Genomic DNA, 72089 nt, shown 5'->3' on the forward strand with positions numbered 1-72089 from the left:
TTTGAATTATTTACTGGTAGATGACCAGAAATGGTGTATAGTAAGGGTAGGAGCTAATAGAAGGATATCCATTTTTAGAAACGGAAATGGTTGGCAGAAGACATCGTTTGAATATATCCTTAGAATTTTAATTGGACTCAGCTTCTTAATTGTAGTGAACATTTAAAAAATCCAGTAACTATTAGTATTTATACTATTCTGTAGTTCATTTCTTATGCAGGGTAGATCTGCCATCAGTCACAGAATGAGTGAAGAGAGATCTTGTTCAGTTGTAAAACTCCCAGTTAATTTCAGAGGATCTCAGCAATTTTGTGTGTGAAACCATATGTGCAAAAAGTTCTTAAAATGCCTAGTTTAGCTGATGTCTAGACTGGTCCTGGAGACATATATTGTTCTGTGGAAAAAGAAATCTGGCTGTAATATGGTATTTTTCACTTGTGTTTTTAGACGTAGTTCTGATTAATGTAGGAAAGGTAAAACCACTTCTTCTTCTGTATCGTTTTATTGTATACAATTACTTTTATCAGGCTTTTTTCCTGACCTAGCTAATTGGAATTGTTTGTTTGTTTTCAGACATTGTTACTAAGACAGATTGTTTTTTTGTCATCTATTCATTAGCCATATTTCAAACTATTAGTTTGGAATCCTTAGTCCTTTTCTCTTTTATCTTGAGGGTTGTTTTTCAAATCCGTTGAAGTTTACTCTTTTGCAGAAGATATTTCCTTATTCTTGCAGAGATCTGTCAAACTGTGAATTTCCGAGCTGAGTTAAAAGTGAAAATGGTTATTATCCTGAAAAGTTCCATGTAAAATTGAAATGATTTATTAGTTTGGTGTTGATCTAGAAGGAATCTGTCTTGTTCTGTTGTTTAGAGAATAGAGTATCCTCAATTTTGACAAGGTGAGAGTAGGTAGATTTGGATTCTACATCCATTGTGCAATGGCAGTTGACAATATCACTTTTAAACAAGATGATTAAAATAATATCGTTTCTGATTTTGAGTAGATGTTGTTTTCTGTCTTTTTTTTTTTTTTTCCTGGCATCAGAAAAACTTAAAATGCTGAATAATTGAATTTGTTCAATGGGAATTTTGTAATGTAATTTTTCTTCTAAAATTTTATTAGCTTATAAATACAGTAAAGGTAGAGGTATGTCATTTTTACATTATAATGCCTTCTTATAAAGCAACTGATAAAAGATGCCTCTAAAGATTGTGTTATTGAAATGTAGGAAAGAATACTATATCATCTTTACCATAGGCTATGTTTTAGCTTTACTCTTGCCCTGAGTCCATTAATTTGGATTTGCCTAAAGTGTGTTTTTCAAGAATAAATATACTCATATTTTAAAATCAAGATACACAGTGTGGGCTGTTGCAGATGTTTGATGCTTTTATTTCTGAAATAAATAAAAAAAAATTGTGTTTCTAATAGCTAATTATGTATCTTCAATCTTCAGCCCTGATGTACTATCCTGTCTGCAGTAGCCATGAATGATTATTTTCTTTTTCTTTTCTTGAATTCATATCAGGTGGTGTGAGGGATCTAGGGTTTTTTGTTTGTCTGTTTGTTTTTTTACTGCTGGTGAAGAATTGTTATGTTCTTAATCTCTAGAGCAGCCTTACTACCTTTTAGCATCTAATATCAGAAATGCTGAAGATGGTTTTGTGTCACTCTTATTTCAGAATTCAGGGACGTAAGCAAGATGAACATAGGGAGTTCTTCATAATGGTATTTCTATTTGGAAATACCTTCTTTTCCTTTAGAAGCAATGGATAAAATAGAAAAGATTAGTCTTGCAGTAAAAAAAAAAAGTTATGGATAAGTACTAGGTGCATATGATGAACATTTAACTCTTCTTCAGGGCAAAGAACAGGTGTGTGTTTGTTTGTTTTTTTCCCCTCTTATTATTCCTGCAGAAAAACACACAATATTTGAAATGTTACGTTGGGAAGATAGGGTTATCTTAAGTATACTTTTTTTTTCTTTATTTTAAATAAGTTACTAATTTTGATCAGAATTTTACATCATCTCCATGAACAGCATATTTTTATGACAAACTTTTGTTTACTTTCAGACTTTGGGTCTTTTTTTTTTTTTTTTTTTTTTTTTTTTTTTTTTTTGACAATCTGTGTTTATAGAGATAACATGATCTTGGCACAGCATGTCATGCTCTATCTTTGCGAAAGCTGGCTGCTATTTCAGATAGGGAATGAGTGGAGCCACTTAAGCCATTGATGAATAAGGAGGCATTAAGTAAACTATCAAGCAAGTGCATTTTCCTGAGTTATAAAGATAAAATGTCCACATTGCTATCTTAAATTATTCTACAATATAAAGCTTTAAAATAGTGTATTTTAAAAAATATATTCATTTTAGTATACTTCAACCAGTCTATCAAAAAGTAACAGAGGCTACAATACTTATATATTGCGTAATTGAGCTCTAAATTATTATTGATAGGATTTTGAACTCACTTTTATGGGTTGGATTTTAAAATAGTAGTAATCAGACTTTTCTTCACGGAAATAATTTGTTTTCAAATACTTCTATGGCACTGTCACATGAAGGTTGTAGCTTGAGTGTCACTTGTTTTTCATGGGGGGTGGGGAGGGAAAGTTAATTAATTTGTGTTCGCTTGTAACCAGCCCCTGATTCTGACAGGATTTATAAGTATAATGTAATTCATTCATAGTTTCATCCACTTTAGCACTATTGAATCTGTATAGGACCAAGTTGGGAGGGGATGTGTACTTATTGTTTGTTTATTTTAAATGACAGGCTTTTAGGCTTTTTGCTAAATAGATTGCTTAGTACAGTAAACTGTAGTCTTGACTAGGGTTTCAGCAACTATTGCAATACCAGAAGAAGCTAAATAAAATTGCAAAAATTTGTATGTATATTGTGTCATATGTAATCATCTTTTCTATAAACAGAATTTATTCACATTCCAATTTACTGTAACTGATATGTCATTGTAAAGAATTCACTTAATTTCCTTTATAAGACTTGAAACTTTAAGCACCTTTCCACAGTAATAAAAGCATTTTGAGGTGTGAATTCACACACAGAATTTTCATCAAGTCTGCCCTATTGATATGTAATTTCCAAACAGAAGCAATTAAAAGAAGTTCAAAAAGCACAGTAGACTGAGAATGTGGCACAAAGGAGACCCTGGAATCTTGCTACTGGCTGTTCTGTAGAGATTGCTGATTCACTCTGACTTATAGGTTATCTTGTTTATGTTCTGACAGCTGTTTTTTTTTTCTCCTTCCTGAAAAGGGCTAATTTGGTGCATCACATGCTTTCAGATTCTTTTCAGATATTGTGATAACTGGGATAGAAGAAATAAGGCAATAGCTTCTTTCGTCTAAAAGTTGTCACCTTTTTCATGACTTTGTCTCAGGATTCACTGTCAGGTGACAAAAATGGGAAAAGGAAAAACTTAAGAGAAGATACAATAGTGGGAACAACTGGAGTGAATTTATAATAAAGAAAACAGCTTTCCTTTCTTCTGTCTAAGCAGAAAAGACTATAGGCTTGATATTCTCCATGATACTTTTACCTGTGTTGCTGGTAAAGTGTACAGTCTGTAAAATAATACTTTTGGCCTCAAAAAAGATTTAGAAGTTTGATAGAGAATAGTAATCTCTGTCATATAGATGGCACTCCAGAGAAAGATGGAACTCCAAAGAGGTATGGCACAGTTTTCTGCAACTATTTTTCTCTATATGTAGGGTGACCCGTTTGGAGTCTGGCTGACTTTTTTTAAACTATGATATTTTTTAATGTAATTTCATTTTTGGAGCTCCTAGATTCTAAATGTGTTGGAAGTGAATAAACAACAAAAGAAAAATAGGTGACAACCCAAGGAGCAAGAAGAAAAAAAGCCCTTACACCATGTTTTAACGGTTTTCCATCTTTCCTCTTTTGTTTGTTTTCTTCCATTTACCTGCAGATAGGTATATCTGCAAGAGGATGGCAATATTATTACCCTTCTCATAATGCTCTGTTCCTAGTTCTCATGAAGAAATTTCTAGCCCTTAACCCATGTGAATTTCTGCATACTATGTAAACACATACAACAGTTACTTTAGAGGCAGTAGTTTCACTAACCTCTAAGGAGGGAAGTGGCCAGACTGGGGAAGTGAGATAAGAAGGCAAGAAAAAAAGAGATGATAAAACTCAGAACAAAAGTACACAGGGGTTTAACTTTTTAAAATCTAGGTTTGGGAGAGGCCTACTGAACACCTGCGTGGCTGTTTTCTTGAAGGAGGGGTTTGATGTGAGGAAATGCTGCATCTTCTGTGAAGGAAGAAAAAGGGCGGGTTTTTTTGTTGTTATTTTTTTCTGCCATGATGTAACTCTGCCTGATGTAACTGTTGTATTGTTGTTTGCACAGAAGATACTTTTTTGTAGATGTGGATCTCCAGAGCAATTCAGTAATTGGAGAGGGAAAAGAACATTGTTGAAAGTGTGACGCTGTTCAGAAGTGCCAAACTACTGCAAATGGTGGGTCTTGGCTGTTCTGTTTCTTCTTAAACTGGTAAGAGACAGACATTTAGCTGACAGCTGCCCGTCTGCCACAGAGCATTCACAGGTCCTCAGAGGTTGGGAGAGGAATAGCAATTTTGAAGTCTTCTCCACTGCGATACCTTGAGTGTCCTCTTGTCCCCACTGCTCGGGTTTTTCAAATCATGACATGAAACATATATGATTTCTGAGAACCTAGTAGAGACTTCTTGATAGCATTGGCTAAACTAGCATTTGCTTTTTAAATATTGATGCTATTCTTTGGCAACTCAGCACTGTAGTAACTACTCTTAGTTCATGTTTTGAAAATTTCTTCAGTTATGAGAGTGAGATTTGTGTTTTAGAAAAGGAAAGCTTACTTTCTTCAGAAATATATTTTAGTACCACCTTCCCCCTCTGTGGTGTGATTAGAAGCAGGAATCTTGCAGTGTGTAAAATACCCAAGCAACTTGAGAGTACTTGCTGCTGCCATTACTCCTTTTGCTTTACTTTGCGCTTTCGATATTGATTTTAACCTATGAATGTAGCTATAAGTGTCATGCGTATCCTTTAGAGAAGGTTGAAGGGTTTTTAACTAAAGCATGTTTCCAACAGAAATGACTTTTCATAGAAGACTTTTTTCTGTTCTAGAGATGAATCAGAATATTGTTTTCACTTCAAAATGTGATTTTTTTTTCTTTTTACTGTTTTTCATTGCTTCCTAATTTCTTGGTAACTCTTGGAAAGCTTTTATTACTACTTCGTTCAGTGCAGGACAGAAGTTCCTGCTGTTTTGTAATTAGCAGCTACTAGACAGAATGTGGTTAATAGGAAGCAAAGTATTTTAGCTTTGACTTGGATGGTTGGTTGGATTTAATCTTACAGATTACAGACTCAATGTACACAAAAGCATCAGCAATTTCTTTTTTTATGTATTTTTGAAAGAATCCAAAGAATCAAATTGAGACCCCGTGCTCTATTTAACCCTTATTTCATGATCAGAGCTCCTTAGCAGAATTTCACATTTGGTATAGTTCATGCAACAGGAGAGGTAGTATGATAAGCCTGTGAAAGTGTCACTTAGCTTTTTTGGCTGCTAGCTAAAAAATTTTTTTAAAAAGTTTTTTTGTTGTTTTCTGTTTGTTTGTTTACAATATTCTAGAGGTCTTTTTCCTCTACTTCAGTTGCAGCCAAGAATATGCAGAGTGGCTTGCTCACTTCTATCTTAAATTTGCTACTGTCATCTTTTATTGTGTTGTTTAAAAGGATATGAGAGATTTGTGTAAGAGAATCATGGGAAATTGAAGACATTTTTCACATACTTCCTGCAAAAGGTCTCTCTGACCTGTTGTAGCTACTGCTCCCATGTCCTCTGTCTACAGCTGTGTAACTAATGGGGGCCCTGTATGGACTCAGATCGTGCTGTCTGGGGAGACAAACTCAGCCAAAACAATTGGGAAATTGCTTGGAAATTTTCTGATGAAATCCTGTCTTGTTGAAACTTATCAGCATGGTGAAACTGAAATGTTTTGCAGATACAGACCAACATTTGGCAAAATTCTGATGGAACCTCGGCAGAGCTGTTCCTGTCGGCAGGTTTCTGATTTGATTGCTTTTCTGGCAATTCACCAACGCGGCAGCATTCTGTGACGACCAGGCTTTTAGGATCTGTCGTACATTCTGCTTTCAGACAGCCCCCGTAGGTTGCGTTCTTTCTGGGATAAGCTACAGTAAGGGCTTCATTCTCTTACGAAGAACCTGGAAATAAGAAGTACGGGATTTCTGATTGTAATAACTGCCTCTCTACTGTTATTCTGTTCATATAACTGGACCTGGCTGGAATCATGACTGTTTCCTTGTGTAAAAGTTCATGGACACTTGCTGAATTGCTGATATAGACACTGGTTTGCCAAGTAAAAACTGTAAGCAAATGTTATCCTCTCTTGTCCTATTTTTTTTTTTTTAGCACATGTTTTGTTACTGATATGTTTAGAGATTTATCATCTTTTTTTCTGTATCTGCAGAATACACCATGTGTGCATTCACATCTTGATATACTAAATATCCTTCTGTGGTATTAATGTACAGCTGACTAAACCGCTAAACTAAATGATTAAATTCATTTAGCCTCATATAAATTTCAGTATTTGTTTTTAATGTGAGTAGTCATTTCTTCTGTGTCCATTACTTGACTTTGAAGCAGGAAAAGTTAAGTTTTAACTCGCTCAAAAAGCAAAATGTATTGGAAAAGATTACCATAACTGAAGACATATCCTTTCTACATTTTATGAAAATGTCTTTAAATATGTTTTACGGCAGGACTTTATATTTCTGTTTTTAAAGGCAGAACAAATGTTGCCTAAGAAAGAAGAGACACATTTTCTTAGTGCAGAAGATAGAATTCAAGAATAGATTAACTGCATTTATAAATGTAACATTTGTTATCTAAGCAATGAAAATGGTTCTTAGGTTTTCCAGATTGCTTGAGTACTTTTAAAGGTATTGTAGTGCACTGTGAGTTTGATAGACTTACTAAAAGAAATGTTTTCTGGTAAATTTACGGTGTAAAGATATGTACCTTTTGCTGTGAATTTTTTGTGCACGTGAAATGTGAACTGATGATGAATAGTATGTTCAGATTGAGCAAATGTTTTTAAGAATACCTTTTTTTTTTCTTGAGAGAGCAGTTCACTTAACATGCTGTTACTTTAAAGATACTGCTTTTGTAAAGTAGTAAAGATATGCATTTGTCTCCTTGTATTTAAACCTTTGTGCCTAAGAAAAGAATCAAGCTACATACATAAAGCAAACATGTGAGGAATACTGCATATCGTATGTACAATAAGTTATAATGTTAAAAACAATAAATGTTTTTAAGTGTTTAAAGTTTTCATAGCATAATAGGACATGCTGGATGTGCATCATAACAAAGTTTAATTGTTCTTTTGTAGTCTGCATATTCAAAATTTACCCTGGAGATATTCTGAATATAAAGTATAAAAGAACAAACTAAACAATGCAATCAGAAGTGGGAAATTGACTGACTTATTCTAATCTTACTGAAGATTTTTTTTTAAAAAAAAGTTTTTGTGGTTTTGTGAGAAGACCCGTAACATTAGTAAGTGCTAATGGGAGAATATCAGTAGGTTCTAAATAATGTGAAATATGTTAAGAAGTTTTGTGAGACATTTCTAGCATCTTACTTATGTACTTACCTACATAAGGTGTGTGAAGGCTTTAATGTGAAAGTTCTTTTCCCCTTTTAAGGTAGGGTATGTGTATAAGCAGATGGAAATTGTATACATTTTTGTAATTTTCAGGTTTATACAAGGTAATAAATATTCAGGACCTGACAATGACAGGTAGATGGTCTATATATCCACTTCCTTGTGAATAGAAAGAGCTTACTTAATCTTACTCATCATTTACTTATAAATTGAAAATAAAAGATACTCAGTGACATAGAACTACTAGTTGTATTCATAGGAAATATAAAAGGCTACTGAGAAGAGACTGTGTTCAGGTTGTTTCAGGTTCAGTCTTTTGCTCAGCATAACAAATTTCATTTTGTGTTCTTCACAAATTATGGCAATTGGATAGATGATGTAGGAATTCATAACAACTGGGTTTAATTAGACTCTTAGGTTTGTTTCAGAATTGGGCATTTAAATCCTTGCATTTGCCAGAAATACCAGCTGACTTGATCTGAGCAAATAGAAGGAAAGTGTATGGAGAAACAAGATTGTTAACAAAGTGCTGCCCTGCCAGATTGCAATGAGCAGGAATATAGGTGGGAATCTGATGAATTCTGCTTCTAATAAAGCAAGTTGTGTCAGGTAAAATTAAGTTAGCCTGAATGTGTGCAGTCTGGGTATTTTTATAAGGTTTTGTTGCTAAGCCTATTTTTAATAAGAAGGTCTGTAGATTTATACAGAAAAGGTGCTTCAGTTTTCATTTTAAGATGTTATGATAGCCACAATAATTCAGTTTTTCCTTGTGGAATTTCTTTGCATTTTATCCCATCCTATGACCTGTTCTCCCATAAGCAAATGATCATTTTCCTATTTGGCATATGAAGTATGATAGGCAGAATATTAGGTTGCTTTATGCAACTGTTGCATTTGAAATGCAAGCTGCAATGCCAATGGGCTTATCATCATTCAGAGTGTTGCAACATTCAAAATGTTGCTTCATTCCGCTGGGCTTTGCTACCCAGAGAGTGGAAGGGAGTTATGTTCTTAGTTCAAATTGGTTTGTTCCTTCTGTTTATTGGCAGCTGTCTTGTATAGCTAATGATGGTCTTGTGCAATTGATGTGGTGTTTGTGGAAAAGGTACACAATTTGCTGCCACCGGGTGAATCTTCACATGCGTCTGCTCAAAGTCAAAATTCTCAGGGAGTTGTGAATGCAGGGCAACTGTGAATGAGATGAAGGAAAGGATTCAGTAGGGGATGGGTTGGCACATTTACCTAGAAATAATTTAGAATACCCAGCATTACCCTCATCCTGGAACCTGCAGGAATTGGCAATGGTTTTGTGCTTCCCTTGGAGCTGGTGCTGTCAAACCAGTGTGCTTGGGTTGGGCAGTGATGGACTGCTCTGCACCAAGCAGTTTTCCTTCAGATTTTAAGATCTCCAGGTCTGGAAAACTCACGTGGATTTTAGTGGACTTCGGATAAGATCTTTTTTGGCTGACTAAGTAGCAATCAAAGGGGTTTCCCTGGAGATGTGTACAAAATGCACAGCTATCCAAACCAGGCAAAACTGGTCATCACTAAAGCCAATATTGCAAAGAGAAAAACACTAATCATTTTTAAAACAGTTTGTTTTCCACAGAGAGAAGCTGAATTTACTGCTTATTGAAATGGATTCTTTTTTCTTGGGATATTGATGAAAGACTCAGTAGGCAGATTTTGTTGAAGAATAGTTGTATTGTTTTGTGTTCTCTCCTGTCCAGGAAAATTTCTGTCTGGGGAGTCATGAATTGAAAATTTGCATTGTATTCCCATTAAGAATTCTGCCCCTTTAGAACTTAAATACATTTTGTTTCCTCTAGTCAGTTTTAAAATTCACTTTTGCCTCTTATGAATCTCTTCTCTGTGTCTGGAGAGTCACAACATGGAACCATTTCCTGTTTTTACTGATTTATAAAGCTGTTACTCTGCTTAAACGCTTTCTTTCAAATGGTATTCCTTCCAACTGTAGACATGCAAAAAGGCAAGGGTAGATGTGTCTTTTGTGCTGCATAGTACTTCAGCTGCACTGGAAGGATTAACTGCTGTCAATTTTCAATTAGAATTTTCTTTGTCATTTCTGCGTCCTTCCTGTAATGCCAACAGTTTTCTTAAACTAATTCCATATTTACAGATCCAGGGTATCACACAGTTCATATGGTAAAAGATATTTATTACTTAAAAAAAAAAAAAAAAAGCAAACCATGGGAAGTGCAAGAGAATAGGGAATTAAACTTTAGATCAGGTGTCCATTTCATATACCAGAGCACTCTGAGGAGCACTCTTTTCTAGAACCAAAGAGAGGGGGTTTAAAAAACAGTAGAAGTTATTGGCAAAGAAGACACTAGAAGTTAGGCAAAGGGAATAGGCGGGGTTTGCATCATCTGCAGCTAAACATAGATTTTAATGAATATTCAATATAGTAGCACAGTATTAGATAATGGTCCAGTATGTATTGTTCACAGCCATGGGCTTTTTCTGTTTTTTAATGTTAGTGCATTTTTATTGCAGATACATTATGTTTCACCTGCATGCCTGTTTTGTGTGGCCTCTAGTGGATACCAGCAGCAAGTGGGTGACTTGTGATGTGCATGTTTAAAAGACTTCATCTCTTGGGCACCTCCTGTTTCATGCAGAATTTTCTCAGAAGATTAAAGGTAATCAGCAACCATGGAACATATTTGAAGTGAGAGAATGTTCTCGTTTTTGAACCTCCAAAGATATATTACTGAAGTGGTGTGGCTTATGATCTTAGCTTTGGAGCTTTTCCTACAACTGCCCAAATCAAAAGGCATAGACTGAATGGGAAAAAAAAAAAAAAAAAACTTGGGGGTGAATTTTTCAAGGGAAGAATTTAGGTTTAATGAGACTGGTGAAATCCTTTATCCAAATTGTCTATAAGGAGAAAAAAAATGCAATTCTAGATGAAGTTGTGAATACTGTATTTTACTAAATTATTGTGGGGGGGCAGTCATATCTCTTCTGGATGTTAATGGGATTTACTGCATCAATAGCCTGTGATTTTCAGGCTAGGTAACTAATTTCTTCCTGGCAGGAGTAAAAACAACTATATGAATCAATGCAATCCAGTATGGAAAACTAAACAGGCCCTCAGCTAGCTGTGTCTGAGTTACAGAAACAGGGAACTGCAGGTGAACATGTGAAATTGTGGATTCTGGTGACAGTTACAGTTAGAGCAATGTGAAGAATGATTAATCTGATGCTCTAATTTCTCAGGCTTGGAAATTATTTGAATTAGGAACATACAAATTATTCTGTTGGATCAGGTCACTATTTCTCTGTCCCAGAATCAGGCCTTGTATTTTAGCAATTTGAATCTCTAAATCATCAACACTTTATATATCTTCCAAAAATTACGTTATACATTCTTGTCGTGTGTAAGAATCCACAAGTCATTTTTATCTTTTACTAGATTTTGATTCTATTTCAGACATCCACTTGGGCTTGTGTGGGCTTGGTACATTGTTGCTGTTTGACAAAACACCTCTGTGGTCCTACCAAAAACTTACCTAGGAGAGTTCTATTCTAAGTATATTCAATCTATTATGCCAGCTATAGAAATACTTTATTAAAGGAATTCATATTTGTGTAAGAATCAGTCTGTTATGCATACTCTATAAGCTGATACTTAAATTATGTACTGTTAACAGTCTGGTTAGTGTCTCCAAGTTCAGAAATACTTAAATATAACTTAGGATTCTGACCATTGCAGGGAGAAAAAAGAAAAAAAAAAAAGAGCAAGTTGTTTCTTGACGTGCAAATTTCTGGGCTGAGGCAACACCTTCATGGAACAAAGAGGGGGGAAAAATAAGAGTGCCTTGCTGGTTCCCTGTCTCTTAAGAAACACAAGTGAAAGCAATTCAGTTCATATGAAAGTTCTTTCACACTGCTTTCCTGTGAATAGGACCAATGTATAGCACATTATTATGGCTCATGTATAGTTCTTTTGACTTTAGTAGCAGAGCTGGTTCATGTGTATGTATAAGATCATTGCCTATGAGGTGTTGTTTTCTTTTTCTCCATTTTGCCCCCCCCTTTCTCCATTTGCCCCCCCTTTCTCCATTTTCCTCCCCCCCTTTTCTCCCTCTTTTCCCCCCCCCCCCCCTTTTCTCCCTCTTTTTCCTCCCCCCCCTTTTCTCCCTCTTTTTCCTCCCCCCCTTTTCTCCCTCTTTTTCCTCCCCCCCCTTTTCTCCCTCTTTTTCCTCCCCCCCCTTTTCTCCCTCTTTTTCCTCCCCCCCCTTTTCTCCCTCTTTTTCCTCCCCCCCCTTTTCTCCCTCTTTTTCCTCCCCCCCTTTTCTCCCTCTTTTTCCTCCCCCCCTTTTCTCCCTCTTTTTCCTCCCCCCCTTTTCTCCCTCTTTTTTCTCTTTTGTTTTGTGAAGAGATTGATTCAGGGAGATTTTATTCCTTGCTTTCACCAGTCATTTTCATCTGCACTTTGGCATAAAAAAACAGTGTTGAAACTTTCCCTTGTTTTGTTTGTTCTCTATTCCCCTATTCACAAAGAAACAATGCTGCCTTTTTTTGAATTGACAAGTGTATTTGTAGAGATACCAAATCTGGGAAAGAGAGATAGAAACAAGCATATTGTTTTCAGGTCTGTTAAGTTCATTTGAAATTGGCCAAATTTCCAGGTCATTGTATAAAACTGGGAGCATGATAGTAGTATTTCCATTTTACATCTCATAAAAACATCATACCTCAAAAAATGATCAAAATGGAAGGATATGACAATTAAAAGTGGCAGAAGTAAAGATTTATTTTCAGTAGAGGATTATTATTGTAGTATTTTAGAAAGTTGCTGTGCTAATTAGTGGAAAAACAATGTGGAGATTAAAAGTATGATGTTTTGCACAAGCAAGTGGTCAAATATTACTGCCTTGTACCTTGTTGACAAGGAGGCAGTAAAATAACTTTTAAATGTGGTGATGTTTCCAGGGACATGATAATTATTTTCTTCTAAGAAAGATGGCTCAAAGAAGGTCTATTCTCCATACCACCTTTTTATTTATTTATTTATTTATTTTAACTGAACATTTACTTGCTACTAGTGGGCTGCCTTTGCAGTTAAAGCAAAACCTTTATGTTTTTTAACTTTATGTAAGCGATCTTTACGCTTTGAGGTATTTGGCTCCAGGACAGAGACACTAGGGACCCATATGCTTTGTGGATCAGGTAGAAGTAGGCTCTCATGCTGTGTCTTCTAGCACATTGAAATGCAGATTTAATTTTCTGTGATATAGAGGCTTTTGAGTTGCTTCAATTTAAGAATTAAAATTCTACTTTTCTTGTGATAATGGTGACTTTTTCATAATTACCATCAAAATATTGTAATTTTCTCCTCTCCTATGTGTAACTGAATACTTTTATCTATAGCATAGCTCATTAAACTAATGATTTCCTCCTTTAAGGTACTTAGTCATTTTTTGTTGACTTAACTGTTGTGATCTAATTCTGCAGTGCATTTTTAGCTCCCATGAATATGTAATCATACACTCATTTTGAACAGAAGATTAAAAAATCGTGCTCCGAACAGCTTTTATGATAAAACAATAGAATTCAATATCAACAAAATAAATTATAAATTGCACTTTAAGCATGTAGCACCCATCTACCGATTTGAAACAACAGGTTATTACATATACTTAAGGTAACATTTGTAAATCTAATCTTTGACTGTCAGCTTGTTTGTCACTCTTCAGACTATTATTGGCTATAGCTAATATGGAAATTTGAATTCCAGGTGGTATCTATTTAGTATATGAATTTAATGAAAGCAAGCCTTAGGTTGTGATCAAAGCTTTCACCATAACCATGGATTATACTGAAGTGGCGGAGTCCCCGTCCCTGGCGGTGTTCAGGAAACCTGTAGGTGAGGTGCTTAGGGACATGGTTTAGCAGGCTGCGTGGGCATGGGCTCACAGTTGGACTCGGTCTTGAAGATCTTTTCCAACCATCACGATTCTATGCTAGAGACATAGCAGAGCAAAAATTGGCCTTTGGAGTATGCTGTCAGTCTCATTTTCTTTTCTTTCTTTCTTTTCTTTCTTTCTTTTTTTTAAATTATAAAACATACTAATGCTTCCATATAAAGTTTTCATCTCCCTTTGATAGTGAGGTATAAGGATTTTTACATTGAGTTACTAGGAAATATATTTACGTGATTAAACTGAGAGGAAAGGGGGACTTTTTTTTTCAATCTGCCATAAACCGGAAGACTAGTCTGCTCTACTTACTCATTTTGAACCTTGCCTCAGTTTACATGTTTTATTTTAGCTAATGTTAGCTGCCTAACATTAAAACACGAGAGAAAGGTCCTGTTCCTACCTTTTTTTTCCCACTTTATCAGTGCCAGTTTGTGACACAGGTTTTTGTCTTGTGCATTCTCAGGACGATCTTTGTCTTAAACTAATATTATAATAAGTTGCACTGGTATTATTAAGAGAATATTTGGCCATCGGATTTAACTTGCATGGGTTTCAGCTAGTCAGGTGGGCCCACACTGCATACAGATCAGTGATAAATAAAAATAAATAATAAAAAGTAATAAACCTGCAGTTGAACTACTTTGATGTTTATGCTTTTTATACATTTCAGACAGGACTGTTTAGTAAGTCAAAATGAAACTCACTTTCATTAAACCTTGAGCTGTTCTCTAATCTAGTCAGTACGTGTTCATGTTTTTAATGCATCAGAACTGTACTTTTGTTAGATAAGAGTATTACAAGCAAAATCGAATACAGGTAGTCAAGGAGTACTCCTTATGTTTCTTTTAGGCAAATGCTCTGAACAGATCCTAAACCAACAATGGCCTGTCTTACAATGACCAACATGGAAGGCACGGCAACTTCTCCAGTCCACCAAAACGGTGACATCCTTGGGAATGCCGGTGCACCCAAGCAGACAGAACCATTGCTTCAAGTGCACCTTTATCATTCCCCTGGGAAGACAGGAGAAGATTATCTGCAATTTCCAGCTGGAGAATATGTTGCAGAAGAAATTTGTGCCATTGCTTGTAAAGCCTGTGGTAAGTGTATACATAGTTTGCTTAGTGAGTTTATTGCAACACACTTTATAATAACAGTAGCATTTTGATTGAAAATCTAGTTTCTCCAGTCTTCTTCTGTCAGAACTGGTCACAGAGCACTAGGCTACAAACCTCACAGAATACATCTCAAAGATTTTCTGAGACTGAGGTGTCTGCCCTATTTTTCAAGTAATTAAGGATATACAGTGCTTTATATGGAAGCTTTCTTTTTGCTCATTTGATGATTAAGTTACTGCTGGAGCTGGAAAATATTAAAATTTTACTATGCTGTAAGTCTGCAAAAACACTGGTCCTGTCAATTATGTATCATCTACTTGTATAATTTATTATTAGTGGTTGAATAACATTGTAGATGGAAACCATTCTGTTAAATTTAATAGGACTGATGGTGTGTGGGGTTGTTTCTTTTCCTAGTCACCCAGGAAATAAAGTGAGTAAATAGACGAGGGTAGGCAGTTAAAGAAAGGTTTCCTTTTTACATCTAAGAAAGCTTTTGAATTGTTACATTTGCCCAGGAACTGCAACCTATAGTTGCAGAAGAAAAGAAATCAGAAGTGCATTTTGTGCTCATGATTTTCTTGTATAGCAGACATATGTCGAATTCATCATTCAGGAATTTTGGAAGAAAAATAAATTAATCCTAGTACATTATGGGTATTAAAGTGACTGGGTCTCTTATTTTGGGGTGTCAGTGATGCTGTGTTAGACTTATTTTTCTGACTTCCCACATGCCTCTTTTCAGGTGCAAATGAAGTTAAAAGAAATGTTTATCATTCAAAATGCTGCTTTTCTAGTTAGTCACAAATGTAAAGCTGATGATTCTGATTGACATTAATATTTTGTTGCATTTAAGCATCTTGTCCTTTTGTGTTTGTTTGCTATTTCATTGTGATCAATTGTTTCAGTTGCATTTTCATGCCAGTAAATTTAATGCTAGTTTTAAGGCTTTAAAGATCTTTCAGGGGCTCTAGCAGTTTTTCTGTGCTGTGTATTGTGTATTAACCAAAGTTGTATACTCTGAGTTGGTATTTTGTATGAGTATGGGCTAGTTACACAAAATATCTTCTGGATTATGTCCTGTTGTCCTTGGAATTCTTTAAGAGTGGTAGAGTCTGACTAACACAAGTAACAAGACATCTGTTTTCTTTTTTTTTTTTTTTTCTCCCCCCCTGTAATGAAAGTACTTTTCAGTTAGTTAAAGCTCACCTTCCAGAGAAGCTTCTGATCTAGTTTCCATTCATTAGGAGTAATAAATTCCTTGAATGTTTAATTAGCCAGGATTTGTAAAATGTATCTGCAGTGATTTTGATCTTAATTCTGTATCTCCTATGAAAATATATTATTATATTAAGCCTTTATTAATATAGAACCAAAGCAGAGAAACACTTTTGAAGATGGTTTGTGTCTGGTAGCTACTATGGCAGCATTATACAACAACATATTCCCCAGAGGATTTGTAGCCTCGTTTCCTTCTGATTTGGTGGACAAAGCTGAGATGTCTGGAAGTCATTGTTTCCTTTCTTAAGACCTCTTAGTGCTGAAATCACAAGGTACTACATTTTTATGACTTTCTGTTTTCCTAGAAGATTTTGAACTTGTAAGGCAGAGCACGTAGCTCTACAAAGCCAACACTCAGACAATGTTTATGTTGGCAAAATTCTCCTTTTAGGAATTTGCTATGAATCAGAGTATCTCGTAAAGAGGAGAGTGATTTGGGTAGCAGGGATATCCAAAATCAGACGTACTTGGAAGCTTTCCATGAGCTTCCTCTGTTATTCAAGGAATTGTTCGTCCCTTGCTAAAAATATTATTTGTGTTGAGGTATGAGGTGTGTGCTATTTGTGGCAAGTAGTGTTGGATTTAAATATCGTTAGTCCTACAGACAACCTTGTTGCATACCTTTTACATGTTTCCAAAAACTGAAGTGTTTCCAGTCTGTGCTCTGTTGGCTTTAGAACTGTTGTATATGACATGTATTAGTTATATAAATATCAGCCTGTATAAATTCTGAACTACATGCCATTTTGAGGCTAAATTATTCCTCACTTTATGTAAAGCAACTTTCCATATTTGTGAAGGAGATAGAAAAATTGATATCCCATTTCATGTTCAGTTTCTTCATAAAAATCTGAACAACCTATGGGAAGTTCTGTATACATTGTAACTTGAAATACTATAATACTGTAATAAATGAAGTGTCTTGAAATTAAGTTTTATGTGAATATTCATTCTCAGGGACTTTGCTGGCAACAAATTGCAGTGCAATAATTTATAAAGAATAACACTAGGAACAAAAGAAGTTTTTGATCTCACCCTGAGAGAGAATTATATTGGAAGGTCTAACTGTGATAATATGACAGGTGATGAACTGTTTTAGAGGCTACAGAATCACTATAATAGGTTTTTGAAATTTAGTGTCTGATGTTTGTTTTCCAGACACAGATCATAATTTTAAACCTTCTTTTAAAAGATTTTACAACAGAAAATAATTCTCTTGTAACTTACAAGCTAACTACATATTAATTTATTCCTTTAGCTGAATTATATGAGTGAAAAAATAATGCATCACATGCATGTATGTGATCTAGACTAAGTGAATAATGAATTAAGGTCAACTAAATGAAGAGATATTACACTGGGCAAGTGGGTTTATAAATCCCAGCTACATACTTAAGTAGCTACAGTTTTAAGCAAAGCATTGTTTTCCTTTTAGCCAAATACATTTGTGTCATGTTTCTTAAAAATGTTAATAATAAATGAGTAGTGAAACATGCAGGGCTAGTGACTTTGGAAAAGAAATGATTCAATAGTGCCTGGAAAAAATGTTTTAGTAAAATTAGGCAAGCAACACAGTAGTCTTGGATTCTTGCCTGTCTTGTGGTTTTTCTTCCAGGGATGTGGACTATCAACTCCAGTGGGATAGATCTGTTTTTATTTGTTTATCTATTTTTTGAGTGTGCCATGTTCTAATTAGTTTTTCCCTTTTTTTATGATTGGATTGATGTCTTAACTTTTTAATGAAGCTATAAACCCAGGAGACAATTACTTTGATGGTCACAATTGCATTGCTGGATTCCTGATAATAAGCATTTACCAAAAGACCTAAGAGTTATTAGATTTGTGATTTTTATGTTGATATCTTCAAACTATACCAGGAACCTTCTAATTCTCACCTACCTGATCTTCAAGTAAATTGGAAGGTTCATAGTCCTTTCCATGGAATATTCCGTTGCCTCCTAAGAAGCCTAAAGATGGTAGGAAATTTTAATTGAATCAGAGTCAGTGCTTCCAAGCAATGTGACAAAATGCTCTTAGTCTCTACAGTCATTTAAAGATTTTCTAGCATGCTGCTGCTATGTAGTGTAATGTGATGCTTGTAATGTAATACAACCCTCATAGGGTAACAGCTTGCTTTTTTTTTAATGATTCAGAGGACATTATTTGTTAATAGCTGGAGAATTTTAACCAGGTTAAAACCATAACATTAAATTCCCTGCGTTGACATGACTGTAGAGGCAAAGAAGGAAGGCGAGAGCCTTATGCTTAAACCTAGGCCAGGGTTGTTACCGATGCTGTCTGCCTGTTGCAGAAAGGCTTCCTTGACTCATTCTTTTTCAAACATGGTGGGAAATAGATTAGTCAGAACCTCAGTGGGTGTTTGTCAATACCTACCTGGTGGGTGACTCCTGTTTTGTCAACAGAGGAGACGCTTTGATTAACTGCTTGGAAACATTTTGTTGACAGGGTGATGCTGAATGTGACAACAGTTTTGTAAGCTTTCAAATCTCATGAAAGATGAGGGTGAGATAGGATTTGAATGCAAGAAAAGCTGAACAGTTTCACATCTGGTATATGCAAGACTTGCAAAGCTTAAGGCAGTCTACCTGGCGGAAGTGTGAAAGAACAGATTAATGTTTCTATTCTATTTTGAAAATAATGATTAATCGCATGAAACTAATTGTTTCAATCTGTACAATCATACAGCAATCTGTACATCATGATTGCTGTATGATTATGTATAAAAATGCCTCAACTGACATCTTCGTAAGACAGTGTATTTGCACTGCTATCTGAGCATGACTTCCACATTTTTTGTAGTCTCTTTCTTTTCCATAACACATCATATGGATGAAAAGATGCTTTATTCCACCAAAGTTTGTATATTATTAAACTGTATTTCACTTCCTTTTTATCTGTCCTTGTTATAAATGAGTAAGCATGACTTGTGCATGTGTGTGGAGCTCTAAGGGACAATGAAGGAAGGAATGAATTACACTGCATTTCCTTCCTAGGCTTGAGATAGAAGTTTGTTGAATAAACTTCTGTGTTATTGCTTTTCATGATGTTAGTTGATGTTGTGGGAATAAATTGAGGCCCTTTTATCTGTCTAGACTTATCTGGTAAATAAAATACTTGCCAAGGGACAGTAATGTTTCCGCCTTTGCCACAGCCCAGAAAATCCTTCTAATACCCCCTGCTGCAGACACGAAGTGGAGAGAGAATAGTTCTCCTTTATGATGTCTTTCTAAGTCACTGTCTCCTCCCTCTACTATTTTTTCATTGTATGATTTTTATTGTTTGTTTTATGCTGTGTAGAAATCCTAAGGAGTTTTTTAATTCCTGTTGTGAAAATCATCTCTGACTTTTTTGCTTGCATTTAGATATATTTTTGCTGTTCGCACGTCTAGGTGGCCGTAAGGTTTTTTTTTTCTTTTTTTGTATTTTTAGTTCTCATCATTTTTTGGGGAAAGCACACACACCCTTCAGCTATCAGCCACATTAAATATTTTTCCAATTAGTAGTGGTGCTAAGAATTACATAAAAATAGAAACTTCTGACCTCTCTGTCGTCAGGATTTATGGGCAATTTTTGAATGTCTATAAAAGGATTTACTTTAATGGCTCCACTTCAAGTGGAGTTATATTCTGGGAAAGATGCACACTCTCACTTCTTGAGAGGGTACAGTGGAAACATTAAGTTTCCTTATTGCTCACCTTTATTTTTTAAAGAGGAAGAATGAGGTAAATTAAGAAGGAAGTTGGAATAGCATCATAGTGTGCCATATGCAGTGTAAAAGCTACTGCTTTGAACCCAAGTTGTTCTTTGGAAAGTCTGGTTGTAAACAAAAACGAAGGAAAAGGGAAAAAGCTTAACTTGATTAAGAAATTGAAGGTGAATATTAATTTTTTTATAGATATATGACAGCTATAGGCAATTTTAATAAAGAAGAGTCTATTGCTTTCTTAATATTCCTTATTCATCTTAACATTTCTGTTTTCTGCAAATTTTGAATTTGAGTGTAGCTTCCATATTGTTTTCATGACTCTAAGAGAACACTAGAAGAAAGTATTTTCCTTAGAACATATAATCTTCCTTTACTTAAATTTCACCACTATTGTAGCGTATGTTTTTCAAAGATAAATTCACTATATATTGCCTTTTCTGTCTGTTTATTTAGTTGTATCAAGTTGTTCTGGGAAATTCTGTAGTAGATGACATTTGAGGGGGTGTATCTGTAGTCCTGTGGTGTGCCTAAGGTTCATTTAATGATAGTTGAATTCAATTTAAAGTAACTTAACTGTTTTCAAGACAGCTTTTGCTGGTGTGGTCTTCAGCTTCTTGCAAAGTTCTGTGTATGCCTGAACTCATGTACTTTTAACTGCTGGGATTAAATTGCAGTTAAGTCTTGGTTTGTGGTGCAGACTTAGGCTGGACATTGCTTGGTATAGTGATAGTTGTCCTCTTGTATCTAAATCAGAAGTTTTTGTTCTAACTAAATATTTTTATATTAATGCCTGAGCTCTGAACAGCATTACTTTGTATATTAAAGTTCTCCTTAAGTTCTATCAAAGGCTTATTTTAAAAAATTATGAGCATGTTTAAACTTGGAGCATCTGTTTTGTCAGTTTCCTTATTTCCTTAAGTTAATGGGTTTTTTTTCTTTGCTTTCATTTTCTCTGATAGAGAACAATTTTGTATTCTTTCTCTGCTTTATGTTTTATGTATCGTTCATTACCTTTTCCTTGATTATGCAGGAATTATATATTTTTTCTTAGTATTTTCACCTACTGATGTGATTTTTTTTAATAGCAGATAAACATTGTTAAATATTTTTCATGAACTCCCTTTACAAACCATTCAGTCAATTGTGAGTTACAAAACTACATATATAAGCCTTGGGTTTATTGTGAACAAGATTGCTTGTTCAGGTAGTTGTTTTGAATCATCTTGACCCATTTGTCTTCTATAGTGACTAAATTTATAATAACAGAGGGAAAGGAAACAAAGTGTGAAATGTTATTTTCCTTTGAAGGGTTAGAACACATGTTAATTTCTTTGCTATTATAATTCTTTATAAGGCAGCACAGAAGACAGGAAATGTCCTTCCAAATAAAAAGAGTTGATTTCCATATTTTGTGATTAGGTAGGTCTGGCTGTTAGTTCCCATTAAAACAGTTTCGAATTGTTTTGGAAAAATCATTTTCTTGTTATATGTCATTAACAGTACGTGTTTATTTTGTCCTTAACTGAGTTAAAGAAATGTAGATGGCAGGTGCTTGCCCTACTCATGATGATTTTCTTTGTACTGCTTTGCTCTAAATTTTTCTTAAGTCTAAAAATGTAAGATGACTGGATATATTTTGGGAAAGGTAAGTAAAAAGGCAATGCACGGTTCTTTGTTGTTATTTCTTAATTAAAGTGAAAGGTAGAGGACCCGTTGTGTTAAATGCCATTCTAAAAAATCTGTAATATAGCTATGAAGTATAGGATTACAAGTGAATACAGTCCACAGTAAGAGAACCTAAGAATGAGAAAGTAAATCAACAAAAACGACTTGCACTTTATAGGATGCTGGTTGCAATGGGATTAATGTGACAGAGCAACAATTGGAGAACATGTGTCAAATTGCTACTAACTTGCAAGTTGGTTTTTTTTGTTTGTTTCTTTTTTCGGTAGAGTTGATTCTATTTAATAATGGTTTCTTAAAGGTTGTTTCTGTCTTCTTTGTTCAGGTATCATGCCAGTGTATCATAACATGTTTGCACTCATGAGTAAGACAGACAGAATTTGGTTTCCCCCAAATCACATCTTCCATGTGGATGAAGCAACCAGATTCACTGTACTTTACAGGATAAGGTAATGTAACTCAAATGTAAGTCTTTTTTTCATACTAATTCAAAAATTATGTAAGAAAAAGAAATAAGATACTTAACTGAGGGATAATGTCTTAAAAATTGCAGGCAGATTGTCAGATAAAAGATAAAAGATATAGGTAAAATAATAAATAAAACTAAGTAAGCTTGAAAGATATATTTTTGTCTACTGTCTGCATCCAACAGACTATTGTTTGCTATTACAGATTGAAGAAACAAGCAATCAAAATAAAATAGAAGTAAAAATAGTACTTTTTCTTTGTAGTAGCAATCCATTTGATCTCCTGTGTGTTTCCATTATCTATTGGAATCCTGCGAGTTCTGAAATGTAAAATTGTATCATGAGGATGGAACAATTCTGTTTGATCTGACTTTTGAAAGTGGTAATTTAAAGTTGCATACACAGTATTTCTTATAAGGAATATAGAAGTCCTTGTAATAAGGATCATTATTTCTTTGAATTATATAATGTGGCCTGGGCAGGCTGTTGCAAGGATGCTTTACCTTGACATACCCCTTTTAATTTCTCCCCTTCTGAGTTTTTCAAGAGATGAAATATCCAGTGAATCCTATTCAAATTTCTATAGTTGAGATTCTTGCTCACAGGATGTGATATATTTTTACCCTCTCCATGTTTGAACCAGTCTACATAGCCCTGCCTCAAGGCAACTGCAAGTCAGTGACACGAGATTCTCTGATCTGATCAATGAGATTACTTGGCAGAACTGCCAGATCTTTCTACCAGTCCAGCTTCTTACTTTGGTTAAATGCCGTACTTCAGGACACAAAGAACTGAGTCCAAAGCTTTATTTAATTCTTCCAGTTAGAGGGCTCCATACTGACTCCAATATGGAGTCCTCTACACCAATTGACACTAATTATATTTCTATGAAAGAGAAAATGCAGACGTGTTGGTATGTAAAATTATCAGCTTACCAGTATTTTTCTAAATATTTCCTAACAGGTTTTATTTTCCACACTGGTACTGCAATGGCACAAGCAGAGCATATCGGTATGGCATTCTTCGGGGTTCTGAAAGCCCTGTTCTTGATGATATTGTCATGTCTTACCTATTTGCACAGGTATGACTTCTTTTTTTTCTCCTTCATGCCAACTGGTAAAGGTCTTTGTTCCCTTTCATTTCTTGCTGTATAGGCTTTTTTGACTGCTTGAAATCAAAAATGAAATACAGAAATGAAATTCAGGGTGATATTGTGGTCTTCAAGAGAAGAAACTCAAGTGACTGTTGTGGGAAGAGCAGTGACAGTATGTGTCTCCTTTCTTGTGCCACTGGCACATGTGGAAGTATTTCAACCCTCTTTTGGACTGATAAAGTGTGTGACATCGTTTTCCCATTGACCTTCTTGGACTTTTACAATAGAATATTGCAAGCGATGCTACTAAGCCTGGTGGTAGCTGGTGTTTGACATGAATATGTATAACTGGGAACAAAATGGTTCAGTCCTAAGAATTCGGTCATTTAAAAATTTTTCTGTTGCACAGCAATGCAAAAATTTTCATTTCTCATATTCCTACTTCCTTAGTGGCGAGATGACTTTTTGAATGGGTGGATACAAATGCCTGTTACTCATGAAACACAAGAAGAATGCCTTGGAATGGCTGTTCTGGATATGATGAGAGTAGCCAAAGAAAAGGACCAAACCCCACTGGCTATTTACAATTCAGTCAGGTAACTGCATACATACTTCAAAACTTAATTACGCATACAGGCTACCTAAAACAGTGCTTTTGCACAAAAGCATCTGTTGGGTGGAGTTGTTCAACTATTGACAGTTGTGGGTTTTTTTTTTTTTTCTGTTTGCATAGTGGCTCTGTTAGTTTACTTGTAATGCAAACTGCATATTAATAGAAAGTTTATATCAAGACTGCCATTCTTCATGTCTGTGGGTGTATGGATTTTGTCTTAATGGCAAGACAGCAGTTTGTGGAAAATAACAGAAGGAATAATTAGTACTGGCAGAGACCCCATACTCAGATCAGGGCCAATTTCAAAGCTGGATCAAATTTCTTAGGGCTTTATTCTTCAAGTTTTGAAAATCTTCAGAGATAGAGACTTTTACTGTATCAGTATGCATCTTTGTCCTTCATATAATCATTTATATTGAGGAAGATTTTTTTTTTTCCTTATCTCATTAAAATGTCCCTTGTGTTGTGTCCATTGCCTCTTGTCCTTTCTTTGGGCACATTTGCAAATAGCCTTAATCAGTCATCTTTATTGTCTTTGACTGATTAGATTAGCTTTGACTAGTTTTAGTTAGAAGCTCCTACTTTACCTTCTTTTCTCCAAACTGAACTGAAATCAAGCTCTCCTTGGTCCCCTATGTAGTATATTGTGCTCCGGGCCCCTAACTGTATTAACTATCATCTTTCCGCTGAACTCACTGTAGTTCATTGATGTCTGTTTATGTAGTGGGGTCACCAAAACTGAATTGAGGAACATTGTGGGGATTTCTCAAGCAAGAGGAGGATGATCATCTCCCTGTACTTGCTGTCTAGGCCCTTACTAATGCAGTCCTGTATGTGGTTAGCTTTCATGACCTTAAGAGATACACTGTAACTTATATTCAATCAGCACTTCCATATCTTTTTTGAAAAGCTGATTTCTAGCTTGCTGACTGCCTAACCTGTACTGATATATAAGGTTATGCCATCACAGACAGAGGACTTCACATTTGCTTTGTTAAACTTTCTATTTCTTCAGGCACTATGTCTTCGGTGTGTTTAGATTTCAGTAAAAAACTTGTCTTTCAATGTATCAAACGCACCCTCCAATTTGTTGGCATGCGTGAACTTGATAGAATTTGTGTTCCACTCCATTGTCCAGGTTGTTAATGAGGATGACAGTGTCATGCCCAGGATCAGCTTCTGAGGAGAACATCTAATAAAATTCAGTCTGCTAGCTCATTACTGTCATAGCCCTGTTCTCCAGCCAAGTTTCCTCCCAATCTGCAGTTCACCCAATCCAGTCCATATCTTGACTGTTGTCCTACAAGGTTTCTACATGACTATGCTGAAGATATTGCTGAAGTCAAAAGAAACAACATTCACTTAGTCAAGTGAGACAGTCGTTTTATCATAGCAGGCAGTCGAGTTATTTGTACGTGAATGTAGTAAGTCCTTGTTGGTCGTTCCTATTCATCTGTGTTCCTTATGTGCCTGCATATGGCTTCCATGAGTGATTATGACTTCCGGGAAAGAGCTCCATAATGTTACTGAGGACTGAGGCTGGGCTGCCTGGCCAGTTGTTTTCCACATTCTCCTTTTTCCTCTTGAAGATGAGTATGTTGTGTGTACCTTTCCTGATGGCCATGATCTTTCAAAGATGAAGGGTATCAATCTCCTTAATGGTATCTAACAACTCCTTTTGATCCAGTGTACTGTACTATCCAATGTATCTGTACTATGAGTAGTATTTTGTTCCATAGACTCCCTCAATAGGCGCAGGGGGATGTAGATGGGGCCTTTATACTGAACACTGAGGTAAAGAAAGCATTGTATACCTTGGCCTTCATCTTGCCATTACATTTCCTAATCAGATTCCACTTCAGCTAAGCTATTTCTCTTTCTGCTTGATAATTAATCCTTCTTGCCTGCCTTTTAATGAAACCTTGAAGAAAGGGCTATACAGATCAACACAATGTTCCTGTTTTTGAGTGGTTTTTAGCCCCAAAGAATATAGACTGTGGTATAGAAAACTTAAATAAGAATCAACTGCAGGTTTGTATTTAGTCACCTATATTTTCAACCAGAACATCTGATCATTTCTGTCTCCCATTCCATTTACCTCTTTCCAGCTTCTATACCAAGCAAAACAAATCCATTGTTTTTAACCTGGAGTTTCCTCCTACTGTCCTTTTTCAAACTGTAGCAGTGGCTGAAGCAGAAATGTCATTATTTACAGAAAGTACATTTATTAATATGATAAAACTGAATGAGAAAAAACAGGAAGAGATGGGTGTGCATTTGAAATGATAAACTACAGATTGAAAAAAAACTTCAATATTTTATTTAAAATAAAAAAATCGTTCCAGTTAATGGAGAAGGTGATTATATGTTGCCTTGCTTAGCACAGAAATAGTTATCTTTCCTAGATTTAGTGAATAAACTCAGAAGGTTTTTTGCTGATTATGTATTCACAGCTACAAAACGTTTTTGCCTAAATGTGTTCGAGCAAAAATCCAAGACTATCACATTTTGACACGAAAAAGAATAAGATACAGGTTCCGAAAATTTATACAACAGTTTGGCCAATGCAAAGCTACTGCCAGAAACTTGAAACTTAAATATCTTATAAATCTGGAAACCCTTCAGTCTGCCTTCTATTCAGAGGTTTTTGAAGTAAAAGAACCTGGTGGAGATCCTTCTGGAGAGGAGAGTTTTGCAACTATTGTAATAACTGGAAATGGTGGAATTCAGTGCTCAAGAGGAAAACTTAAAGACTGTGAGACACTTGCAGAACAGGTAATCTTTCTAAATGCAGCTGCCTTATTTAGATTCTGCATTTTTTTGTGTGACAGTGATTTCCTTATGTTAGAAGTTCTGGTTGTTTAAAATGACTTCAGATTAATTATAAAATTTCTATATGGCAGATGCAAACATATTTTTCTTGACTTGAATAGTGTAACATTTTTAAATTAGTTCTTATCAGTGCATTACAAATAAAAGACAGTACTTGAACACTAAATAGTTTAACAAATGAAAAATTCAGTGTTAGAACATTGAAATTGTAAAAACTGATATGCAAAACCCATGTCTTTGACTCCAGAAATTAGTAAAATGTGTACCATCCTCAAGCTCTATCTGAGATCAGTGTTTTGAGATGAAAAGCAAGATAAAACAAAATAAAATTACCTGTACATCCTTCCTGCTGCACTTAGTTGCCTGCCAGTAGATGAACTAACAAATTACACTTCTATAACTGCAGGCCATATAGGTTTTGCTCAGGAATTAGAATGATTCAATAACTTGTTGTAATCATTCGCAGTTACATCTTTATCAGGTTTCTTCCTGCTGTGTATGACATACCAGCATAAGTATTCATTGGTCAGATTTATGAGAATTGATGTTTTTAAAGTAACTCTTGAGTGCTGGGATTTCCCAAAGAAGAAATGAAAGCAAAACACAGTTCAGTTTTACTGAACAATGTAATCTGTTACTTCACTAGTTTTTATGCATAGTAAAAGCAGTCAAGACCGAACTATGAAATTGATTATATTTTACAAAGGACTACAGTAACTTGTGAAAATATCTTTTTTTCTTGTACCCAGATTTTTTAAAAACTTTTTTTAGGATAGTTTTAGATTGATACTAGATTCATTTACTTAACTGTTACACATCAGCCTTCCATTCTTGCTAAGATTTTGCAAGTGGATTCCAGTCATCTGGTATCTTTAAACACCATTTTAATGAAATTATTTATAATTTTGTGTAAACAAATACTATACATGTTATATTGTTTGTGCGCGAGAAACAAACCTTTAGATTTAAATAGTATTTAAATTGATTTTTCCATGTAGAGATTTCAAAATTACTTTTCATGGTTAGTAAGTGTTATGCTTCCAATTTGCTGAGAAGAGATGTGATGAAGGCTGCATGTGTTTGCACTAGTACAGAAATCGTGCATAACTGGTTGTGAAAACTTAGTAATGGAATGTAACTTGTTGTAAGTATGATTATAACTCCCATTTCAACAAACTACTGTGAAATTTACTGAGATATTGAATTGGAACAAGATTTTTATTTTTTGAGGGTGGGAGTGACATATTTGGGGTAGGGAGAAAATTGTCTTCACAGTTCATGATTCTGGCAGCCCAGTTTGAATAAAAGAATTTCAGGGACTTCTGTGCATTTGTGTTGATTTATGCTTCTGCTAACCTAGGCCTTGAGAGTCAGTACATGCTCAGTATATTCTTGCAGAAAGTTTACAGTAATGTAAAGGGATATGCTTACCTGAATAAGGTATTAACAAGAAAAACTATTTTAGCTAGATCACTCTTGGTATAAAGTTGATCCTTAGCATGTAAAATTCTACAGAAAACAAGAAAAGGAGCCCTGTAACCCTCTTTGGTTAGGGTGCTTGTAATAAGGTCCCAAAGAAAAACCCCTCAAAAAAAGATTATTCACAGTGTGCCATTTTTTATTTTTCACAAAACACCACTGCACAGATCCAAAAAATGCTTAAATCTAAATCAAAAACCTTTGTATGCGTGTGTATTCCCACTTTTTGGGGGGATCCTCCTAGTAATGTTTCTTTAAACAAAGAATTCTTTCTTTTAATGATGCGTTTGAGATTTTAGGTTCTTCTTTGCTAGGGTCAGGTTTTGGAAATGTAAATTTTGTTGCATTAAGACTGCTACCTTCACAATCAACAAAACCACTTGTTCAGGAATTTTTCATATTTTGGAGACTATATTTTCAATTTGACTCATTTGACAATATATTTTGATCTAACCCCTGGCAGCCGGATAGAAGACTGTCATAGTAAGGGAACTGAGGTGCAGATGAGAGCTGTTTGGAAAAAGAAAATCCTAATTGGATATATATGTATTTCTACATAAAGATTAGTGTAATTTCTGGGGTTAATTTCTTCTCTTTTGAATTCCTTTCTGTAGTATTCTCTAGAAATATTAGTTTAGTATTGTCTGAAATTATTATTTTCAGTGTTGGATATAAGTTCCTAATTGAAATTTATGTTATATTGCTGATGGTATAACCAATGTTTGTTGTAGGATTTACAAACATACTGTGATTTTCCTGATATCATCGATGTCAGCATCAAACAAGCAAGCCAAGAAGGTTCCAGTGAGAGAAGAATTGTCACCATTCACAAGCAAGACAGCAAGAATCTGGTCTGTTGACTTTTCTGCATTTGTTTAAAAGAAAAAAAAAGTTACTTTGAGCAGACTGTGATTGCTATGGTATTTATTATGTTATGTTACTGTATGTTAATTAAGCAGAAGATGAAAATGCATTTTTGCAGTATAAGTAGTGTGTGAAAATAGTGAAGATCCTATGCATTTGAAGTTCTCTGCAATAATTGAAATAGATATTTACAACTGAGGTGAATTCCTGATATACAGATTGGTCTTTTTCTTCATTGGACTCTCGTACCAGACTCTGTGATTTTTAGCTATGTAGCATACTGCACGTGTGGTGACATGATAAGCTAACTGCTAGTGACTAACATTGGAAAGAGACATCAAAATGCTCCGAAGGAGTGCTGGTACACAGAGGTGGAATACAGAGTCATATGATTTTATTTGATTTATAGTATAATTGATGTTCTCATTTATTTCCTGCATTAATGGTGCACAATTGTTAAGAATTTTGATTTTTTTCAGAATATCTCATTAAAAAACAAGAGTGACTGGGTGTTTGTGATGTATATGCATGATGTTTAGAATGCAAAATTACTTCTAATGGAGGAAGCTTGCTTAACCTTGAGCACCTAATATTCTTTTAAAAGGTTCTCAGTAGTGGTAGAGTTGGGTAGTTCAGTGCATATGCTTGTAACGACAAAACTGACTTTCGAGGAGCTTATCTAAAGCAAATGCTATATTTTCTGGATAGAAATTTGTAACACTTCCATGTTTTGAAGTGTAGTGGTCCATGCTTTTCACATGGATACTTCACATGCTACAGTTAGCTGTTCATTATCTAGATTAACCTTTCAGAATCCTTTATAAAAAAAATATTTGACAGTGGCTTAAGCACACATGGATGCTTTAAAACTGTGGAGTTCCAGATCTGTCGGTTGTGCAGGTGTTCTGATCATGTTGAAACAGCTGGAAACATGGTTGTTACCAAGTTCTCTTCTAATAAGGAATGTGAAGGCTCCACACAAGTTCTTACCTCGTGTTCAAGGGCGTCAGCTTTTTTTATTTGTTGGTTAATAAAAAAAAAAAAAAACTTTGTTTACTTTTTGTTTAGTTAAGTGTCCTCAGAGTCTTGGGCAAGGGGGTTTTAATATTGCCAAGCTCTTAACCATTCAGTGCATTCTGCACAGGCCTTTTACGCAGCCTTCTTTCCTTTGACCTTGTCATTCACAGCCCAGCTTCCCTCCACTGCATGTCTCATCTTGGTCAGCAGGCAAAGGTCTCTGAGCCATAAATATTCAGTCAAGTAGCTTTTTAAAGATTTTTCTTTGCTAATTGAGCAGAGTCCCATAAATCTTTGGTAAGCAGAATCTTTTCCCTTAGGAAAGAAATTTTGACTGTAATAAAGACCTGAATAGCATCAGCCTGAGTTTTCCGTTTCAGCTATTCACTCTTGTTTTCATTTCATTTCATTTGCTTTCTAGAGCACATTCACTTGTGTTTCACTTTGAACATTAAAAGTTTCTGTCAACTTTTGTGCACCTGAGTTAAAAATAGACAAATAGTAATAAAAACCAATGTGGGTATATTTAGTGTAGACATGTATTTATGTGTTATATTCTTACAATTTCCAGAATTTTGTATTGCCTATTATAAATTGAATAATCTCTCTCTCTCTCTCTCTCTCTTTCTTTCTCTCTATTTTACACCTGCAATTCAACAGGAGGCTGAATTTCAGTCATTAAAAGAAGCTCTCTCCTTTGTATCATTAATTGATGGATATTACAGATTAACTGCAGATGCACACCATTATCTCTGCAAAGAAGTAGCACCACCGTCAGTGCTTGAAAATATCCAAAGCAACTGCCATGGGCCAATTTTGTAAGCTGTTTTCTAGTATCATAACAAATTGATTTTGCTTTTGAAAGATGAAATTTAGCCAACTGTGAATCCTGATGGACATCTTGATATATGTACTTACTACATATATCTAATACAAAATGTTTCATTTTTCCCCATAATTTTTATCTTTGCAGAATGCAGTGTTTTCTTAATTTATTATCAAAAAAAAATGCTGATTTTAATTTTCATCCTTTAGAATTCTCTTTTTTTTTTCTCCCACTGAGATATGCAGTAAAGACATGATGCTGAACTTACAAAATTATAGTTACTACCATAGCAACAATGTAGGTGATAAACAAAGAATCTCATGATTTTGCTGTGGCCTCTAGCAGAAATAGTATCTGACTTGCAAAGGGTTAAAGGAAAATTCAGCTAATACTAGCTTCAATATTTGAGGAAGGAATACAGGAAGTTCTTGACCACATATATAGGAATTTCTGTTTATTTTTAGTATTTTCTACTTACTCATTTTCTCCGTTTTTTAAAGAAGGAATTTGGTATTTATATTGTTTTTTTAACAGTTGACAGTGTTGTTTGTTGTTTGCAGAAGGATACATGCTGAGTTTAACAATGTTTTAAGATGGCAAAATAAAATAACCACTTTTTTCAGCCTATAGAAACCTTGAAGGCTTTCCCAATATGTGCAAGAGAGTTACCATATGTTGCATAAAACTAGCACTACTCTATTCAATAGATCTTTCTGGAAACTTAGCAGTGACAGAAAGCATAGGTGCTACAATCCTCAGAAGAGAAGAAGGATGGAGACCAATACAAATTAAATTAGATTACTTGCTTCTGCAGACATAGACTAAAGCCATATGTTGAACCTTTTTAGGACTGCAGAGAAAGACGTGAAACGAGTCTGAATCTTTCCAGACCATTTTATTCCTTCTTGTTGGAACTAGACGGAAATAGTCATTTATGAAAATTATGAAGATGTGTTTAAGGGAAAATTAGCTTTTGCAGTAATAAATGATGGAAGAAAATTTATTTTAATTCCTCTTTTCTTTTAGCACTTTCCCTTGCTAAATTTGCCACCCTGTTTTACTAATTTTAGCTTATGTATGAGGCATCTTTTTACAGTTTGTTCCATGATCGAAATATATATATTTTAGACTTTAAGGTTTCTTATGAAATGGGTGATTGTGGTGTTTTCAGTATTGAAAATTTTTATTACGCTTTTCTCTGTATAAGTAGCTATTCTGAATACTGTAAAACAAAGGGCCCAAAAATTGGCTGAAGTGAAATTCTAAAGAACTGAGAACTTTAATTGTCGTTAAAATGTTATACATCTAATTGTTAGTGCTTGTTAGTCAATCTCTGCTGTTTTTGATTTTTGAAATTATGCAGTATTAAATATATTTTATTTTTATTGTAGCATGGACTTTGCCATCAACAAACTGAAGAAAGCAGGTAATCAGACTGGCTTCTATGTTCTTCGTTGCAGTCCTAAAGATTTCAAAAAGTACTTCCTCACCTTTGCCATAGAGGTTGGTATTTTGCCTTGTTTAGCATTTGTACAATTTTCCTTTCATGAGAACAGAGGCTCACAGCAAACTATTCTGAGTTTTCTCTTCAGACGGTTTGTGGGGTTCTATAGCTACCTGTGTTAGGTGGAGAAAACTTCCTGATCCTGCAAGAAGCACGTGCTGATCTGTGTATGGTCAGATACCCAGTGTGCCTTTGAGAATAAGAGAATTAGCAAAGAGAGAGCTTGAGAGTTCTGGGAAGGGTGAAAAGGTTTTTGTTTTTTTGTGGCGATATTTTTTTTTTTTTTTTTGAAACAGACTGGGGCTTGGTTATACTGGTTATATAGTTAGCTCTGTTGGTGATCTGTCAGTGTCTCTCCAAGTTCTCCTTGGTTTTGTTTTTGGAGGGCCTCTGGGGTTTTTTTGATTGTTTTTGTTTTGTCATTCTATGGCAGCTGTTACATCAACATAGATCTGTTAAGCATATGTTAACTAGAATGGAAATCACAGTAGAAATGCCTGCAATTCTAATGCTGCTAAAGAGTCAGATAGACTTCGGGTCTGGAATGTTTCTTATTATTTAAGCTGAGCTACTTTGGGAGCTCATAAGTAGAGGAAGTAACTTGTGGGCTTTCTTGTTGGTTTGCAAAAAGATAGCATATTTGCCAAATACTGTCAGACATTTGCACATCTCTGGAAACAACAACAACAAAAATATTGGTGTGGATGAGGAAGCAAACAACCATTTTGAGATCTGTTATGTTTAAAAAGTATGTCCAGTCAGTAAAGTGTACATGAGAGGGATTTTTTTAGACTAAGAGATCATTCTCTGAGTTTCCAAAGTATGAGTGTCTAGACCAACTAAACCTGCCACTAATCGGCCTTTCCAATTTTCTGCTTATTCTGATTATTTCTGGACAAGCAATTAAAAGGGTTTTGAGATTCAGAATTTGTGGGAACATTTTCCACATTGTTAATATGAAGGCACTTGAAAGCAGTTTTAAGAGGTCCTCTTGTTTAGAAAAGGCCAGTGTGCTCTTTTCAAGATTCAACATAAAAAATTCAATGCATAATGAGAATCTGTGCTAGAAACAAGGAGCTTAGAACTGCACCGTAGACAACAGAAATAGAAACACAGCTGAGATCTCGAAATGCTTGTCAGGAGAGCTTATCCTGCATCTGCGCCATGTCTAACAGGCATTCAATTTGAGCCCTTGGGTTATTACTTCCAGCAAAACTTTATTTTAATATTACTGACTCTTTTAGGGTGAAACAGTTTTTATTACTAGTTTACTAGAGCCATTCTGTGCTTTGAAGTCTCTGTGACAGGAGATTTGGTAACATTTGTTTTTTACAAACGTATTAAATAATGAGACAAAAGTAGCAAATTATGGTAGTAACTCCTGAATTCTTTTTAATTATTGGGGTGCTCTGTATTCAAAAAATGTTCCTAAATAGTAAATTTATTCTAAATAGTAAATATTTCTTTTTAATGAAAAATCTGCAGCGTGAAAATGTCACTGATTATAAGCACTGCTTAATTACAAAAAATGAAAATGGAGAGTATAATCTTAGTGGAACCAAAAGAAGTTTTGGTAATCTTAAGGATCTGTTGACCTGTTACCAGACAGAAACTGTCCGTTCAGACAGCATAATTTTCCAGTTTATCAAATGCTGTCCTCCAAAACCAAAAGGTAAGAGATGGAAACTTACTACTAAACATTTGTGTGTCAGACATTTAATTTGAGTTTTAAAAAGGCATGAATAGGTTAAATGTTTCTCCGGGAGGTAGATATATGCGGGCTTCTCATTGTTTGGTTGTGGGTGTTTTTTGTTGTTTCCCCCACCATATACACACATTTATCTGTTTGTTCATCATAGAATTTGCCATCCAAGTGCCAGCTGTTCCTAATTAGATTTTTCTTGGTTTTCCAGAAATAACTGTGGTGGTACTGTAACAGTCTTACATTAGAAGCAAAACCATTTTCTTAATTGCAGTGGATTGTGTGCAGTAGTATTAGTTATTCTACTGAGTGTCTTGAAAGGATGCAGCTACTAAATGTAGCTGTACTTCTCACTAGATAGTTCCATGGAACAAACAATGCCAGATTTCCATAGATGATTTGTTGCTCATTGTTAACTCGACATCATTGCCTCATTCAATTATTCTAGGCTAGAATGTGATTTCAGCCCTTATTTGTCACTGAAAAGCATAAATGGGAACAGAACATTTGTTAGGGAAATGGATTTTCAGAAATCCCACTAGGCTTAAATTTATATTAAAGTTTTGCCCTCACTAGGATATTCATACTCTTTCTCCCTTGTGCATTCTAATATCGAATGTCAGCCCTCTTTTTTTTCCCCCTCTTACAGTGAGTGTATTTAAAAAAAAAAAAAAAAAAACTTAAGAGCACATATTTGTTACATATATTTAACTCTTTCAGATTTGATTGAAATTAGCCAGTGCATAAATGTATGTACATATTACAGAGAATAATTGCAAAACTTTATTTCCAGGGAAATCAATAAAATATATGCATCTGAACTACAAAGTATGTAATCAGTATAAATACACATTTACAGACAAATGTGATTATCAGCTTTGTTTCACTAGTAAATTTGCTCCACTCCCTTAAAAGCATTTTTTCAAGATCACTACAGGAATAATTATTGTGGTAATTATGAAGCAATGAGGGTCACCAGCCTACTACCAGGAGCAAAAATAACTTGCAAATTCTAGAGAGACATTGAGGTAAAAGTGTTTGTGTCAGAAAGATTTTATCATGTGAAAAAGGTGATTTGTATGCTCTTTTTCCATCCCCGATTGTTACTCAAAATACAGCAAAAGTTAAGATAGGAAAAAAGCCTGGAATATTTCAGAATGTGCTCGTCCAAAAATAGGCATACTTAAGAAACATTAAAAAAAAGCGGGTGAACCTGAATCTTTCTGCTGATTAGAAGAATTAATATTCTGAATTGGTTTAACAGACCTTTGAAATATTGTGACCTTTTGAATGAATTCACCTTGGAAGAATATCCTCTTTTTCTTATTAACAATTCTATTAAAATAATATAGTTACGGTTTTATATTTTGCACTTTTATTTTCTTCTCTCCACTCTTCCTTTTCTTGACAGATAAATCAAATCTCCTAGTTTTCAGAAGCAATAGTGTTTCTGATGTACCTTCATCGCCTACGTTACAGAGACACAACAATGTCAACCAGATGGTCTTTCACAAAATCCGTAATGAGGACTTGATATTTGTAAGTCCTTAATTCTATCTTCTGCTGCAAGTGGTTGGTTCGATCTATATTAATTTGTAACAACTTCGTATGTATTAAAATACTCTTATCTAAAAGGATTTTGCTCTAATCTTTCTTTAGTCTTGTAAGAGAGGACAAAGTATTTAGAGTTGTCCCATAATACAGTTTCTTTTGTCTTATTAAAAATGTTCTTTTGACTGCAATAGAAACTATTTTTGCTGTGCCAACAGATGTCTAAATACATTTTAGTAGTAGTAGCTCCCTTTTCTATAGCTCTTGCAGCAGTTTATTTCCTTGAGACACATAAAAAGTCAGGAAAAGTTTTATGATTCTGGTGTAGTTTCTTCTCAGTCTTGTCAGTCAGGCTCAAGATGTGTGTTAACTGTGAAATTTTGCATGTGCTTGTTTAGGGTGAAGGTTTGAGTTCGTTCCCAGACCTAGTAAAGATTTCTAATTTTTTTTCTACTTTTTTTTTTTTTATTTTTTTTCTCTCACTTTTAGGAAGAGAGTCTCGGACAGGGCACATTTACAAAGATTTTCAAAGGTATAAGAAAAGAAGTGGGAGACTATGGCCAGCTCCATCAAACTGAAGTTCTTTTAAAGGTGCTGGATAAAGTGCACAGAAACTACTCCGAGGTTGGTATGATTGTTCGGTGCTGAATTTGCCTGTCATATATAGAACGTTACTTTTTCTTACAGTGAACAACTTGCAGTATTTGTTATATAGTAGAGGACTGCTTAGAACCAGGTTTAATCTTAGCTGCATGATACTGAGAGGATAGGTTTGGGACTGGCTCTGTAAAGTGCACTTCTGTCCTTGACCTTCTCCCATCCCTCTGGGAGTTCTGAGATACTGTGCAGGCATCACGAGAGAGACAGTTTGGCCACAAACCTCTCCTCCAATAAATCACTTATAAACAAATGAAGTACCACCATTTCCAAACAATTTCTTCCTACCACCTTTTCAATGATTATATTGGTTTTCCAATGAAATAAACACTTCAAGTCATAAAAAATCAGAAGCGTGTATATATGAGAGCTGCTTGCTATAGGTACAATCACTCATATGCTATTAGGCCTTCCAGTGTCTGAGCAAACCAGAAAGACCCTTCTGCAGAAACCAAAACACTGTTAACATAATAGAACCTAAGCTTAAATATGTGACAATTTAAATTTAAAAATATTAACAGGATGTGGTAGTTTTTAATGTATAACTTTAAACTTTATATGGCTTTTTATTACCTTTTTTGATTATATAACTGTATTAAATTCCTGTTCCTGTAGTATAAAGGCTTCAACCTAGAAGCTTTTGAAGGAAGCCAAGAGAACCAATCCAATGGTTAGCCAACTTTTCAAATATTCTAAAAAAAAACACTAAAATGTTAGCAAAAAAGGAAAAGAGAATTAATATTTTCAAGCCATGAGGGCATATAGTTTGGACATGTCAGAAATAATAAAGAAACTAGAGAACGCCTTGTATTTTTATTATTAATATGATAAATAATGTTCTCATATTCTGATGTTTAGTGAAAATCTGTTGAATCTAGGTATACAGAAATGTAAATACAATATTTGAGAGGAAAATTACCTAACTTTGCGATAGCTGGTGGAGTAATATATACAAAAAATGTATTTGGAGAGGCCACTGAAAAGGATCAAGAGCAATTAAAGTAATAAAAGCATCTAAAATTTTCCTGACAGGGAGACAAAATGTCTGCGATATTGGATACAGTATTTAATACTTTCTATCTTTACCTTAATAATGTTATATAAAGGAACAAATTGTGAACTGATTACATTTGCCATGAATTTATTTGCAGTCTACTATGCACTATTGGTATGAAAGAAAAGATTCTCTTTGAAATGTGGAGTTGCAGGAAAACAGATTGATAATTTCTCTGTAGCATGCACTTTCAGTTAATAATACATAAAAGCTTGGGCAAAAATAAGCATCATAGTTTATAATACACAGGATATTTGCACTGAGATGCAAATGGCAGTGGTGTGAAAAATGGATGTTTCATTAGAGGTTATTTAATGCTTTAGAGTTTTGTCTTCATTCTTATTTTTATTCTCTTTCTCTCTCCTTCCTCAAAGTCCTTCTTTGAGGCTGCAAGTATGATGAGCCAGCTTTCTTACAAGCATTTGGTATTAAACTACGGAGTCTGCGTTTGTGGAGAGGAAAGTAAGTAGAAATAATTTCTGTATGCTAATTCTATACAGCTGCAATTAGTTTGTTCTTAGTTCTGTGTAAGAGAATGGAAAAATCAACACCACACCTGCTAGTCACTTAATACATAGTATAAGTCCAGATATCTGAAACAGAATTTAAGTGATTCTTAGAGAGAAAATGGAATACTTTGTGTAAATATGGGTATGATTAGTAAGTTTAGCAAATGATTTGCTATCATATCTGATTTACAAAAAGTTTTTCTGAGCTCCTGAAACTGGCTTTTGACACTTCAGAAAATTTCTCACTCTACATTTTTATTAACTGTGGTCAGTTAAAAGTAGAAGTGGCCAGATACCCAAGAAAATGACTTAATTGTTATCCAACGTCCGTGCGTGTACGAATTTTGTGAAAACAAATGTAGCTGTAGGAATTTGGTTTAGAGATGCAGTTCTGCAAACACAAAGCCTTATTATTTGAACAAAACTTTTGCAAACAGAAAATAATGCAATTTTTTTTGCATTTATTTAAGTAGAGTGCATTTAAAGTACCTTAAAATTAAATATTAATTTTGAATCAATTCTTCCAAGTATGCAATTTTCAAATATTCACTGCTGGAGCCTTGCTATGGCAATCTTTCTCTTGTATTCTTTGCCACCTGTGTCAGTTTGCACGTAAGAGATATTTTCTCTGGTTAGTGTTTCATCACAAAATAAATCACTCTACACAGTAAGTGTGTATAATCATATTATGTTAACATATATCCTGTATTCAGATGGAGGAAATCTGCAGTTTTTTCTGTATTAACTGGAGGGAGTTTTTTCCTGTATCAGGAGTTGCTCCTATTAGAAGGTTAGAAAATGCAGAGCCATATTTGGTCAAGACATTATTATACCTGTTGCTTGGTAAATACACCTACAGGTTGATTTTCCTAGTTTATTCATGGCACAATGAGCACATGCGTTCTAGGGACAGTATATAAAAATTCCAGCTAGTTAGAATACATTTCTACAAAAGAGTTATCTGAGGATGGGCACTTACTTCTTCTTTAAAGCACGTTTGTGTACTTTGATTTATTTTATTTCTAAGGACAAAGGAGGTTTATTAAATCTACACTTTTGTAAGACGCAATTACCGAGAATTACAAACAGTGGCCATTTGGCTTTCTACAGTTTGTACAGATTAAATACAGATTAATTAAAATGTTTCACACTATTGAGAAAATTGTCTTTAAAGTGTAAGATTGTTATTTTTTTAATACAAAATCTATTTCCAGTGATTTCCAGTATTTTTAGAGTTTTAATGACCACTATTGGAATGTGAGCATCTTGTAATTGAAGGCAAGATTTCAGGAAGCTGATAGAAATTGTGCAGCATTATGAAGTGGACTTTATTTCTTGGATTATTAACTGGCTGACTGCAAAGAGGCGCATTCCTTACCAACATAGAAAACTTCTTAGTGCTGCAGAAGATGAGCTGTTACCAGCCTCTCTTCAAGAAAAAACATCTGTTGTTCCAGCAAAACATCCCATTTTTCAATCAAAGTATACAGACTGTAATCAGCTAAGAACTGAATGACTTGAAATGGATTTATTCTACTTACTACGTTGATATTGCTGTACATTATAACACTTATTACAAACTCACTTATTGCACTTTTAATATGAGAGTGGAAGAATGCTAAGTAATTTGTTAAAGATTAACCTATTTTGTAAAAAGAACTATGTAAAAATCTAATTTAGAAATGATTTTGTGTTTTTGAAGAAATTATGCTATTTTTTACATCCTGAAGAGGTATAAAGAATATGGAATATTTGGACAGGATTCATATTTGAATTTTGGGCAATATTCATATTTGAATTTACAAGGGTCCCACAAAAAAGCACCAAGAAAGAGATGGGTAATACTAGAGTATTGTATCTGCTCTGAAATAAAATTTCTTTATTGTTGTTTTTAATCATTACTCTTTTAACAATTTAAATCAGATATCCTCGTACAGGAATATGTAAAATTTGGATCCTTGGACACATACTTGAAAAAGAACAAAAATACTATCAATATCTTGTGGAAGTTGGAAGTAGCTAAACAGCTGGCGTTAGCAATGCATTTTCTGGTATGTAGTTTATTCTTCAGTTTTATTAATGGCTGAATTTAAGTGTTTCAGGCTGGATTCAAGACTTAGGCATATGTATCTGGAATGACTGGTCCCCTATAATTCTTTTTGAATTTGGGTTGGGAATTTGAAAATAGAGTGGGCATAATCAGGTAAGTTTAGTGGCTAGCCAAGGACACACAGTTCTGCCTTACACAAAGGACACTTCAATTTTCCATGCTTTTTTTTTAAATTGTGAAGAAAAAAAAATTCAATCTGAATATTAGCTAAGTGAGTAGTATCTAACTAACCACTGCTGTGGAAACTGATGGTACTTTTTGTGCATGTGAGTATTTGAGTGTTTTAGGCCCCAATAGGCCCCAAATGGACCCCAATTTGGTCCATTTGATTTTGCATAAAGGCTGTTATTTGAGACAAGATACATGATTAGATGAAACTCTTTTTAGAAGACACTGAATCTTATGTTCATTTTGCATGTATTCACCCAATTTAAGATCTGTTAAAAGAGTTTTAAGCTTCAAACTTAGGTAGATAGCTAACATGAATAAAGATTTCCAGAAACTCTAACTCTAGGAGAGGAGCTGTTGAAATGTCCATGAAATTCGATCAACTTAATCTTTTAGCATTTTCTTTACTAATATTTCTTTCATGCTGTGAAGTATTGCTTTCAGAAGTTTTGTGGTGTTTTTGTCTGTACGTAAAAGCTGCATTTCTGTTCATCAGGAGGATAAAGGTCTTGTTCATGGGAATGTCTGTGCAAAAAACATCTTGCTTATCAGAGAAGAAGACAGGAAGTCTGGAAACCTTCCTTTTATAAAGCTCAGTGATCCTGGCATCAGTATTACAGTTTTACCAAAAGACAGTAAGTCTAGACTTAAGTTCTTTTTTTTTTTTTTTTCCCCCGATCCCTTCTGCTATCTGATATATTATAGGACATTCTTTCACATTGCCTTTGCTTTAAAATATCCTCTGAAGTCCTACTCAGTGGTTTTGAGTCTCCAAGATGCTATTCTGTACTATGTTGCAGCTTCTTCACAGCCACAGTTGTGTTTTGTAGTCTGGAAAAGCTTTCAGAATTTAAAGGAAAAGCACTTCTGAGAATGCTGCCTGGTAATTCAGTATTATCACCAGTGCATCTCGTGGTGAATGCCTGAAATCACAGATGAATCTTAAGATATTTAGTTATTGTTTTTGCTGTTGAAGTTGTACTGCTTTTATAAGCAGAAAAAAATAACTCGATCTAAAAGAAATGTGCAATGTGTGCAACATTCATAGGCTAATGAATCTGATGGGACCTTATTCCTTTTATTCTCTCTTAAATAATTTTGAGAAAATGAATACAGTATACTTTGTCAGTCTATACATCCTAAAAGAAAAAATGCATCTTAGAGGATACAAACAGTGCGACAACATATTTTCCAGTAAACTGTAAACTTCTTAAATTAAAAACCTATGTTAATCTTTCTGAGATCCAATCTTGATATACTGTCAATAATCATGATATAATGTTATAATTTGATAACTACAATCAAAAGATTTCAGAATCAATAAGTGTAAAATTCATTTTACTCCTCCTTTACATTACTGTGCCATTATAGAATGTCTAAGATATCAACCAATAACAAAGTACTATTTTACTTTTCTCCATCCAGTTCCCTTATGGTAGCTTCTAAACTTGATAACATCAGGAAAAGTACTAAAGTTGAAGTAAAAGTATGATGCTGAAATGAGATGAAGGCAGCTTTGTAACACTGGTCTCATATTGCAGCAAAGCTATTTCTTCCATATTCTGGTTTATAAATGCTCTTTCTGTAGATATTCTGTAGCTTTTTTTTTTCCAGTCAAGACCAGAAATTTGGAAACATATTCAAAATACATTACAAAATTAAATATCCGTGTATACTCAAAATATTTTTACTAAATCAAGTGTTATAGAACTTCTGAAATAAATCTAACATATTTAAGAACTTTGATTTCATTACTAATTTTAGCATCATATTTTGTTTCTGTGATTGCACAGTTCTTCTTGAAAGAATACCATGGGTTCCACCTGAATGTATTGAGAACCCGAAACAATTAAGCCTGGCCACAGACAAATGGAGCTTTGGCACTACATTGTGGGAAATCTGCAGTGGAGGAGACAAGCCTCTGAGCGCACTGGATTCTCCAAGAGTAAGTATTACTGGGTCGTAACAGTTCTTTGAACACTTGTGAAGTAGTGTGGCCTCTGCCCACTGCATCAAAACTACACTTTTGTTGACAGACACAGGTTTGTTTTTTGTCATTTGCTTTGATTTTTATGGGCGCAAGGTATGACTTTGCCAGTACATTTTGTCTGAATTTTGTTGTTTTGTTGCAACTGTTACAACTGTATATTTAAGCAGGAAGTATTTCTAAAAATGTACATGACATTAATTGGCATTAGCTTTCTGAATTTGAACATGTAGATAATAGTTTATATTAATGTCTAGTAATAGTAATACAGTTATGATTTATAGTGTGTTTGATTGTGTTGCAGACAGTGCATGTTTTATTTTAGCTAAACCAGAAGCGTTAGTAATTTTATATCAACAAGGGGCAAATGAGATATGCTTCATAAAAATATTATTTCTTGTATATTTAATTACCTCTCAGTTGGAAGAAAAAAAAAAATCCTGCTACATCCCTTGAGGATTTGTAGTATTATTATTGTAATGTAACTGATAGCTTCTTCTCATAAAGCCTGATCTCATTTATCTAGTGTCGTGGTCAGCTCTTAAAATAATAAACTCCTGTAATAGCTTATAGGCCTAGGTAGATCTAGGTGTTTCAGCAGGTACTCTTGTCTCTTCTACTAATTCGTGTTCTTTCATAATATGAATGAAATTTTTACAATTAGAGGAGTTCAGCCAGTGCACAGATGGGTAGAATTTTCTGCTGAGTCTATCCCATTTGGCTTTTATTAAGTTACTTGCAAAGGAAATACCATCTAGGCTCGTTATCTTTCTTGCTTTTCATATCTTCCACTAGTAGCAGCCCTGGAATTTGAGGCAATTAGTTTAAATTGTGCCAGTTCTGCTAGACTGTCAACCTTGACTGTCTAAGTAAATAGGTCAATTATACATGTTAGTGAGATAATGATTCTAGGTTGAGAGCTGTGTGTTTGCTTTTTGTTTGTTTGTTTTGTTTTTGCTGCTCTTGTCAGACCTTTATTATGCTGCAGCTCCTCATAGTTGTTTGCTAAAATCTCTCTAACCTCTTTAATCCCAGAAGCTACAGTTTTATGAAGACAGACACCAGCTTCCTGCTCCTAACTGGACAGAACTAGCCAACCTTATAAACAACTGTATGGATTATGAGCCAGATTTCAGGCCTTCATTTAGAGCCATTATACGTGACTTGAATAGTTTATTCACTCCAGGTGAGTTTCTGATAGAACAAGAACGCACTATAAAAAAGAAACATGATCTCAGTCAGTTTGTTTTCAGATGATGTCTACCATTTAAATGTATTGACCCAGCCATAGTTCACTGCCATAAATATAAGTTGCTAAATCAGTGTGTTACGGCTTCTTAGATTGTTGCTAAAAAAAATTAATTAAAAGTTAGCACGATTCCTCAAAGTATGACTTAGTTGAAGTCTATCCCAAAAGTTTTAGTTCAACTCTCTTCCAGGGGTTTTAGTTCAGGTTTATTAACACCACATGTGTTATGACTGTCCTCTCAGTACATAAAACAGACAGATGTGTAAGTCTTTTTTCTTTGTCAGGCTTTGTGGAGTTTGCATTTCTCCCTCCTGCAGCAGTAGAGTCATTGCACGATAGTTGCTGTATTTGAAGTAGAATTGACCAACAAAAAAAAAAAAAACAAAACATATTTGAAGACTAAAGAAAAACTCATTATGAGTCGTCAGAATAAGTCATTTAGCTATTTTGTAATATTTCCTTGCTTTTATAGCCAAAAATTATACTACAGAAGTTAAGGGGTTGGTTAACATTCTGTTGTGCTCAGGATATGCCTAGCAAAGGTAGGACCTACTAACATTGTGATAACTTTCTTCATTCTCCCATCTGCTTTTCTGTCTTTGCCTCCTGTTCCCTTTCTGCTTATTCCCTCCTTCCTCCTCACTTCAGATTATGAGCTTTTGACAGAAAATGATATGTTGCCAAATATGAGAACTGGTGCTCTTGGATTTTCTGGGGCTTTTGAAGACCGGGACCCAACCCAGTTTGAAGAAAGACATCTTAAGTTTTTACAGCAACTTGGCAAGGTAGGATGTTTTGAAATTCTCTAATTGCCAGGAAGTAACTATCATTTTCAATTATCTTCTGGTCATCTCATATATCCTATCTACATTGAACACTTCTGTTACTGATCAGTTTCGGTTATATCTAGGCATTACATGCAGTTCCTTGCAGATTTTTTTTATGTAGTTTATCTGTCTAATGACGGAGTAATGATAACTGATCTCCACAATGGGTCCAGTGACACTGAATGGCTGAAATTTTTTGTGTAGTAAAACAGCCTAACATACTTATTTTTATTCTTTACACTAGGTATTTATTGAAAATTGTGCTAATGAGGCATGTGTGTGTGTGGACAGATATTTCAAGGAAGTATGTATATGTGGTCCAAAAAGCCAAGAATATCTGTTTGGAACATTCTAGGCTACAGAAACCAGCACTGCGTGAAAAAAAAAAAATCTATTTTATCCAGCCAGGCTGTATGAACCATGCCTAGGCAGATGACTTAATGCAGCTAATAGAACATTACCTAAACGCTTTTTTTTCTAGAATGGTTCACTGCTCTAAGTAGAAGTAAAACTAAGCCTAACAGCAAAGCAGCTGAAATATAGGATAGTTTATAAGTGAGAGAAAAAAAGCGAAGGTAAGAATGAGAAAAGGAAGATAAAGAATATAAGAACACGGAAATGAATAGGAAGATTAAGTCCCAATAAATAGAGAAGAATTAGGAGCTAAGTTGAGCCTAAATGTGGAGTATTTTCCAAATGCAGGAAGAAGAATTATTTTCCCTGGCAGTTCTGGAGTAGAGGAAATGTGTGGAGATGTGGGTGAATGTGAATAGATATTGTCCCCTCTCCTTGCCCTCCTTTGCTCCAGCACTGTTTACTTCCTTTCAGTGAATATGTACCTTACTGTAATGGAACTATTTCCTGTGATCTTGCCCTCTTTCTGTTTCTCTGGGAAATTTTATGACTTTTCACTTAAATAAAAGTCTGTTCACCTTAATTCTAATACAGTTATCATTAAGGTAATATGTGCAGCTACTTATGAAAAAGTGGTGTGGTCTTGCTTTTAATTCAAGTGTGTGTTCGTGATTTAGGGAAACTTCGGCAGTGTTGAAATGTGCAGATATGACCCCCTACAGGATAATACTGGAGAGGTGGTGGCTGTGAAGAAGCTACAGCATAGCACAGAAGAGCATCTTAGAGACTTTGAAAGGGAAATTGAAATCCTGAAATCTCTGCAGCATGATAACATTGTTAAATACAAAGGAGTGTGCTACAGTGCTGGTATGTGCTATGTTGAGTAAATCTTCCTATATACACTTAAGGATGTATATTGAGAAACTGAGGGAGGGGTACTTACAGAAGTCACTGGTTTGTCCTAAATTTATATGAACTTTAAGAGTACAAATCACAAAAGGAATCTCTGTCATGTGCTGCTTCACAGTACATGATGGACTTGAGTTTATTCTGCCAGCTCATTGCATAATTTGATTGATTTTACAGAAGTAACATTTTGGGTAGTTCCCCAGTGTCTTTATCTTAAAGTACAAACAGGTCTCCCTGGAAAAGCATTTGGGGTTAAGGATGAAAATGTACCCATTTTGTAACATGTTTTTTGCTCAATATAATATTGCAGGGGTGGGTATTACAGAATGTACTGTCTATGTGATAACAGACTTATCAGTTTCTGAAACATTTTCCTGTTATGTTAAAATTGAATTGTTGACTCGAAGTTTGAGTGAAAGCATGATTTTGCCCAGTCAGGGTAAGTCTTTTAAAAAGAAAAATCTTGTGTTCCTAATCAGGAGAAGGTAAAAAGATGGTAATTTTACCATTTTTAAAAGATGCTAAAATTGCAGAGGGATTGATTTCCATTGGCATTCCAAGTTTCACCTTAGCAATGAGGAGGGATTACATGAACAGACACACATGTGGCATTTTTGTTTTACTTTGGCGATACCAGCTAATGCACTGGTGAGATGATCTCCATTAGTGATGCCTTCAGGTGTCAAGATCTCCACATTTTGTCATGCTTAAATAAATGGTAATTCCTTAATATGGGCAGTTAACCAATACATGAACAATCGCTTATTAATGCACTATGCATACAGAATAAATTGATTTTTTGGGGGTAGTAACACTATAATTACTACAGATATTTTTATTTCAAAACTTTGGGGAAGAAACAAAGTTGTCTAAATATGTTTTTGTTGTAAAAGGTCGTAGGAATCTGAGACTAATTATGGAATACTTACCCTATGGAAGCTTGCGAGACTATCTGCAGAAACACAAAGAAAGACTGGATCACAAGAAGCTTTTGTTGTATGCCTCTCAAATATGCAAGGTAGGAGAACTTTGAGATGGCCAGCACTTTTAGACTTTTTTTTTCTTTTTTCCTTTTCTGGGAAAGTTGTTTTTTGTTTTATTTTTTATAATAATGTTGGTATAATGGTTCTAGTACCAGCTAACCTTAAACAAGATAGCAAAACATATTCATATAGTGAAAAGCCTGATAAACTTCTGAGTATCCTAGGGCAGAATGCTGAGATTGGCCTATCTTTTTTTTTGTCCTGATCCAGGGGAAAAACTCAATTTATTTTTGTTTAGTTTATATTTACTTTATGGTTCATTCAGTTTACATTTGCAGTCAGAAGCATTAAAACCTGCACATACCAGATTTATGCATGGAGAAGGCCACAGCAGCGCCCAAGACTATTTGCTGGTGTTAATTCAGGCTCTAAACATACATTATATAGTTCCAAAAAGGAAAGCAGACATCTGATTTTTGTTGTGGATGGGGTTATGTTCCCTAGCCTTACTCTAGTATTATACTTAAGAAAGGAGATTTTAGACTTTACTGTGTGTTTGTTAGGTCCAACAAAAGGAAAAGAGAAAGGAGGGAAAGGAGGGGAAAAGAAAAAAAAAAAAAGCTTAAGGTATTTTCCTGAAATATTTTCAACTTTCTTCCCTTGATTCTGCAGCAAAGAAATGGAAACATGTAATTACTTACCATAACTGAGTATTCTTCAGTAGCTAGTAAACTTGTGCCCTGCTGCATTCAGATGAGCAGGTTTTCCTTCTGTGGTGTGGCATAGAAAAGACCTGACAAGAATCAGGGGACAGTGTGCTAAATCCAGGAAGTAAATATTTGTATCTGGTGAACAGAGCTTGGTAGGTCCATACTTGAAACTGAAGTGACTCAGTAAATCTTTTAGCTACTGAATCTGCAGGATATAAAGGAGGCTTTCGTAGCTGATCTCACCTTCTCATGTGGATCACTAAAAGGTAGCAAGAGACAAGGAATTATCGGGCCATATGGGAAGTTTCCAGGCAAGGTCTCCTTAATGGGCCACATGGAAAATGCAAAATGTTCACCAATCTGTTCCTTCACTAAGAGGAAGGGTTGGACACATGACAATCCACCAAAAGAGGGTTCAAAATGCCTTCTGATCCATGGTTCCAAAGCAAGAAGTCATTGTGCTAGCTTTCCAGTGTAAAAATAAAGCATTATTTCTGCAACAAAATTTCTGCAGTTATCAGTGCCAATAAGTGACTGAAAACAGCATTTCTTCATGCAAGGAGTTTCAAGGGTCTAAAACCCAGCTCTATCTGGGAGAAAGGTGGTAATGAACCTAATAACCTAGAATAGAGATGTCACAGGGACTTTCAAAAAGGCAAAGACCGCAGCAATTTCATGTGTTTTGTTCTATCGCAGTCTGCCAACTTAGTACCTAAAGACACAGCAGCCATCTGCCTTGCTCACTGTGTTATGACTCTCTAAACTTTGAGTTTATACTCAAGTTTTATTCAAAGCTTGAAGGAAGAGCAGTGGTGACGTTTCTCAGGCTCCTGTCTCTCTTGGATGGCATCGCTTGAGAGGGGGATTGAGAGGTAGATTGGGGTCTTTTTCAGTAGTTGAAGACCACAAAGAAATTTCGGGAAAGGAGCTCAGGTCAGAGCACGCAAAGGAATAAAATGATACACCTATCAAAAAAATTATACATCAAAATATTTCAAATGTACAGGATAGTGATGAAAAACTGCAATAGTAGATGATGTACTGCTGCTGAATTTCCAAATGCAGACAAAGAGGAATGGAGACAGGACAGCCTTCTAGAAATACTTAACTGGAAAATATTTTGCACTCATATGACAAAAGCATAGGTATATACCGAATGGGAATGTCCATAGATAGATCTTGCTCTTAAAGAAATACTTATTTTTGACTCCCAGGGGAAACAAAGCCTAAGAATAATATGTGATTTGTTTTGCACTGTTGCTGTGGTGTCTTCATAGCAAAGGTTAAATCACTGTCTGATTTTACTCACATCTACAGTGTTCTATTGATACAAAACATTTTTTTCTCACAGATAGCAATGCAGAATTTTACTGTGAATGAAACCTCAAAGTAGTCTGCTTGACTTATGCTTAGTTTGAAAACATACAAGAGTATTAAAAAATAAAGTCCTCAAAGTCATCTGTTTCAGTTTGACAAAATGCAGATCAGTTTTATGATAACATAAAAATTAGCCAGTACTTGATGTTACAAAAGCAAAAAAAAAAAAAAAAATGCAAGCTGAACATTTTCTTGTCTTCTCTCTTGCGGTTTCCTCCCACTGCCCTTTCTTTTATCTGTTTATGCTTCTCTAGGATGTTTTCTTTCATCATCCCCACTCTTTTCTTTTCACTTTGCACTCCTGTCATTGTCTTTAGTTTTTTAAACAAAATCTTTTATCCCTCTGTCATTCTGCTTTTGCCTCAAATGTATGACAAAGAGCTCAAGGTATGTGTGTGTATAAGTGTCTGTGGGTGGTATTGGCCGTGTTTCTTTCTTCTCTTGCACTTAGTTCCTTGCTACTAATCTGGGAAAGGGATCCTGACCTAAAGATGATATTTTTTTGTGCATGTCTCACACTGTGAAAAGCAGCATTTTCAGGGTTTGCATTTGCTGAGAGTGACATTTCTATAGCTGCTGATTACTGGAGCTGTCATCTAGCAACAGGGCTCCGTATACAGCTCTGCAGAATCTTGGTAATAGGTGGACAGAAAAAGGAAATGAACTTCCCTTCAACATATCTGATTTGGGGATGTTCCTTTTTTTTTTTTTTTTTGGAACCCTGCGTTGTCTTAATTCTGGCTGGTGGGTGAAGAGTCTAAGAGTAAATTTAGTTTTCCATCTCTTCATGTTTAAAGCACTTTAGGAGCTTTGCTGGTGAACTCTGGGGAGTGGATGTGCACCTGCAATTTGAGATCAGTAATGGAAAAGGGGAACAGTTTCTAGCTGTTATTTTCCACAGGTAGCATGAGCGTTCATGATGGGCCTCTGTGCAGTCACATCATTAAATGCTGCTTGCAGCCGCAAAAAGAACTTGTGAAATTACTGTCAATCAGAGAAATTTTATGACCGTTTGACTGTTTTTAATACAGAATTTAGCAGTGGGAAAAAGTTACAGCATTTACATTAACTAATTGTCTAAAACTAAGGAGTTTTCAGGACAGTCATAGAAGCGAAACCGGTAGAAAATGGGATCCTTGAGCATCTGTAAAACCCTGCGGAGCGGGATGTTCCGACTGGGCAGCGGTGCCATCTAGTGGCGCTAGGACTGGCATCTGAGAAGAAGGTTCCACTCTTGGGTGCTGCTAGTTTCGAGGTTTCTCACCTAGAAAAGAAAAATAAACCTTGTGGAATACAAGTGCAAAGCCTTTGAGTTCAGCAGTGCTGAACTTACTGCTCTTAGGTTGTGTTGGTGTGAGATGTCTTTTATGAAATAATGATTCTGAGAGCTGAGAGTTGGCACTCTCTAGTGTCAACTTTTTTCCATCATTTACTACTGCATAAGCAATATTTTCTTCTTTGTAATACTGTTCTACCTCAGTTTTTTTCTCACAGTGCACCATGGCCTCTTGCACATTTCCTTTGTAACAAAAAGAATAACATGTATATCCATAGAACATGATCAGCAAAAGAGAAGCAGGACACCGATCAGATCAGAATCAGTAGTTAATGAGATTCAAGAAATCATAAAATAAACTTTTATAAAGCACTCAGGAGTGAGATATGGGAAATGAATAAACTGAAATGAGCAGTCCAATAGAATGGGCTTCATCTGCACTTTACACATCTGCACTGTACAACCAGTTTAACACAGCTTTTGCCTTCCCTCTGCTTACTGGCTGCAAGCTGTATTTGACTTTAGAAAGGGACTTATAACATGTGCACATTTACATAATCAAAAAAAAAAAAAAAAAGCTGTTTGCTCTGAGATGCTCTGACTACCTTGTAGTAGCTGGGGAAAGTCCCTGTGCCTGGTCTCTGGTTTAAACTTTGAGATTCAATATCCCCTTCAAGGAAAGCGTAGCCACGTAATGGTAGCAATAACTTTTTGTCTCTCTTGTGTTTGTGGTCTTTATGCTTTAGGGCATGGAGTATCTGGGCACGAAAAGGTATGTTCACCGGGATTTAGCAACCAGAAACATCTTAGTGGAGAATGAGAACAGAGTTAAAATTGGAGATTTTGGGTTGACAAAAGTCTTGCCGCAAGACAAGGAGTATTACAAGGTGAAAGAGCCTGGAGAAAGCCCTATATTTTGGTAAGTCTTCTTTTAGTATATGAAAGCACGACATGTTTTAACTTTTGCTATTTTAGCTGATAATTTTGTCTGTTATAGAATTCCTAAGTGCAAGCTCAAAGTCAGTTGCTCAGCATTGTGAAAGTCGTGCGCACAGTGTCTGACTTTACAAAACAAAATATATAAATGTGTGCCTCTTTAACTTACTTTCACAATCCCAAAAAAGAGAGAGAGGAAAAAAAAAAGGCACACCTAAATAAATATTCAAAAGAAATAATATGCCACAGGAAAGATACTCTTAAACCAGAGAAACTTAAAAGGGACTGTTCTTGAAAGTTTTGGGTCTTTCAGGACCCTAAAAACAGATTATTCTAATCTCTTAGCTGCTATGTTTATAAGGTTCTCTTCTGACCAACTGGAGTTAAATCTCTTGGCCTATAAATAGCAGGAATGGAGTGCTAGGTTAAATATTCAAGTAAATAGACAAATTTGGGCAGTGAATTTCCAGAGAAGATCCAAGTTACTGCAAAATAAAACACTGCTTCAGTAGGCTGTTCTTAGCTGGGACAGAATGCTGTGTAATCAATGGACACTAGAGATTTATAAAATTAAAATTGTTAGGTTACATTCAGAATGAATGTATACCTCTATGTTATGCATCATAATTAAAACCTAAGAAAGTACGTTAGGAAGGTTCCTTATGAAATTCTCAGATTTATTCTTCATTACACATTATTTTAGGTCATGTGGGCCTTGCACTGTTTAAAATACAATATTTAAAATATACAATAAATCAAAATGACATTAGAGAGAGTATTCCAGGGAGGAATAAGACATAAGGCCAGACGCACACGTACACAACTCCAGGCTTACTGAATGTGGTGGTGGCTGGGATGTTTCTTTGCAGATCTTCCCACATCAAAGTCTTGTTTTATGACACTGCCAATATAAAGAGTATCTATAAATCTGTTAGAACACTTGGCTCTAATTGTAGAATTTGATTTGTGTTTTCAATCTCATGAATAAATAATTAAATTATATTAAAATAAAAATATAGTTACTAGCAAAGGTGAAGGAAATGAGAATGTGTTAATGGTTATGAACAAAGAAAGTTTATTCATGATAAAATTTCTGTCTTACAAGAAATATGTTCAAAACTAAAAAAGAGCATCAGTCACCACAGAATAATATTCCTTTTACTGTGTTACAGGTATGCTCCAGAATCTCTGACAGAAAGCAAATTTTCTGTGGCCTCAGATGTTTGGAGTTTTGGTGTGGTCTTATATGAACTCTTCACTTACATTGAAAAGAGCAAAAGCCCACCAGCAGTAAGTATATATATTAATCATTCTGTTTTCACATGGAAAATAGCTAATTACTGATATATTGTTTAAACTTGTCATTGTTCTTATTTACGAATTTATCACTGTCATCTAATAGAATGTTTTATTTAATCTTATAAAGAATTCTTTCTTTGGTGATAATCTGACAATTTTTTAATTTAAATGATACTCATGATAGTTATCTTTCTATTTCAGGAATTCATGCGCATGATCGGCAATGATAAACAAGGGCAGATGATTGTATTTCATTTGATTGAGCTGTTGAAGAACAATGGGCGACTGCCAAGACCAGATGGATGCCCCGATGAGGTGAGGTGCTATAGTGATACATAAACAAAGGTACTCAGAGTGGATAGAGAGTAAATGCCAAACCTTTGCAAGTCCTGCAGGCATTACTCTAATATTTGTATGGCCTAAATGACTGCTATTATTAATAGTTATGTGCTGTTGTCAGATGCATGATGAGCATAATCATATTCATTTTATAAATATTCAGATTGCATTTTCTCAGCACCCCATGTTAAGTCGGATGGTTGTGATCTGCTGCTACAGGCATGCACTCAGATTTCTATTTCAAAAATATAAGCCTATTAAGGTAAAGAGGGGATTAGCATATAGAATTAATTCCATAGAAGTCCCATATAAATATTTGCGTTTAAAATTGCGAACTGTGCATTGTTTCTAAGTTGTAAGATTTAACAGTACAACCTTACTATTTACTGTTTTTCACATTTAATTCTGAATTTTAAAAGCGCTTTATCCTAGTAGTTATTTTCCTACCCTTGCTATAATACCCATATTATTCATATAAACCTTTTTTTTATTGTTATTATTGGTAAGCATTCTCAGCACGGAGTTACCTTGAGGCTGTGGTAACTGCCTATTCATGTGAGACTCCTATTCATGTGAAGCTAAGTCTTATGCATCAGTCTGTTCGAGGCCTCTGGGTTTGTAGACATTCTTTTCATGGATACTGAATTGTACATACGTGTAAAGCCTTCCTTAGAACATACAAAATAATCTAGCATTCTTCTGTTTTGCAAATAGTCTAGGTGTTTTTAAAAATTCTTTCTTACTTCTCCTAAATCTTGTGATATCCTAGTGTTCAGATCAGGATGCCCCTTAGCTTGAGTCAAGCTTGCAGGGGAGCTTGGGTAGAAGAGCTGTCAGGAAAAGAATGCAGGTATAGTCAATGTGCTTTCACATGTAACTTGCATCTGAGATCTCTTGCTGCATCTCTTGAACCAGGTTCACTTGAAAATAAGTCAAAGAATTCCTGCAAAACTGGAGGCAGAGGATATATCAGGCTCAAGTGACCTAGCAGAGTAGAGAAAGAACAGTACAGGTGGAGCAGGGAAGCTACTGGGAAAATAAGAGCCTATACCGAATCAAGGAAGAAATATCTAGAGAAATGTTTCTTGTACTGTACGTCTAAGTTATTTTTTGAACTGAAGAGGTTCTGCTTTTCATAGCTTACCTGCATGTCCTATGTAGGACAATACGCAATCTCTATTTTTTTTTTTTAGTGAAACTCTATCCAAATCACTATGATGATTTTGATGCTTGACATTAATCCAGATACCAAAGCAAGATGGAAATGCTTTAAATTTGTCAGAAAATCCACTCTTCCTGTTTTGCTCCAGAAAGAGCAGCCATCACAGATCTTAAATCTCCCAGATATCTGTAGTTTACAAGCTTGAGTCAGTGTAGGATTTGCTGAAAAATAAGGAACCAAAACCTGCATTTGTCATGGGAGCCCTGCAGATTTTTTTAAACAACATGTGAAAAGTCATTGGAAGTGTGAGACACTAGTAATGGTCTGTGTTAAATTAGTGAGAAAAATAGAGGTAAAGAGTTTGGTAAGCTGTTTTGTGGTCAGATGCTGTGTACAACTTTGGGGAAAGAGGGAAGAGTTCCTGCATGCTTACTGCAGTGGAATTCTATTGCAAAAATTGTTTAAATCCACATTTACCAGAAGTGGGCTTCGTTTGCACAGCAAAACTTGTGGCTAATTTTATATTATTATTAAAATAATTATTAAATATAACAATGTAGAGAAATCTGCTAAAACAACTGGAGGAGAAACTTAATTTAGAATTGCTGTCTTTTTAAAGACATATAAGCATTTTTGAGCTTTTGAAGAGACCAATAAACTAAAAATGAGCAAAATCCTTAAAGCTCTTAAGAGCTTCAGAATTAGTTCTATCAATTTCTGTTCTAAGATATCTCCTTTTATAATAAAGGATAACAGAGCAGAATGAACTGTCCTCTCTTTTCAATGTTCTTGAAATAAAGCAAATTACAAGATTTTTCGGACTACAATAAGTATAGGCTTGTGCCTCTGTTATTTGGAAACATAAAGTTAAGCGGGATGTTCTTTGGGCTAGTTCTAAGTAATTTTTACTACTTACAGCACTGAATTATTTTTTTAACAACTTTGTTTATTCTTTCTCCTACAGATTTATGCCATCATGAAAGAGTGCTGGAACAACAATGTTACCCAGCGGCCGACCTTTAGGGATCTTGCTCAGCGAGTGGATCACATAAGGGACAACATGGGTGGATGAGAAGACTGTCTCATTCAGAGGACATGTTGGAATGCAAAACAAAATGTATTTGCTGTGTATAATTAGCAAATGTACACACATGTGCTGGGAGTGCACATCTTTGCACACATCTTTGCTGGGAGTAAAATCTGAGTGGCAAATATCCTAGCTGAACCTGCAAACTGAGGAATCCTGCTGGTTTTCTTTATCAGGATATATTTGTTACTATGCGAAAAGTTGTTGAAATTCTCAATAGGGAGAAAAAATATTTTTCTAAGTAAAATAATATAATATATGGTCAGTCAGCAACACCATTTTTTGCCTTACTTGGCAATACAAAAAAGAGGTAGCTAACAAATATGGTGAGATTTTTTTTCCCTTTTTCTTTTTTTTTTTTTTTCGATGAAAAGACAGAGCATTTCTTTGTTGAAATGGAATATACTTCTAGTCACACTGAACATTTAGTGACTTGGCACTTGTTTTGTGTGTTGCACAAGGGCTTGTGTTTGTTAATACAGTTTTATAACTTTTCATTGTTGATGCAGAAATGCTTCTCTGTATAACAAAATGAAAGTGGTTGTGTAACTCAGATTTTTTTTGTGTGCCTCTCTGAAGGACAGTTATTGGCCAGCAATATATGCAAAAGATAATGGGCTGGATGTTGAACTGTAAGGATTTTGAGGAAAATTTTTGATTTGGACAGTCAGAAGACTTATTTATCCATGTGGACAATTTAATCTAAAATGAAAAAAACAAAAATGCAATCCACATTTTCTAACTTTTTCCCATCTTGCACAAATGCTAGGTTCTCTTTGTTTTGAAGAAACAAGTAGTGTTGAAGCCACTTTATTCAAGGCAATGTCTTCAGTTTGTGAATATGAAAAAGCTAAACATATTGTTGATCCTTTCAAATGCTGCTCTTTTATTCTTCCTGTCTTTGTAGTTTCATGCAGTGATAAATGTATCTGTAAATTGAAACCTTTTTTTATACAGAATGAAAAATACATTAAATACCCTCCATTTCCCAGCTCCCCAGTTCACTGCTAAGGTGATCACCTCATCCCTTCCTTCAGCAACCTGAACAGACTGCCAGTCACAACCATGCCAAAGCTGTTTTTTATGGAAGTAGCCCGGAGATACAGCCTGTTGCTTTCCGTGGTAAAACTCGAGAGTAAGATTATTTGGAAAGAAGAAATGTAAGTGCAATTGCTCCACGCTTTGCTGGGGACAAGGACATGATCCCAGGTACCAAGAACTCGAAGGAGGTCAAGGCTGTGTGGATGGACTCCTTGCAGCATACAATTCAGCCTTTTGAAATAAGTCAGTGAGAATTAATGAGGAAGCAAACTCTTTGGTTTTGCTCCCGAGCACAAAAATGGAGAATAATCATTCATATCTCGAGGCAGGAAATTAAAATTTGAAGCTTTTTCTACTTCAAATCATCTGATTTTTACCTGTTCTTAAAATGATTGCTTGCAAAGTACAGTACTTGTTCTTCTTGAATTTTTACTGGGGGAAGTTCTCTTAAGGGGCTACACAACTCGGAAAAAGGATCTAGATTTGTATTAAAATCAAATTTTTTTAAAGTGAGTGACAAAGAGCAGTTAATCACAGTCATAGGGAGGCCCCATAGTGAAGTAATTACACCCATGTCATCTGAATTTTCATTACCTCAATTAAAAAAAAGAACAAAATTGCTTTCGCAGAATCACAATAGTGCCAGTATAGCAATGTTTTGTACCACTATGGTGTTTCTCTCTCACAGTTACCCATACAAAAGTGTAATTTAAAATATGGGGAATTGCCAAGTAGGGAGGGCAGCATCAGCTCCCTTTCCGGCCATTGCGTTCAATACAATGTTTTGGTTTTCTTGTCACCAAATACTTGCATACGTAATTTTTTAAAGTAATTTCAAAATGAATTTTTAAGCTGCAAAGATCTTTGAAGTGCTTTGTTCAAATTAACATCTGTTTTGTCTATTTCTATACATTGCTTTGAAGATGATTTAAAATTTTGTGCAAGAAACATTTTTGCATTTGTAGTCTCAACTGCGTGTATATATTTTTTGTAACAAAAGAAAATATAGCTTTAAAGCATTAAACAGCATTTTAGCTGGGATAACATATGCAGGAACTGTGTAAAATTTGCTGTGTATGACACTCAGTAGCAAACTGGTTTCCAATATATAATAGACTCAAATATAATTTATGTAAAAATCTCAGGGAAGTTTGTGTAATGCAATGAAGAGATCTTCCAGTCTACTATTTTTAAGTGAATAAAAAGTCTTTTGGTTCTTCTACTACAGTATGACTGATTCCATAGTCTATTTGATTGCACAACTATAGTTTTGAACTCAAAAGGGAAACGAAATTTTGTAGTGTTCTGTGAGATTTTTTTTTTCTTTAATATAGCATAATTTCAGAGAAAGCCATAAATTTACACCATGGTATGATTTTGTGCTGTTGGCCAGGAACATAGAGCCTATTGCAACAAGTCTGTGTGTACAAATAATTCTTCACTCAGGTTGAGTGTTCCCAGCTGGGTGAATAGGACCATGTAATGCTTAGGACTCTGGGGATATGTGACACTGCACTGTAAAATTTTAAGTCCTAGAGCAGACAGAATCATGGATTTCTCAAAAAGCTAATGATTTTTAAGGGGGATAAAAATGCAGTAGCTTAGTTCAATTGGCTACTGCCAAATGTAGTAATCTTTAAGAAAATAAAATAAAAATTGCTTTTCAAAACCTTTCATGTACACTGACATATCCGCTGTATGCCATATTCTTTTTACCTTATATATTCTTTGTATCAAGAATTATTTGCTTTTACATCTTTCTTAAGTTGGCATTCCATTTATCATACTTCAATGTAATTGATATGGTAACCAAAATGTCATGATTGTTGTGGGAAAGTGTTATTTTATGCGTACATGACTTCTAAAGTGTAGAATAAAATATTTTAAATGAAAGACTTTTTCTGTAAGTCTACAGTGTTCCTTACGGAATCTCTGCAAACAAGTATTACCAAGTATTAGCATGGTTTATTGTCTATCGGTATGAATATGCTAAGCCTCAAGATTAATTTTTAAATATATTATGCAACCTTGCAACCGTTTTGCAATAAGCCAGAGAAAGAATGAATTGTCAGGAAGGCAGCAGAAATGCAAATTATTGCCTATTTATAGTGTTGAATAAGAGCTTCCATAACTTTTGCTGTTCATCCTAATAAACATAACTGTACCAAGTTAGTTAGAGATCAAGATTCTTCTAGTTGTTGCATTTTAGTTGAGGAACTTCAGCTGTTTTGAAATGTGTGGGAAAAGAGATGTTAGTTGTTTAGGAAACATGAATAAATGTCACCACTTTGTAAAAAGCGAGCAAGCTGTTCAGGACTGTGTGGTCCTGAGCTCCGAGATCAAGTGCAGAAAAGCAAGACTGATGGGAAAGGGCAGGTGAAAGGCACTGAAGAAGCTTTCTGAAATGAGAAGTGCACAATCATATATGAAGAAAGCAATGTCTACTAAAAAAAAATATTGTAACAAGTATTTGCTAATATGTGTATCTTCTGTCTTAAGTCGAGAATACTTGAAGAAGTAACATGGCTGAAAATTACAAGGATTACTGTGGTAAATAAATTGTTTAAGACTGTGCACATTCTCAGAGAAGTGGCCAGTGACAGCAGTGGTAAAAAGAGGTTTTGGAATAAAGTGTATTAAATTTGATTTTGAATAAAAGGTTTGCTGCATATGAAAGCAGACCAAAAAAAAAAAAAGAAAGAAAGAAAATTTATGGCACATTTGGAACGCAATCTGGCAAGGGATGTTAAAAACAAGTAAACCTTCTTCAAATATATTAACATCAAAAGGAAGATAAGAGAAAATGTGGGTCTGCTGGTGAACAGGGTGGGCACCTTGGTTATGAATAACACAGAAAAAGCAGAGGTGCTGAACGCCGCCTTTGCTTTGGTGTTTACCAAGGGCAGCCCTTTAGAGCCCCAGGCCCTAGGGACAAGAGAAGAAGCTGGTGGAGAGGAAGACCTGCCCTGGGTAGAGGAAGATTGGGTCAGAGAACACCCAAGGAAACTCAATACCCACAAATCCATAGGGCCCCTGGCCCCAGAGGGCTGCGTGAGCTGGCAGATGCCATAGCTAAGCCGCTCTCCATCATCTTCAAAAGGTCCTGGAGAACGGGGGAGGTGCCAGAGGACTGGAAGAAGGCCAATGTCACACCAGTCTTCAAAAAAGGCAAGAAGGAGGACCCAGGCAACTACAGGCCAGTCAGCCTCACCTCCGTCCCCGGAAAAGTGATGGAACGGCTCATACTGGCCGTTGTCTCCAGGCACATGGAGGACAAGAAGGTGCTCAGGAGTAGTCAGCATGGATTCACCAAGGGGAAATCTTGCTTGAATAACCTGATAGCCTTCTATGATGAAATGACCGGCTGGATAGACGAGGGGAGAGCGGTGGATGTCGTCTATCTCGACTTCACCAAGGCTTTTGACACCGTCCCTCACAACATCCTCCTGGGCAAGCTCCAGGAGTGTGGGATAGATGAGTGCACAGTGAGGTGGATTAGGAACTGGCTGGATGGCAGGGCCCAGAGAGTGGTGATCAGCGGTACAGAGTCTATTTGGAGGCCTGTAGCTAGCGGGGTCCCCCAGGGGTCAGTCCTTGGTCCAGTCCTGTTCAATTTATTCATCAATGACCTGGATGAAGGCACAGAGTGCTCCCTCAGCACGTTTGCTGATGATACCAAACTGGGAGGAGTAGCCGATACCCCAGAGGGCTGCGCTGCCATCCAGAGGGACCTGGACAGACTGGACAACTGGGCGCTGAAAAACCTCATGCAATTCAACAAAGTCAAGTGCAAGATTCTGCACCTGGGGAGGAATAACCCCAGACACCAGTACAGGCTGGGGACTGACCTTCTGGAGAGCAGCTCTGCAGAGAGGGACCGGGGTGTCATGGTGGACGACAAGTTGACCATGAGGCAGCAGTGTGCTCTTGTGGCCAAGAAGGCCAATGGGATCCTGGGGTGCATTAAGAAGAGCGTCTCCAGCAGGTCGAGGGAGGTGATCCTGCCCCTCTACTCAGCCCTGGTGAGGCCGCATCTGGAGTATTGTGTCCAGTTCTGGGCCCCACAGTATAAGAGGGATGTGGAGCTGCTGGAGAGAGTCCAGGGCAGGGCCACAAGGATGATCAGGGGCCTGGAACATCTGCCCTATGAGGAGAGGCTGAGGGAGCTGGGCCTGTTCAGCCTGGAGAAGAGAAGGCTGAGAGGGGACCTGATCAGTGTCTATAAGTACCTCAAGGGAGGCAGTGAGGAGGATGGTGCTGGCCTCTTTTCAGTGGTGGCCACCGACAGTAGTAGAGGAAACGGCCACAAGCTGAAGCACCAAAAATTCCACATGAACTTAAGGAAAAATTTCTTAGCAGTGAGGGTGACAGAGCACTGGAACAGGCTGCCCAGAGAGGTTGTGGAGTCTCCTTCTCTGGAGATCTTCAAAACCCGCTTGGACGCAGTCCTGTGTCACGTGCTCTAGGTGACCCTGCGTGTGCAGGGAGGTTGGACTAGATGATCTCTAGAGGTCCCTTCCAACCTTAACCAGTCTATGATTCTATGAGAAAATACCTGCTGCCTGCAGCTGTAAGGCTCCCAACTGCTTCAGCACCCGGCTGATTCTGGAGAACAAGAAAGGGGTGATTTTTAGAAAATTGCGTATGAGGACATCAAACTTTGCGCTTAGTTTGAGTTTAGATGGTGAAGACAAAATACCTAAATCCAATGAAGAACACATGCCTGCCAAGACGAATGCATCTGTATACATTTGATATATAGATACCTCACTTTACTTTCAGGTATTTTATATCTTCACAAAAGAAAGGTGCTCTGTTAATAGGGCAGTATGTAGCACGTACACTCCCACATGTGCAGTGTTTATCTTTCAGAAGGACCCTCTGTGTACCTCAGGAAAGGCTGGACACTGGGAATTCCCTAAAAATAAGTCTGGCTTTAAGTATACAGTCTTCGTTAAGCTAATTTTTGTACTACGAACAAACATGTCTTTTAGTACTTGCAGAGAAAGAAGTCTGTGAGAGAGGAGCCACTATCAGACTGCCTGTGGTTTGCTGTGGGAAAGCTCCTCTTCAGGACGGCTGAGGTAAACTCCTAGGAACCTGCTTCATTGGCATCACTTTGTTCAGGACAGATAATTTCCATGTATCTAAGCAATTCAGGATTACAGGAAAATGTTATAACAAAGATCACTGAGTCAGATGCTGTTATTAAAACTTAAGTTTTTGGAAGTGCTATTAAAAAGAAATGAAAGAAACAATGAGAACAAATATACAAAATACGCATATTTTATATGTGTGTGTACTAATATGAAAATATATACTTAAGCTACTGTACTGTGGTAGAAGTAAAATATCATATAGTTCAGTTACTCCTTCCCACACATAAAAGAGATCTTTTCCTTGCAGCAACTTGCCGGAAGTCTTCATTTCTTTTATGAGCAGAAAGTACTATCCTACTGAAGTAAAAATGTTAGTAGTGTTCCTCCTTCTGAAATAATTAGGGATTTTTCTTTAAGTGTACTAACGAACAAATTTCTGGGATAATGAAAAAGAGGAAGAGGCAAATATAATTTAGGAGGTGTAGAGAAAAGTGCTTTGTAATCGTATTACATCCATGCATTACAGCCTTCAATTCGTGCTGTGGGTGGTGGCCCAGTCCCGCCGGTGCTTTTTTTGATAACTCCCCATAGTAAATTAGGTTCAGAAACTTTTCAACCCATGAGTCAGAAAGTGAAATGTTCTTTACAGGTAGGAATAGGGAGAGAAATCAGAGTGTTGAGTGTCTACCAACACTGTACTATGATATTAAAAGTCATATGGCTTAGCAATGCATTTTTTTTAAATGCTGCAATTATAACATTAATAATATGAGGTAATTTTATAATATTAATAGTGTAAGGTAGTTGAGGCAGCAGATGCTAACTCAGAAAAATCACCTACAATAGAGTACTGGGATAACTGAGTCTCTGGCCTAGAAAGACAAATGAAAAAATGCTCACATACCACCGATCTTCAGGAGAAAGTGAAGAAATATTAAATATTAAGATTATAGCTAATATTAGTAGAAACTTTGGTCAAATGCAGAAGATGATAAAGTTAAAAATGTCTTTATTGGAGGCCAAAAAGAAATATCCAGGAATACAAAGGATTCTAGCTAAAAAAGAAAAAGCTGTAATCCTGTAAATATTGAGCTTTTATGAAAATATAGCAAAAAAAATTTTTTTTTTCAAGGAATGAGAAAAATTGAATAATGCATTAAACTATTATCAAACAAGACAGGAATAGCCAATTTGTTGTTTATTTTTAAGAGTGTTAAATTGGAGCTGTGTTATGCAATTCCAATTAATTGAAAAAATTATTTTTGTCTGAAAAATATGCAATTCTGCATTCTAAAAGAGTGGCTTTTTTGTTAATATTTTTTCCTTTGCACGTTGTAAAAACGAGATTTCTAAAACCAAGCTTACAGCTCTCAAAAACAAACAAATAAAGTGGTTTCTGCAACAACAACAAAAATTCATCCTGAAAGAATGGTTACTGAACTGTTACTTTAGGATACATTTTTTTTGACATTCGCATTCTGCCCAAGTCTTATCTGAGACACACAAGTCTCTCTTTTATTGACTGGCTAAGTGACCTTTCTCTCCCCAGAGGAGTCTCCGGTTCCTCTGGAGGAAGGTTTTGCCCTTTTGCTCTTGAAGCTCCTCGGCCCCTGCGCCTTGCTTGCTTTGTTTGTTGCCTTCAGCAGAAACCGCGGCCTGGCAGCACTGCCGTTCCTTGGGGTTCAGGTTGACTTGTCACGCTGAGGTTTGGGGTCGGGAAGGTAAGAACGTGTCTGTGCAGGCACTGAGGTCCTATTCCTGATGATAAAACCTCGTGTGAAACCCCTAACAGACCGCGCAGCCCCTGAGCAGCAAGCTGGCGCCACCGGGTTCGCGGCACAGCTTGTCCGGCTGCCATCCCACACGCGGCAGCAGCTCCGCTGCTTCAGCAAGGCCCCCAGAACTGCCCAGGACACCCATGTCTGGGGCCCGTCCTCGCGATCCCATCACAGCCTTCCCGACAGCCTCTCTGCACGTGTCCGTGTCCACCGTGGGCTCGTTACCTCCAGCCCCCCTGCGCTGGGAAGGGAAGCGCTGCGTGGGCGTTCCCTGAGGAGCCGCAGTGAGACGGGCCGTGCTCGGAGCGCTGCCCCGGCCCGCGAGGCCTCCCTCGGCACCGGGACCGCCACGGCTCCCTCTTGTCCGGCTTAGTGAGCTCTGCCAAAGCATGAGCTCCCCCCAAAGCAGCACTCAAAATATGGTCCAGTCTTTTTTCTTTTTTTTCTTTTTTTTTTTTTTTTTAGGGGTTTAACTGCCAACAACTTAAGTGTTAAGTTCTCTCTTCTAGAAAGGAGGAGTTAAGATGCCTTAGTTTATGACTGGGTGAGATATCTCAGATCTGAATGTTTTTTCCAGCAATTCTCAGATTTCTTTCGTCAGGTTCTGGATTTGTTTGACCTGTTGGCAGAAGCAGTACCTGGTCAGCTGTACGCACAGGGCTGCTAAATACCTGGATGTCCCCACATTTTACTTTTTCAGTATGATTTTGTCCTTAACAAAAGAATTCTTATCATCTTTCAGCTGATGTCTGCCTTCAAGCTCCCGTTGTCCGACGGGGACGCGCGGGCGGGTGAGACGAGCACGCGGGTGCACCGCGCTTCGCCGGGCTCCCCTCGCGCCTCCGGCTGCGCGGCCCAGCACGGACATGCAGCAACCCCCACGCCAGGAACCTGGCCCGAGCCAGGCTAGACAGACAGCGCTTCTCATCCCCGCGGGGCCTCGCAGGAGGCCTGGAAGGAGCCGCTGAGGGGAGGCAGCGGCTGCTCGTGGCAGCGTCGCCTTGCGCGAGGCCGCGCCGGCCCCTCCATCCCGCCGCGCTCCCCTCGCGGAAATGGCTCCGGCCCTTCGTTTATACACGGGAATGACGTGAACACGCTGACGAGCGGAAACGACAGTTTCAGCCGTCATGAGAGGTAGGCGAAGCCCCTGTGTGTATCTATCCAATGCATCTCTCAGTGCACATTTACAGCAAAGGGGCCTGATGTGAACAAAGGTTGTTGGGAAAAGTAACGATCCCAGCTCGTGTCCTGGAGCATGGATGTAACAGCTAAGTTGTTCATGGAAGAATGCCCCTCAGCTGAGTCAATAATCCTTTATTTTGATCAATACTAAATACATGCTCAAAAAAGAGAAAAATAAAGGGAACCACTATGGGACCTCATGCATTAAAATAATTTTTTTTAAAATAGACTGAAATAGAGAACACTGACACTCTTTTAAGCATCTTCCCTTGGCCACCTAAGCAAAACTTCTGAATCTATCCGAAACACGTATTTAGTTCTACTATTATCTTTACCTGCTTTTGTCTGTGTTTTTGATCTTGAAATTGTGTGGTTGAACAGAAGGAAGAGATGTGCTATAGTCCTCAGAGATATTCTGCTCAAGCCAAATGAAGGACAGAAAGGAAGACTTAAAATTTCAAGCCAGCCTTGAGTCTTGAGCTAGTGTAACTAACTGTGGTGATAAAACTTCTTAATATTAGCCTTTATGCTTCCTATTTTATTTTAAAAGAGAGGGTCCTACAAGCTTAATATCTATTAGTGATTCTGCATTTCCGTTATAAACTTAAAAGTCTACCATTTTACTAGACAACTCATTTCAGTCTCTGCAAAGTGCAACAAGCTTCACAGTGTCTTTTTAGCACTTCATGAGTAAATGAAATATTAATAAATCAGCCAATTAAATATAATCGAGTACATAGCTCACGTACACAGCAATTCAAGGAAAATTGCTGTAACTTCCAGCTGAGAAGGGCACCCATTAAATGCGGGTGCTGCCTGTGCTGCGGCTATACTGGTTGTCTCTGGACTCAGGCACTGTTTGTCTCTGCAGCTTCACAAAACACGTGGGCAGGGCCAGGCTAGAAGGGGTCCTCCTCAGAAGTGCTCTTGTCCCCGCTGAGCGCGGATGTCTGGTCCATGTGGAGCAGCTTCACCACGGGAGCCGTGGCGCTCGCCAAACGGCCCTCATGGGTCTTGCTGCCACGTCGAGGGAGGTCTCTAAGCGCCCTGGAAAACACTCGGGTCTAAAGCCAGTTTCATCCTTCAACATATGAGGATCTAGCATGAAGACCCGAAGCCCCCTCACCCTCCACACTTCTTTTAGTCAATGATACTCTGATTTTAGAAGGATGTTTTCATGGAAAAACTAAAAAAATGAAGAAATTCATCTTCATGGGAGAAATTTCTTTCCAAAGGTTTGAAGTGTTTTGCCATTAAGGACTGTGCAATTTTGAATCCCATTGCAGACTGAGTCTGAGGGGAAAGGTCTGGCAAATATTCCTGAAATCCATAGCTCTCTGCAGTCCAAGTTCTGTTAACACCTGCTCCAGAAACACCAGCACAAATGCTAGAAGAAACATTTGTCACGTCACTTTAATTCTGAATGCAAGACAGGAGCTGGAGACTGAATTTTCCCTCATTTAATGTAAAATAAATCAGTTTCTCTCACGACAGCCAACACGAATGTGACAGCCTGCCCGTCCTCTGCTGCTGCCTCCTTACAGGAGGAGCCCTGAGGGCTTTTAGGAGGCACCGCGGGGCTCGGAGCAGGACGGGCTGCCACACGGACTGCTGGGGATTATCCCCGGTGAAACAGTCATGGTGCTTGTGGGGCCACCTCCTCCTGGAGCTCCTCAGTGCACCCATCTTATTGAAAAATTGGAATTAATGTAAAACCTCTTTAAACGGATCATAGACTGTAAGCCAATAGTAAGAAAATAGCTAGATAGATATGCATAGTCAGATAATCAAGAGTAAGAAAGAAATGGAAGATTTCAGGCTGAGGTGGGCCTTGGGTTCTAGGCTTGTTATTTTTCCGTAGGAAACTGGAGGTTGGAATACACAGTTCATAAAGTGCCAGTGCGGGCTCTCCAGGCTTGCCCTGCTTCCTCCCCTCCTACAAACACTTTCTGATGCTGCCGTCTCTTCTTGCTGTTAATATTTCCTGCCCCTACTTTTATTCCTACTCACTCTTTCTGTGTGAGCATCTTCCCCATAGTCCATCTATTCCGTGAGAAAAGAGATACTCATTTACCTTCAGTTTCTCAGATGTTCTTCTAAACTGCTACTGTTGCCTCATTTGTCGCTTTCTAATTGCTGGGTTTTTTTAATCGCTAAAGCTCTTTTGGCAAGGATTGAAACCTTGAAATGTGACAGAGACAGTTTTATAGCACAACAAGCGCTTATTTCCAAGCGCAGGTTGTAACACACAGGGAATGTTTCTGCCCGGGGCTCCAGCACTGCCCTCCGACCCGCTCCGGCACTTCAGTGCCAGCAGCACCTCCTCCCTCCCAGCAGGGGAAGGGGACAGGTTTTTATTTGCTTTTCACTTTTTTTTCCCCCCTCATTATTGTGGATTCAGGAGTGAGGATGGAGTGTTATTTTCTGGTTTGTACGAACTGATAATGCAGCAACAACTCAAAGCAAACTCTGCTGCAACAACTGTTTTAGCATGAGGGTTTCACAGCCCTAATTCTGCAGCACTGCCTTCCTCAAACACTGCTCAGTTAGCATCTCATTTTACAGGATAGACTTGTTTCCCATTTTACCAAAAAGGCACATTTGGACATTAAGTGCCACAGCGAGCAACTGCCCACTTCCGGCCCCGGGGCCAGACTGGTTGCAAGTGAATGACAAGTAGTTGTCCATCCTGTTTGCCTTTAGGGAGAAAAAACAAAAACAAAACAAACCCCCATACATCTCTGGATACTCTAGTGAAGAGTCAAATATCTCATGCTGTAAAATAGAGATTTTATCTGGTATGTGCCATGGCTGCCCCACCAAAGCCTTTAGAGAGTAGGGCTATGAAGGAACCACACAAACCAGCACATTTCTCCCTTCCTCCAGGTCACACACACTGACCTACCTCAACTTGTGTGTCAGATAAACACAGAGGCTTCTCGTTACAATTTTGTCTCAGTGTGAAGCAGACCCTCTTGAACGCTGGTGTCCTCCAGACACCATTCATAGCCTTACTGGTGGGTTACAACTAACTTAGAAAGTTAAGCTGTTGGTTTTCACCTCATGGTTCAGGCCTGCAGCCTGGAGCTGCGGCTCAGCACGAGGAGGAGGAGGGAAACCCGCCCGGAGGCAGCGGAGCGAGGGAGCTGAACACACAGCGCTCCCAGCACGCGCTCCGCTCCCCACACTATCATCTCCTAAAAGTTTAGCTGGAAGTTCTCTTGTGAGATGAGCAAAGCTACAGGCTGTAATGAGCATTTCCCTGCCTTACTCCAATATATTTTCTTAGAGGTTCCTTGTAGCATTTAGTCTAATCTCTAGTAAAGGGGCCTGAACTGCTAAAGCAAAACAAGAACCCAAACAAACAAAAAGAACAAAAAAGAAAAACAGCAACAAACAGCACAGCACCGACTTAGACTCCTGGCCTCCAAAACCAAGGCTTTGTGTCATGGAGCAGCTGGAAACACACTTTGAGAAAGCAGATGGCTACAGAAGCTCAAATTAACAGTTGTAAAAAACAAACAAACAAAAAAAACTACACACACACACTGTGTATGACTTCACAGCCGCTTTTTCTACTCAGCCTAAGCCGAAAAATAAAAATTTAAAAAAAAAAAATGGGAATGGGGGCATCTCATTCACTGCAATAAAAGATGGGAGGGAGTTAACTTATTTCTTGCTAAATATTGCTTTTACAAAATCCCTGGAATTCAAATGCAAAGACTGAAGAGTCGGCCCTTTTCAGCGCTGCCGTTCAAAGCCGGAAGAGAACAACCAGTTCTCCCAGCCCCTACTGAATAAAACCTGCGCCTCCTAAGAGACAGATAGATGCTAAGTGCTGGAATCATACTAACATCTGGGATAAAGGAGGGATGTAACAATCTCATTAAGCACTAAGCATTAAGTGTCAAAGAACACTTTTCAAAAGGCAATTCGAAGAACAAAGCATCGTCAGCCCCAGGCAGAGGCTGTTGTAGCTCAAGCTGTGAAGTTTGTCACTGGTCAACTGAAACAAGTTCTGCTGTTTAGGGACAGTTTAATGGATATGTTGTAGTTGGTGCTACAACACTAAAGTTATGGTACCAGTTTCCAACAGGGAAGAGACATGATCCAAGCCATCAGCAGCACAGCTGGAAAAACACCTTGTTAGGGCTGGGAAGCGCAGTCAGAGGGAAGCCAGAAAGCCTAGAAGCTACAAAGATTTAAATAGTAATTTACAAATACAGTAGCAATTAGCTATTTAGATATCTGAAGTATTCTTAGCACAATACAGAAACACGTGGGAAAGATGTCTGCAGTTGGTAACAGTTTTTTAAAGCTTATCCAGCAACCAATCTATGCAGTAAAGGCAAAAAGGGGCAAGTCACATAAATCAGAAATAGCCTTAAATGGTATTTCTCTTACACTCCGGGTATCTGTGAGTAGTAAGAAATATTTAGGTTGCAAGTATTGTATCGTAGTAAGGTCCTTAGAACAATGGCAGAGCATAAACCAACTCGGCAATTGTAAGGAAATGGAAAAATAGTATTCAAAATAATCAACAAGCCAAATCAGAGTTCACACAGGTTTCAAGAGGCAGAATACCCTTTTTGTATAGCTCTGTACCAAGAACAGGAACATCATGGGCTGTTCTTCTGAGGACAGAACGGACCATTCTAAAACATTTAGTGTAATTACTCTTTAATCAAACACTGAACTTCAAGTGTTACAAAGATATGGCATTAGAGTTCTACTGTAAGTTTAAAGACTAGCCATTAAAAGGAATTGTAAAGGTTTAATAAAAAATACAGATCAAAAATTACTGCAATAAAACACTTACTTTTTTTTCTTTTTTTTTTCCCCAAAGAAAATCAGCAGCATTTACTGGTGCTTACAGACAAAATAAAGTACAGTGAGAGTTTTCTTTCTCCATACAGTACTCCAGCAATTAGCACTGCCACTAACATTGATTCCATGCATCTAAAACAAGCACAGAGAGATTTTTATACCCTGCATATAGCACTGATTTCAGCTTTTGTACAGCCCCATTTGCAACACGTTCCTGCCAAGCCCAGAGATTCCCGTTTTCTTCTGGGATACTTGGCCCAGGGAAAACTGTTTGATCCCGTGGGGTCTGCGATTCCTGCTCCTTCCCTGCCCCTCTGAATAGCTTCTTCTACCTGGCGAAGAAGTTCCTTGAAGTCATCCGACATGGGCACGTACTCATCATAGTCACTGGAGCTATAGAAGTCCTTGAATGTCTCCCATCCAAGCAGGTGGCTGCTTCTCTGCAGCTCCTCCAGGTCAGGGTCCAGAACCGACTGCAGCTTTAGGTTTCCCAGTAATTTGTTACTTGCCGTTTCAACAAAATCTGCTTTTTTTAAAAAAAGTTAACACATAAGGAGCTCTAGAAGTAGCAACAAAACACAATCATTGTGCAAATCAAATCACTCATGTCAAAAAAAGGGTCAATACTGCACAGTCCCTATCCCATGGTTCACTTACACCTTACTTCTAGGGGCTTTACCATCTTCACTGCTCAGGTAGCAAGGAGGGTCATGTTGGACATGGAAACACCCTGCCAGATCGGCACCCGAGGCGGAGACGTCCCCCCGCAGCGACGGTGTTGCTGGTTTAGCATCAGCGCAGGGAATAGCTCCGTCAGAGTAAAGTTTTGTTGTAGAGACATTGATCGCCAAAGTGCTGCCATGCGACTTACGGATCAGAGCCGAGCCCTTTCCCTCCCAACCAAGCTACAACCTAGTGCCAGTTGAAGAGCAAACGGAGATAAAAGGACCAAATGTTGGACTAAATCAAGAGGTTTTATACAAGCTATACCTTACACATTGCATTTCCCAAGGGCAGTTTTCAGGAGCTACTTCACACTCATTTCTCCAAGTCTGCAGATCTGCTTGGAAACCCACTTGGTTCCCTTGACCCCACCACTGCCAAAAACAGAGCTCAAGCCCCATCCGCACCCACTGCTTTCCTTGTTTTATTGCTATAAAGCAAGCAGCGTTAGGGAGGGACAACTTCTTCAATTCTTAAGTTAAAAAACAAAAATAAATAAATGAATACACAAAGTAACTGCTAGTCTTGTGCTCTCCGCTTAGCTGTAACTCCCCTCCACCCCCACCCCAGGCAGCCAGGAGAACACGAGTTGATTTTAGCGACAACTCAGAAGTTCTTTAAGGAAAGAGGCCGGGACCGGCAGCCCCGCGCAGCGCCGCTACTCACCGCGCGCGGGCGGCGCCTCGAGGCCGTGCAGGGAGAGGCGCTTCCAGCGGGAGCCGCCGCACGTGAAGATGACGGCGCGGATGAACTCGCGCCCGCAGAGCTTCACGGCGTAGCCCTCGGCCTCGCCGGGCGCCGCGCGCGCGGGCAGCGCCGCGCTCAGCAGCGCCACGGCGCCGCACAGCAGCCGCAGCCTCGCGCCCATCGCCCCGCGCTGATGGCGCCCAACGGCCGCCGCCCTCGCGCCCAACGGCCGCTGCCGCCGCGCTCCCCGGGCCGCCGCCTTTATGGGCGCGCTCGGGCGCCGCCCCGGCCCCTCGGCCGCCGCTCCCTCCGCCCCCCGCCCTCCCCCGCTCGCAGACCGGGGCCGCGGGAGGGGTGGGAGCTCCCGTAGCTGCAGCCCGCCGTGCGGGAGCGGGTGCTGCGGCTTGAGGCTTCTCCGCGGGAGGCTGCTGCCCGCCACCCCTGCACAGAGCCCTGCTGTGGGAAAGCGGGACAAAGGCACCTCCGCAAAAGCGCCCCGAAACGCTTTTCTACGGAGCCTTTTGCGTAAGGGCCCAGCCTTCTGTTCCTGGAGTACTCTGTGTATGTATATATGTATATAAAATATACCTTAAAAACTTCATCCATAAGGAAAGCACATGCCTAGCATGCAGAAGTGTGTGACCCACACACTTCCACAGGTGGAGGAGGACATGGATGTGCACACCTCCTCAAGGAGGATTTCCATGTTCCACCCTGAGCTGCATCCAGGAGGACCTGGCGTAGCGAGTAAGCTGCAGTTGCTCATACCCTGGCTTGGCTGTCCGTCCAATCTCAAATGTTCTTGTATAGCAATACTGCCTTCATTATCCAACACAAACTGTCATCCTGCTGCTGCTCTCACACAACCCTCAGAAGAGGAGGCCATCACTTAGAAACTCCTCAAAACCAAAACCTAGATTGGTTCCTCTCTAAGTTAAGGTCTATATTGCCCTTCTCTTCCACCCAAGCTGGGCAGAGGTAATCACACCTTGCATTTTTTTAAGTGAACAACAGCTCAATCCCATGAGTGTTTTGGAGTTTTCCTGAAAAATGCCTATCCTACCAGGTGATCTTAGTCATGGAGTATGGGCAAGGGAGGTGCTTTTGGTTAGTGAGATTAGGGAGCAGAGTCCATGTGCAAGAGCACTAAGGCAATAACAATAGCACCTGCTGAGCCAGGCAGCGACTGTCCTGCTGACTTAAGATGCTACTTGTAAAGTCATCTCGTTTATTCTGTACTGTATTCCGATGCCCATAGCCAGTACTGGATCCAGTCTCTAATAGCAGGAAAATGTAGGATATGTATTTCCCGGGCAAATTCAAGACTTGTCTGTAGCGGTCAAACTAGTAGTGAAAGCTCCCTAAGTTTCCACTTCAAATATAACTGGAAAGCCAGCTACTGTGCTACCTATGGAAGCCTGAGGAAGCAAAGGCAGGCACGGTGCCCTCCCTCGGCTTCTTCAGCCATGGTTTTGCCTTGGTTTTGCAGCTGTCTGCAGCACGAAACCTCTGATTACAGCTGCTCAAGAGACTGAGGAAAAGAGTTTGAGCCGATTTCCATGCTCTCCTCATGACGGGTATGAGAAATGCAATGCTTCCTGTGCCTGCCCCTGTGCCTGCTGGTGGCAGCCAGGGTGCGAGGACACGTCTGCGGCAGCTCCTCGGGGCAGCTCTGCTGCACGCCGCTTCCTCGCCCTTCTTGTGGATGGGCAAAGGCCACAGAGCTTCCTCACTGCGATAAAGGGCTACTACAGCCATCAGCGAGCTAATGAGTTTTATTAAGGATCGTATCTCATTGACCTGGCACTGACATTTCACTAGTACGCTGCATTGTTCGGTATTCTGCTTCCAGGCACATTTTAATAACATTGCCTTTCTGATAAAGGCTTTTGACTAGATTTATTGTGACTTGAATAGAGAAAGTTACTAAATAAGTCATGCAACTTTGAATCATACAGCACTTCATACAGAAAAGCTGTACTAGCAATCTTTCATTAATTTGCCATGAACTTAAATAAAATCAGAAGCTAAGTTGCCTAATCAGAGCCAGAAAACCTGGCTTGTATTCAAGACGGTAGATACAGAAGAATATAAGTAACTTAAATATCTGTGTAGCAGCTCAACCATTCTGAAGTAATTATATTCTTATTAAAATTATTCTGTTATCAAGAATGACAAGTTCAATGACAAGTAGTACAGCAAAGAAATGAAATTCCACTTACAATCTGTAGGATTTTGGAATATGGGTACATTTAATGTATTGTCCCAATGCAACTATTTTTACTTTTATTTTTAGTTTTCTAAAATAGGGTA

General features: G+C 37.2%; 2 protein-coding genes across 3 annotated transcripts; one reads left to right on the forward strand and one right to left on the reverse strand.

The window, feature by feature from the left end:
• Nucleotides 1-4345: 4345 nt before the first annotated feature.
• JAK2 (Janus kinase 2) lies at nucleotides 4346-55103 on the forward strand. Of its 2 annotated transcripts, XM_010217141.2 has the most exons (25): nucleotides 4346-4511; nucleotides 10256-10401; nucleotides 14539-14789; nucleotides 21824-21947; nucleotides 22929-23046; nucleotides 23509-23654; nucleotides 26125-26446; nucleotides 28714-28833; nucleotides 30524-30681; nucleotides 32081-32192; nucleotides 33679-33865; nucleotides 35307-35434; nucleotides 35936-36070; nucleotides 37532-37619; nucleotides 39590-39717; nucleotides 40441-40579; nucleotides 41738-41889; nucleotides 42967-43117; nucleotides 43829-43965; nucleotides 45039-45228; nucleotides 46164-46288; nucleotides 50363-50535; nucleotides 51725-51842; nucleotides 52053-52166; nucleotides 54317-55103. In XM_010217141.2, exons 3-25 carry the CDS (start codon nucleotides 14570-14572, stop codon nucleotides 54422-54424), a joined length of 3393 nt encoding a protein of 1130 aa, XP_010215443.2. In that variant the 5' UTR covers nucleotides 4346-4511; nucleotides 10256-10401; nucleotides 14539-14569; the 3' UTR covers nucleotides 54425-55103. The 2 variants fall into 2 exon arrangements, with proteins under 2 accessions (XP_010215443.2, XP_088377140.1); XM_088521014.1 differs by lacking the exons at nucleotides 4346-4511; nucleotides 10256-10401; nucleotides 14539-14789; ... (2 more) ...; nucleotides 23509-23654; nucleotides 30524-30681 and having other exon boundaries at nucleotides 26267-26446.
• Nucleotides 55104-68514: 13411 nt separating this feature from the next.
• LOC104570156 (relaxin-3) lies at nucleotides 68515-69957 on the reverse strand. Its single transcript, XM_088521006.1, has 2 exons — nucleotides 69756-69957; nucleotides 68515-68889 (listed from the first exon to the last, which is right to left on the reverse strand). Exons 1-2 carry the CDS (start codon nucleotides 69955-69957, stop codon nucleotides 68522-68524), a joined length of 570 nt encoding a protein of 189 aa, XP_088377132.1. The 3' UTR covers nucleotides 68515-68521.
• Nucleotides 69958-72089: the final 2132 nt, after the last annotated feature.

Source organism: Tinamus guttatus, unplaced genomic scaffold (assembly GCF_059628265.1).
Source record: "Tinamus guttatus ecotype Peru unplaced genomic scaffold, ASM5962826v1 Tinamus_guttatus_pri_ptg000110l, whole genome shotgun sequence".
Taxonomy (NCBI): domain Eukaryota; kingdom Metazoa; phylum Chordata; class Aves; order Tinamiformes; family Tinamidae; genus Tinamus; species Tinamus guttatus.

Bases quoted from the DNA above. Each gene is read 5' to 3' on its own strand.
- LOC104570156 (XM_088521006.1), bottom strand. From the start codon at position 69,957: ATGGGCGCGAGGCTGCGGCTGCTGTGCGGCGCCGTGGCGCTGCTGAGC. The intron at 68,890-69,755 runs GTGAGTAGCGGC...TAAAAAAAGCAG, and splicing joins CGAGGCGCCGCCCGCGCGCG to ATTTTGTTGAAACGGCAAGT.
- JAK2 (XM_010217141.2), top strand. From the start codon at position 14,570: ATGGCCTGTCTTACAATGACCAACATGGAAGGCACGGCAACTTCTCCA. The intron at 30,682-32,080 runs GTAAGCTGTTTT...TTTTTATTGTAG, and splicing joins AACTGCCATGGGCCAATTTT to CATGGACTTTGCCATCAACA. The intron at 33,866-35,306 runs GTAAGAGATGGA...TTTTCTTGACAG, and splicing joins CTGTCCTCCAAAACCAAAAG to ATAAATCAAATCTCCTAGTT.